Source organism: Streptopelia decaocto (assembly GCF_964273445.1).
Source record: "Streptopelia decaocto genome assembly, chromosome: 6".
Lineage (NCBI taxonomy): Eukaryota > Metazoa > Chordata > Aves > Columbiformes > Columbidae > Streptopelia > Streptopelia decaocto.
The window spans coordinates 26733960-26803306 of record NC_138660.1 but is presented as its reverse complement, the minus strand read 5'-3'; the positions used below and the strand labels follow the sequence as shown (position 1 = coordinate 26803306).

At 52.4% G+C, this 69347-nt stretch overlaps 2 protein-coding genes across 3 annotated transcripts; one reads left to right on the top strand and one right to left on the bottom strand.

Moving 5' to 3' along the window:
* The first annotated feature begins 12628 nt into the window (after positions 1–12628).
* On the top strand, positions 12629–35822 carry BOK (BCL2 family apoptosis regulator BOK). Of its 2 annotated transcripts, none has more exons than XM_082055913.1 (5): positions 12629–12852; positions 13723–14062; positions 17844–17972; positions 27019–27182; positions 31576–35822. In XM_082055913.1, exons 2-5 carry the CDS (start codon positions 13840–13842, stop codon positions 31594–31596), a joined length of 537 nt encoding a protein of 178 aa, XP_081912039.1. In that variant the 5' UTR covers positions 12629–12852; positions 13723–13839; the 3' UTR covers positions 31597–35822. The 2 variants fall into 2 exon arrangements, with proteins under 2 accessions (XP_081912039.1, XP_081912038.1); XM_082055912.1 differs by having other exon boundaries at positions 31572–35820.
* Positions 35823–54856: 19034 nt separating this feature from the next.
* ETV5 (ETS variant transcription factor 5) lies at positions 54857–68010 on the bottom strand. The gene is made up of 13 exons (XM_082056084.1): positions 67861–68010; positions 67239–67375; positions 67041–67128; positions 66845–66892; positions 66684–66734; positions 61645–61774; positions 61273–61518; positions 59330–59589; positions 58584–58640; positions 58108–58176; positions 57613–57782; positions 56723–56824; positions 54857–56551 (listed from the first exon to the last, which is right to left on the bottom strand). Exons 2-13 carry the CDS (start codon positions 67281–67283, stop codon positions 56330–56332), a joined length of 1488 nt encoding a protein of 495 aa, XP_081912210.1. The 5' UTR covers positions 67284–67375; positions 67861–68010; the 3' UTR covers positions 54857–56329.
* Between the last annotated feature and the right edge of the window lie 1337 nt (positions 68011–69347).

Genomic DNA, 69347 nt, shown 5'->3' with positions numbered 1-69347 from the left:
TGCTCAGAAGAGTGCAAACCCAAATTGCTGACCATGGAGAAGCAGACTTCCCTGGCTTCTCTGTGGCTGCCATGGCATGTTTGTGTCATCCCCACCTCCATTTGATTCCCAAAATCCAGGAAAAGAACACAGAAGTGTTCCTCATATTCAGTTAGAGCTGTATTTCTAGTAGTCGAGCCCTTTCTCTTTTGTTTTTTTTAACATTAGGCATTGTGGTTACAGAACTATCATCATACAAGTTGTGTATATATATACATCTAGTTGTTGCTTCAGCATCCAGAAGCTTCTTGCGCTAACAGCTGGACCTCCAAAGAAAGAAACCCGGCCCCTGTTTAAGACCTATGTTTAAAAAGAGCCAGCGAAGCAAGTGCAAAAGAAGAAATATTTCAGTTGGAGGAACGCAGCAGAGGATTCATGACACGTTCCCAGGCCTACAGAGTGTCTGTCACTTGCTGTTTAGGGTTGAAACTTTCCCGACTGCAGCCGCGCTGGGAGCCGCGGGGCAGCTTGACCAGCAAGCCGGCCGCACCGCGCCACCCTCCTCTTCTGTGCCAGTCCCAGCGCTGCTGTTAGTCTTTTCCTCCATAGCAGGGCTAGTAAGTTCTTACCTTTTGCTTCCCAAAATTGTAGGAACACCATGTTTTGGGAGTTCCTGCTCCTTTTCACACACAGATTAAAACTGGGCGAAAACTGAGCAGGGAAGAGTCACATACGTACCCGTGTAGGTGTGTGTGCTGTATGGCTGCCCAGGCCTGGAGGCTGTGGGGAAATAAAGCCAAAAACCAAAGGTATCTGTCTATGTTGTTGGGGTTTCTTCTCACAAAAGATAAGAAATAAATTATTAATTATTATTTTAAAGGGGATAAGCTGGTTTAGTTGATTTTTTTCTTCTTCATGTTCTAGTTTTGCTTATTTATTTATTTATTTTTGTTAAAGCAGAAATATAAACCTAAAGAATGAAAAATAGATTAAAACTGGTGACAAAAAAAGAAGTAGTACTTAAACAAGCCTTCTGCTCACCTCCACCATGTGCCCCCCAAACCTCACCTGGGTTCAGAAAGCTGCTTAAAGAAAAGCAGTGCTGCGGTCCCCATCCCCCAGCCAAGCGCTGCCTGGCAGCGGAACCTGCTCTGTTCCTGTCCGCAGAACAGGAGCCTTTGTCGGAGCTGAGCTAAAAGTAATTATTTCATAAAATTGTTATATTCTGCTGGCAATGTGGCACGAACGCTGCTTGAGATAACACATGTAATTCTCTCATGGAAGAGGAATCTTAGCAGAGATGTTTACAGCTCAATAAGCTCAGACACCTGGCTGTGTTTCGGCGCAGTCCAGAGAAGAAGGTGAATAGTTGTTAAAGAAACTTTGACTGATGTGTTCTTCAATGTTCCACCGAAGCGACACAGCTTTGACATTTTGCCAGGCAGCGTTGGGCCCATCACAGCCCTCTCTCCCGCTGCTCATTGAGCCCATCACAGCCCTCTCTCCCGCTGCTCATTGAGCCCATCACAGCCCTCTCTCCCGCTGCTCGTTGAGCCCATCACACTGGCTCCTGCCGCCTGCTCTCCCGCTGCTCGTTGAGCCCATCACACCGGCTCCTGCCGCCTGCTCTCCCGCTGCTCGTTGAGCCCATCACACCGGCTCCTGCCGCCTGCTCTCCCGCTGCTTGTTGAGCCCATCACACCGGCTCCTCCTGCCCGCTCTCCCGCTGCTCGTTGAGCCCATCACAGCCCGCTCTCCCGCTGCTCGTTGAGCCCATCACAGCCTGCTCTCCCGCTGCTCGTTGAGCCCATCACACCGGCTCCTGCCGCCTGCTCTCCCGCTGCTCGTTGAGCCCATCGCAGCCTGCTCTCCCGCTGCTCATTGAGCCCATCACACCGGCTCCTGCCACCTGCTCTCCCGCTGCTTTTGAGAACAAGAAACTCTTCAGTGAGGCAGCTCAAAGTCACTTCCTTGCCTGAAGGAAAAAGTGATGCAGTTGTATTACTTTATCCCCACCTGTTGTGGACTTACCTGGGGGATATGTGTTCAAAAGTGTGATAAGAGATGCTAAGGAGGGTGATCTGGAGCCCAGAATGCTGGTCTGTAGACAGGATCTGCAGGCTTGCCAGGGGCTGTAGCTGTTTATGGCCAAAACAAACCATGAGGAAAGGACCTCAGGAGCTGTTGCTCTACGTTTTACCTGCTCTGGCTTATGGGACTCTTCCAAGGAAGTATCTGTTCATGGTTGCTTCAGATTTTTCTTTATGAATTACCCAACACACCCAGATTTACATTGTTCAGTACGTCTTGAGAAACCTGTTGCAGCGCTGCTGTCAGAGAGCGGCATGGTGTGAATGGAAATATTTGGAACTCCTTGTGGGTTAAGGTTACGCAGCCTAATTTCTCATGGCTTTATCTTATAAATGCTGCTACTTGCATAGTTCTATTATCTGTTCTAGTCTTACTGAAGTTTTAAAAATGATGGTAAAGCTGAATTTAGGCTGCAACTCAACTATATACTAATCCGGCTACATGAGTCGGAATTTAAGGAATTTTGACAGATCATATTTACTCATTAGTCTAGAAATAGCTTTTGAATTATTAGTCTGTGAAGGTGAGAAGTATGGCTGTGCTGTGCTCTCTGAAGCTCAGTTTCACTTGTGTGCTGTGGCTCGATATTTTGCTGCTTTTGTTCCAAAATATAAACAGAACGAGGTAAGAAAATAGAGCAGTGTGTGCGTTTTTAAAAGCCTGGTGGCTCTAACTTTTGGATAGCGTGACTGTCTAAAAATTGAAGCCAGTTGCCTATGCTTTATTTATCCATGCTATTCAAAAGAAGTCATTAGGAAGTTAAGGCAGTATCTGAGAACTTCTGAGTCGTGTCATTTGGAACCCTCCAAGTTTGATGAACAACTGGTTTCTTATTCTCTCCTCTAAGTCTTTTAGGTGAAGCAAACTGTTCTAGGACTTAAGAAATATCTAGAAAAGGTGTTTTGATTTGGGTGTTTGTTTGTTTGTTTGCCTTAGAGGATCTCCCTTCTAGGCTGTGAGGTGTCCTGCAGTCCCTGGGCTGTGCAGGAGCTGCTCTGACCTCAGGGCAAGGACACCAGCCTGGTGCTGTTGTCCAAGTCCCGGGGCTGGAGCAGCTCAGGGCTTTCTGCACACACCGTGCTGTCTGAGAGCTTTTCTGCTAAGCGGTTTTAAAAGCAAACCCGGGCCGCTCTTTTGTTGGTGTCAGCAGGTGGCAACAGCGCATTGCAACCCCACGCTCCTCGCAGGACGGCGGCACATGGCGGCTCCCACTCCTGCCAAATCCCCCTTGCTCTGGTGCTGGAGCATGAAGCAGCGTTCCAAGCCACTCACCCCACGCTGTTTGCTCTGCTTTAAACCACACGTTGCTCGCTTGCGAAGGGGAAGATGGGGAGCAGGGGCGGTGGCCGCATCGCTACCGGGGGACGCCCAGGTTTCCTGCTGTGTGGCCCAAGTCTGGTTCAGTTTCAGTCCACCCCGGGTACAATAAAAGCAATTCAGGCGCAGGGAGGGTAAAAGAGCAGAGAGTAAAGTGTGTCTCACAGAGGGTGACGATGGAAACAGCTGCGAATGGACCGGATTATGTGGTGGCTGGATGACACTGGCTCTGGCATCTCAGCTGCTTCTCTACCGCTCTTTGGAGTCATTCTGGGATGTTATTTGCACCTTGAGGCTGGAGAGCCCTGAAAAGCGGCCGTGCTCTCTGAGCACAGCGCTGAGCCTCGGAGGCTGCGCTGGACGGTGAGTGCTCTCCCTAAGTTACATGGGTTAAACTTTACTGTGAGAAGTACAGCAGAATAACTCTCTCAGTGCTGCGGTGCTTGTCCACAGAGGAGATATTTCTAGCTCCATTAGTACGCCGAGAGGCTGAAGTAGTTTTCTGTATTGTACTTCTGGAGATCAGATTTGTGGAAAAGTGCTATTGCTGCGCTATGCAGTTAAACATTAACACTAGGGTAACAGAAGGCAAGTTATCTTCCTGACAAGAAAGTCCTTTTGAATTTGTGGCTTTCCCAAGGTATATCCTTTTGCCCAGTGCAAAGTGGAGCTTTCAGGCCCACGGAAAGAACACACTTGTACAGAGAGAAGCAAGAGTTGGCATTCACCTGCTGTTTTCCTCTTTGCCAGACTGGACTTGGCCACTGAGCTTCTCTATACCAAATGCTACGTGAGCTCATGCCAAGCAGTCTCTGCTTGAACTTGCAACCTACACTGACAGTTTAAAATGTGGATGTTCTTCCTGCTCACCTTTCTTTTTGGTCAAAGTTTGGAATTGCAACATTAAGTATCTTACCTGCATTTAGCAAAGTAGTAGCAAAGAGTGCTCTACATCTAAACTGCTCTTCCCTTTGGTGAGAGGCATAGGGCTGCTTAGTTCTGCTCTACCTGGGCGCATCACAGTTACTGATAAACATGAAGCGATAAGCTTTGTTTTGGCACTAATGTACTGCTCTGGGCCTTAAACCTTGGTCTTTGTAGGAATGCAAGAGGGGATTCAAAGAGGACTCCACACCCTTACAAGATAGACCCAGCTGAGCTGGTATTGTAGAAATCCACAATAGCTCTTCAGGAGATCCCTGGAGACCAGAGCAGACTGTTAAAGCCGAAGTGCTCTTGTTCCTGGAGTCTGACTATTGCTACAGACCTTGCAATATCAGTTGCATGGGGCAGTTCTGCTGGCTCTTAAGGCCGTCTTAGAAAAAGCCTTTATCTCCCAATTCTGCTGGCAAAGTGGAATAAGCAAGAGTGATGCTTGCAGCTACAAAGCTCAGAGTGCAGCTGACTCTCCCGTCTCAGCATCCCTTTGCTTTCCACAGTGACTACCCCCTACATTAAACTAGGGTTCTTTCAAGCCAAGAGCATGGAGTACTTGTTCTTCCTCTTTAGCGGTAGGGGACAGTTGAAGATGACAAAGTTGAATCCTGGGCTCTGTGCTTTGCTGAGGCAGGAATGGATGTGCCCAGTGTCGTTCTTGGAGAGATTTTTTGCTTTCCTGCTAGTGTGTTCTGACTGCCCTGGAGCTCGTAGGCAGATGGGTGCATGGGCTCCTGTTTAGCTGAGTGACAAAGGGTAGGTGATCTGAGGATGGGCCTGGCACTCCCTGAACTCTTCAGGAGAGAGTCCCGTCTGGAACCAGGAGGGATCTATGGAAATTAGAATAAATGCTCCTTGAAACAGAGAACAAAACACTCTGCTGGAACCGAGAGCATGACGTTATGCTTCACTCACCTACCTGCTTTTAAGCTGGAACCACTAAATGTGGTTGAATCCAGCTGGAATTATCCACCCAGGAAAATTAGGAGAAACAGAAGGCACTATCCAGAACTGCTGGAGGAAAGAAAAGTGTTCTAGTTATCTGCCTCTGCAGATCGGCCAAACATCTGCCTTCTCACCCACGTCTGAACCAGGAACAGGAGTACTGGGCTAAAATTCTGCTCAAACCACAGTGTGGTCACACTCGTGTTTCCAAATTGCTCGGCAATTCGAAATGAGCACCGAGCTCCTCCTTCTGAGCTGCTGTTACTCCCTTGCTGATGGATTTTATTTTTTTAGCAATACATGGTTTTCGTGCCATTAAACTAAAATATAACAGTAGATGAAACCCGTAGCTAGGATGTAGGTGCTTCAGAGAAAAAAACTCCCATACTGTGCATCCGAGACACCTTGTGGAAGGGAAAACTAGCAGTCCCTGTTTCGTTGAGGAAAGACTTCTCTTCGCTCATATTTGTCCGGAAGGCTTTGTAAACAGGCAGATGCGGAGTTAGGAAAGAAGCCAGAGAGTCGCCAATGGGGCAGAGTCCAGTTGAGGCCTGTATCTAGTGCAGTGCCTCAGGGGGCAGTGCTGGGACCAGTATTATTCAATATATTCATCAATAACTTGGACAAGGGAATAGAGTGACTGTCAGCAAGTTTCCTGATGACACCAAGGTAGGAGGAGCGGCTGACACTGGAAGCTGTGCTGCTATCAGAGACCTGGATTTCTGATTTGTATCAGCTGTAGAATTGTTTAAATACACATCACATTCCTCCTTTGTAGCTGAGAAAGAAAATGTAGCTGTGTTCAGATGCAAATAAAAACAGGTCTTAATTCCTGCGAGTCTCAGACTCGCCCTCTCTTAGAATGAAATATGAACCCAGATTAAAATCAGTGACCTCAAACAAGATTTCCAGCTTGCTGATTCTTACGTACAATTAAAATTGACTTGGATCACTTTGAAGTGGGTCTACCCTGACCATCTTTGGGGGTGGCTTTTAACACCTGGCCAGATGTTGGCGGGTGTCCCGCTGATGTGCAGTGCTGGTCTGACGCACGGGAGATGTGCAGGTTCGGCAAGAGGTGAAGAGCTTCCCGGCTCCTGCGGGAACCTCTCTTAGCTGGTCTGTTCCACCACAAGCCCTGGAAGCAAGCGGTCATCTTCACAGTGCTGGGAAACACAGGCATGCTGAGCACTCGCTGCCGCAGAAAGACCCGTCGATTACCTTCTGTCAGCATTTCCGTCTCCTGCAGTGCACTAGGAAGCTCCAGATCACCACAGCTGCATTTTTATATGCCAAAATAATGCTATAGTTTCATGGCCATTTGATGGCAAAGCTGAAATTGTTTCCTTCTGTTTGTAGCTGCCTTGGTTGTACTAATGCAACTCTGCCTGCAGATGTGCTTTGGATGGAAGGTTTATTGCATCCGGATAAAAAATAACCAGCCAGCTCCCTGAACCAGCCTGCAGTGCCAGCAAACACAAAATTATAGCAGTGCAATTAGGAAGGACAATTTGGGAATGGGTATGAGCAGCTGGAAGTGAAGGTTGCTTTGGCTGACCTTGTGCTGAAGAAAACAGCCTGAAGTAAGAGGGTAAATCTTGTTAACCAAAGCAGTCCTGAAGAAAATTTTTGTCAACATGGAGTTCCACAAAGTCCAGGGGTGTATCGTGTATGCAGAAGCATTTTGCTGGCAGTCGGGGTAGAACTGTGCATCCTAATGGCCGAAACGCTGCACGGTATAATCAACCACGCTCGAAGGAACCACGCGTTCCGAATTTGATCTGTGCAGACTACAGACCTCAGCCTGCCCTCCTTGGCTGTCAGCTTGAAAAGACAGATACTTTGCTTGTTTGTTTGTTTTTTAAACATAGCTGCTGCCCTGCCCAGCACTAGAGGCTGAGACTGAAAGTCAGGAAGGGCTTAATTGAAAGTAGGGCTACATTCTGGACGTGCAAAATTGGAGTTGAAATCCATTGGAGCGTGTTGAGGGCTTGCCGATGTGCGGCTACCAGATCCAGTGATCTGTTTGCCCATGGAGGACGTGTCTGTGCCTCAGCACGTGTCTCGAAGCAGCAGACTGATGTGTCAGAGCTCACAAATGCTGCCGAGCCGGTGCAGAAGTGCCTGCAGCCACCTCGGGCTCTCGAGATTCCAGGATCACTGGGGCAGAGGCACCTGCCCGTCTTCACCTGTCCCGTGTGGAAGTGTGAACTGATTCCCAGGCCTTGTGGGTGATCAGTCACTGGAAGAGACAAAGGCCCATCTTCTGCCTCTGTGGCTTGGAGCTTGAATGGGAAGAGATGATTCTATGATTCTAGTTCTCTTTGCTCTCTTGGGGGTAGAGACCTCATTAGATGTCTTCTACCTTTTCTGTTTTGGTGGTATGGCATATAAATATTTTACCTGTGTTTCAAAACAAGGCTATAGGTGTCGAACTACTTAAAATCTCTGATTTCTTTTGTGCGTCTGCCGTCTTTTTGACTTACGAGATGATCTGTTCAGCAGAATGTGTCATGTGGAAGCATGTTAGAAGACAGGAAGCAACCAAACCAGTTATATGTACTCAATTAGGTTCTGAAGCTGATGACACAGTCTCGTCCAAGTCCTGGACTTCACTAGAAACTGCTGGTTTAGGGTGGGCAGCTCTGCCTTGCTGCTGAGCAGCAATGTTTGGTTAAACTTCTCTCAGGCAATGTTTCCAGAATAAGATTCAGGAATACTGATAGAGAGGTTCTATGATTCAGCTCATGGCCCTGCTTGCTAACATGATTCATGCTACACTTTCCCCTTCAGCATGTTTGTACGTCCGTTCTGGAGTCCATTTTATTTTTTTCTGCCCGTGTCAAAACATACGTATAACAAGAAAGTTGCGTTCACAGTGGCAGTGGGTTAAGAGAAGAAAATATGGGGACCAGTATTATTCAATATATTCATCAATGACTTGGATGAGGGAATAGAGTGACTGTCAGTAAGTTTACTGGTGACACCAAGCTGGGAGGAGCGGCTGACACTGGAAGCTGTGCTGCCATCAGAGACCTGGACAGGCTGGAGAGCTGGGCGGGGAGAAATTTAATGAAATAGAACAGGGGCAAGTGTAGAGTCTTGAATCTGGGCAGGAACAGCCCCAGGTTCCAGTGTAAGTTGGGGAACGAGCTGTTGGAGAGAAGTGTAGGGGAAAGGGACCTGGGGGTCCTGGGGACAGCAGGATGACCATGAGCCAGCACTGGGCCCTTGTGGCCAGGAAGCCAATGGTACCTGGGGTGGGTTAGAAGGGGGTGGTCAGTAGGTCAGAGAGGTTCTCCTGCCCCTCTGCTCTGCCCTGGGGAGACCACACCTGGAATATTGTGTCCAGTTGTGGCCCCTCAGTTCCAGCAGGACAGGGAACTGCTGGAGAGAGTCCAGCGCAGCCACCAAGATGCTGAAGGGAGTGGAGCATCTCCTGTGTGAGGAAAGGCTGAGGGAGCTGGGGCTCTGGAGCTGGAGGAGAGGACACTGAGGGGGGACTCATTCCTGGGGATCAAGATGGAAAGGGGGAGTGTCAGGAGGATGGAGCCAGGCTGTTCTGGGTGACAACCAGTGACAGGACAAGGGGCAATGGGTACAAACTGGAACACAGGAGGTTCCACTGAAATACAGGAAGAAACTTGTTCCTGGTGAGGGTGGCAGAGCCTGGCCCAGGCTGCCCAGGGAGGTTGTGGAGTCTCCTTCTCTGCAGACATTCCAACCCGCCTGGACACCTTCCTGTGTAACCTCATGTGGGTGTTCCTGCTCCATGGGGGGATTGCACTGGATGAGCTTTCCAGGTCCCGCTATCCCTGCATCTTCATGAAGGAAAACAGCCTGATGGCCATGGAAGATCAGGTCGCTGTCATGCTGTCCCTTTGGGTGGCATGTGCTGCCTGGTACTGCAAAACCTTCCTTCAGGAAAGGTGCTCCAGGGTGTTCCCGGCAGGCAGAGAATGCAAAACACTGCCTGGCTTTCAGGAGGGTTTGAGTCGAGCCCTTCAGAAATGAGAGAAACGTTCAAAAAGCCCTGGTGTTTTGCTTGGGTCCCATTCAGCTGCTACTTCCGTGTATTGTTTTCCTGTAGCAGCTGGCAAAACATTTCTGTTTAAAAAAAGTGTTTATTCTAGCCCCCCTACCCCTACTGTATGGCTCTGCAACATAAAGCCTGACATCCGAGGGGTTTTCACAGGGGTAAGTGGTAACTTCACCAGCACAGAACTGCAAAAGTGGGAGATGGAGAGGCAGTGAGGAGCAGCTGGGATGTTAACTGGGTGAGATGCTGCAGAGGAGGGTTCAGGGATGGTTCTGTCGAAGGCTTTGCCCTGGTCACAGTGTTTTGGCAGAGCATCTTCTCTTGGAAGGAAAAGCTCTTGTACCGACAGGGTCTCACAGGGCTGGTTGCCCGGCTCTCTGGCTGTTACTGGTGTGTCTGGCATCGCTTCGGTGTCTCTGGCTTCCCTAAGCCCTCGCTCTGCAGGTGTTTTAGGACACTGCCCAGTGCGGAGTTTCTGCTGTAATTGGCACCATGAGGCGAAACAAAACAAGAGCTCTGATGGAAACCAGGCTGGAAACGAGCTCTGAGGGATGCAGGGTTATTTCCATGCTGCGGCAGGAAAAAGTATCATGCAGACCCCTTCATAAGCTTCGTGGGCTCACAATTAGCCAGCTATTTTGCTTCCACTGCAACTATTAAAAGGTTCTTCCAGAGACTGACTTCTTGAATGGTTAACATATTACAAGGTGCCCACATTTGGGCTGTTGCTGTGTTCTCACTGATGTGGTTTCCCCAGGGTTCACTTCCACTTGAGGTACTTTCAAAATGTAGTCATGTGTCTGTGGTCCCCCAGTTTTACTAAATGAGTGCTCCAAGCTCTTTTGGTCACCCCATTGGAGACAGGCAGGACCTGTGGTGGGAATCCCATCGTTCCAGCCAGAACACTGGCAGGGTCAATAATAGCTATACCGGGAACTGTGGGTTTGGGTGATGGAAGCTGTTTCTGCACTGTTTCCTGAGGTTTTTCCAGTATAGAACTAGTCTCCATTGTTGTAGCCTATACATACTATGGAAAAAGGGGCTCAGATTCCACTGGCAGCCCCTTGGATTGTAACACCCTGTTCTTCTGCAGTCAGCTGAGCACTATGTACTGCAGTTTCATCTATTTTTACTTATAGAGGTATCTTTCAGTGTGAAGCTGTATTTTTAGTGTATAAATAATATAGGTAGAATACCGCGCACTGTTTTTCTTTGTTTTTAAATACAGAGCCTGGTTTATTGCACATAGCCTTCACGTTTTTCTGTCTTCCTGCAGGGTGGAAGTCGAGGGGGTGACAGCCGGGCAGGGAACACGTGGGACGGGCTTGGCACCCCTGGAGGGCTGGCAGGCACTGTGACAGTTGCGTATTTGCCAGAATTCTGGAAAACATTATCATTAGTTAAGCAATACTGATATTTAAGCACTCATTTTTGTTCCAGAACTCTACTGAATAGGCACAGTTTAAATAGGACTACTGTTTCAAGCTGTCAGCTGTTGCAGGAAGCTAAGACATAGTTTTTAACGATTTTTCAGCCATCGGAGTTGCAAGGGCAAAAATATGATTTTCCAAGAGCCCATTGGGCACACTTTGCGGAGATGGGGTGAGTTAGGGATGAGTAGTAACAGCAGATCTCTGGAGTCTCGGTTTCAGCTTCTGTGGGACAGGCCTCTGTCTGTAGTGACTATATTGACACTTGAGGAAGGCTAGTGGATAAAAGCAAATTTCTGAGAGAATCTTTGAGCGAATGCTTGTGGCGCTGGAGATGCACAGTCACTATCGCCGTGTTAACATGATGGTATCAAGCTGGGCCGGGCATCCCTGTCACAGAATCACAGCATCACAGAATGTGAGGGGTTGGAAGGGCCCTGGAAAGCTCATCCAGTGCAATCCCCCCACGGAGCAGGAACACCCAGATGAGGTTACACAGGAAGGTGTCCAGGCGGGTTGGAATGTCTGCAGAGAAGGAGACTCCACAACCTCCCTGGGCAGCCTGGGCCAGGCTCTGCCACCCCCACCGTGTGTCCTCATCCCCGCTCCCCCCCCCAGCAGCTGGCTCCGCAGGAGGATCCATTGCTGGAACGAGGACGGTTTTGCTGCAGCCGCCCCCCCCGCGCGGCAAAGCGCTCCCCAGTCCACCCAGTTCACCCAGTTCACGGCAGACCAAAGCACGTGCTCTGCATTAAGCCTGTGCGTGAGATGTGTGTTGGATGCCGGTCAGGGTATTTGATAGATCATATAATAAGGCTTTTTCATGTGGTTCATTTGTGCCTTTTTATCCCTCAGTTTTGAGACCAGCAGTAGTGCAGGTTGTGCTTGGGGTTTTTGTGTGACCCTCACCTTGGGGCGCTGTTCTTGCCTCTGTCTTTTCTCAAAGGTGACAAGTGAGTGATGACAATGGCAACCTCTTGCTTCTGACCTGCTTTTGGAAAGGCTGTGTTTTGAACATCCCACCTACCCAGTCATTAATCTACAAATTCTTATTTGCTGGAGAGAATTTGAGTTTGTGCTGGTGTAATTTCTTGTCTGCAGGAAACCTGTATTTCTAAAACTTCTTTTGTTTCAAATCAGAACAGAGGAAGCCAACATTTGTATGTGGTCTGCTGATTCGAAATAGTATCACACGCACACAAAAAGCTGAGTGTTGTGGCATCAATATGATAGTGTTGCAGCAAAAAGTTGATTTTGAAATTAATTTCTAAGTATGCTGGAACTGATTGAAATGTTATTCTTAAACTTTGTATAGTAGTTTTCTAAATGGACAGCTCTTCATTCTGGACAAACTATTTCCTATCAGCAAACCCACTTCATTTTTTTAACCAGAGTACTCGACGTTTGGGGAATGCAAGCGCTGCTTGATTTAGCCCCAAGCTGTTTGCTAATCTCATCCATCACAGAATCATAGAATCATTTTGGTTGGAAAAGACCTCTATGATTGAGTCCAGCTGTTAATGTAATATTCCTAAGACCCTCACTTAGGCATAATTTTGGATAGAACTGGTGTGACTAGCCCAGCGCTGAGTTGTGACATCCCACAGATCCCCACTGAAAATAACTGGACTCTGCAAAAGTCGCCTGGGGAATTCACCAGGACCTGGTGCTATTTCAGCAGCGCCTGCATCGCTCTCTGTTCCACGGGGTGACCTGCTCCGGGTATTCTGCTCCTTCCCTCACCCGGGAGACCCTTGAACGAAGCCCCTGTGCGCTGGCAGGAGAACAGCAAAGAACCTCCTTAAGAGAGAAGGAAGGGGAGGAGAAAGCACTGCTCCCTGGCTATAGCAACCCCACCTCCCAGTTATTTCATCTTCCTTACAAGGCCAAACCAGACGCTTTCCTCTCCCCCTGGGTCCCTTAAAAGCAGCAGAGGATCCCGGAGGAGCGAGGGTACCGGGATGCCCGGGTGATGGAGCCAGCGCGGTGCAGGCGGCTGCTGTGGCAGTGTCCTCTGAACCCCAGCCCAGGTGTCCACTGATGCAGACCAGCCAAAGCAGCGTGAAACCAAACGCAAAGAGAGATCACTGAGGGGGGAAAAGTGCAAGATGAGAGGTAAATATGTTTTTCATCGGGAAAAATAAAACAGAAACAACCGGCTTTATTTCATTTGAAAATCGTTATTGTAAGTAGATGTCTAGAACTGGGGGCTGAAAAATACTAACATCTGAGTAAAGACTGGTCTGACTCAAAAGCAGCACTGTGCTAAAAAGTCATATCGACAGAATTCAGGTGACTGAAGAAATTCTGAATTTTTTCTTTAGGCATTCACACCTGAAAAAAAATGTTAAATCTGCTCTCCTGTTTTGCTCTGTGCTGTTAGTAAGGTTTTTGAGAAGTAGCATGCATGCTCCTTTGGGGGAAAAAAAGAAAGAGAAAAAGAGTGGCAGAACTGAAACCTAAACTGAGAATGTGGTAAACTGTCTGCAGTCAGGCATTTCAAATGCTCCCGCACCCCTGTTCTTGCAACTGTGCCATTTCTGCAGAAAGATTCATGACCTACTGAGCTGGAATGTCTGTTGACATCTGGTTGAAGTTACTGTAGCTGGTATTTGAGATTCAGGGTTTTTTTCCAGTTTAATTGAAACAAGCTGAGATTGTCTACACATTCTATGAATTGTTTCCACGCTCTTGACCATCCAGTCTCTCCAAAGGGCAATTCTAGGACTGCTGAATCTGAACTGGACAAGAGGAAACGCTTTGATAGTCCCAAAGCGCAGCCCTCCTGGGTGGGTCCTGCTGCCAGGGACAGTCAGAGGGGCTGGAAAACAGGACACGCTGCCTCTTGTCTATAAGATGCACTGAGACAGATGCTTTCCAACTATGATACTACTGATGTTAGCGTAACTGTAAGGTAGAATACTTGGGCTTCTGATTTACATCCTTGCAATGCTAGAGGACTTACAGGTGCTTTTGTTCACCCAGGTAAAATGAAAAACTGGCCTTTTGAGAATAGCTGCCGGGAGCTGTGACAAAGCGAGGGAGCGGAGGATCGCTCAGCAGGTTCTCAGCCGTCCCGAGGTGGGGGCTCAGCGGCCGAGGATGGAAGTGCTGCGCCGTTCCTCGGTCTTTGCCGCGGAGGTGATGGAGGTTTTTGACAGGTCTCCCACTGACAAGGAGCTGGTGTCCCAAGCCAAGGCTCTGTGCAGAGACTACATCAACTCCAGGCTGATCCGAGCGGGTGTGAGCTGGAGCAAAGCCGAGCCCGGCACGCTGGTGCCTGGCGGGAAGCTGGCTGAGGTGTCCACCATCCTGCTGCGGCTGGGTGAGTCCCTCAGACCCGGGGGAGCAATTCAGACCTGGAACTGATGGGTGCCCAGAGGCTTTTCATGTGATGATACAGAGGATTTTATTCTCTGCTATTAGCGGTTTGGTTTTGCTGATCTTCCCTAAACGGCTCCTTTACCCGCGTTTCCCCAGTCCCTTGGAACACCGCTCAGCGCAGTGTTTCCGTAGAGCTACTTTTTTCCGAGGACTTGCAAGAACTTTAAAGTGTGATGCAGTCCAAGAAAGCCCAACAGCAAACTAATATTATCTGCATAAGTTTTCACAGTAGTTTCAGTAGTCTTTCTCAACTTGGCATTTTAGCGGGTCTTGCAGTGTCTTCTCCAGACGCAGGTGACTTGGCTGCCATGACACAACCCAAGTTTGGAATCTAGTAAGAGTACTGCTACTTCTAGACCTGGGCTTCATCCATTCCTCACCCAGCTGCAAGGACATTTAATTTGGAGGTAGTTGCTTAGACCATGTGCATTAGAGATCTTATAAAAAATACTTTCAATGACAGTGTGCTTAATTTTCCTTTTGCCTACCTTAATTGCTCCGGAAGACGTGCGTTTCTTGCTTTTTGCTGGAGCAAGGAGGAGTTGGCTGGCGTTGCCTGGCAGACTCTGCGCCAGCCCCTGTCATGGCCAGGTTAACGCCGAGGCTGCGGGGAGAGGGATTTGCAGGTCATGCCTGTGGGATGCTGTGTGAAGATGAGCTGGTGCCAGGAGCACCCTCTCGACGCCGGTGCTTGCCAGGCCTTTTGCTGTAGGTTTGAGCCTCCTGCCCAAGCCAAGCTGTTTGTCTTTTGGGATCTCGACTCCCTCATTCTTGGAAGCTGCTTCCAACATCCCTCTTGTCTTCAGGTATTAGTTGACATCTGGCTTGGAAACTACCGTGAACATTTGCATCTGATTTAATTACATGAAAGCTCAAATAAGTCTGTTGAAGTAACCTTTAGCTGGGCCTAGTCAACTCAGGACCAGGCTGAGCTCCCCACTTTCTCCCCTTTATTTCTACTTCTGTTTGATATTAGCACAGATTTCTTTTAAAGGCATAAGTGTGTTTCTTTTAGCTAACTTTCTTTCATTCATTCTTTTTCACTTTTTCTCTCCTATGTTGACTTCTGTTTTTGTTTCCAGTGGTTGTTTGGTTTCTTGGTTGGTTGGGGTTTTTTTGTTCTTCTCTCTGTCTCACCCCCTCTTTGTCTTCCATTTCTTCTCTGCCTGGGTTGGGGGTTGAGATTTGTTTGCTTTCAACCAGATCTCCTGTGGGTGGCCAGGAGCACGTTAAAGGGCAAGCAGGTGGCAGACGGGATCTGAAGGCGTCTCCTGGATGACTCTCCTGTTCCTTATTCATGTCCAGATGGAAAGATTTGGCTGACAGTCTCAGGAACTTGGCACTTTCCCTGAGCAAATCTGTTTGGAGAGCACCGTGTGGCACCCATGCCACAAGACGGGTGAGCAGTCCTCCTGATTAGGACGAAATGTTGTTTCCGAACTGTTTGTTCAGAAACGCTGCCTGCCACATGGCCTGTCATCTTCTTTTCTCCTTTGCTGCTATAACCTGTACGAGGCCAGGGGTATCCAGCCACCTGCCAGGAAATCCTTAGCTGTGCAACAAGCCAGGCCAGTTTTTTCTCCATGATAGAGTATTTCCGAGCCCTTTTGCACGTGCCACGGCTGATGAGTCCGATGCGGTGGCCGGGGGGTTGGCAGAGGTGCTGGGCCCAGGCGCTGCAGTTGCAAAGTCCTGGGGAGGGAGACCTTGTCAGCTCAGGGAGGCTTAGCAGCTAATTTGTGCAATTAATGAGTCAGAGGTGGTAAAACCTAATGGTATGGCCACCCCAGACCAACCTGCCGTGTGTGTCAGAGCTCTGGTTTATCTGAACTTGTCTCTCCTGTGGCCGAGAGCCAGACAAGCATCCTTTCACCTCTGCACCGAGCTTCTGCGTCTGGGCACAGTCATTGCTGCCCTGCTTGTTCCTTTGCGATTACTGGAGGAAGGAGAAGCACAGAAATTACTCTGAATATAGCAAAGTGCACGGTTGGGCATCTGAACATGGACACAGCAGACTGCCACCAAAATAACAGTGCTGCTGGAAAGGTCCTGGGGCAGAGTCTCTGTGAGCCTGGAGCTGCTTTTCTTGCCCTGATGCTCTTGTCTGCCCGGCTGCTGCAGGGCAGGGCCTGCTTTAACAGCATGTGCGGCTCCAAACAAAATGCAAAACAAGTCCTGATCTCAGCCTGGGCCTGCAGGCACTGCTCGTTAAAAGCTGTGTCGGTGGCAGGCTACCAAGTACCGATCCCAGCTAACCATGGGCAGGGCTATCCCCATTTCCTTGCGTTCACAGGGAAGCCTGTGTGCTCCCTGTGAGGAGAAAACAGCTGGTGAGTAGTGCAAGTCATTTTCCCTCTTATCAGGGCTGTCCATGTGTTTGCAGCGTTTCCTCTTGCCATCACATTGTGTGGGACAATCCCACACGCACAAAGGGCCCAGAGAGCTCGTCTATGGAATCCTGTAGAGCTGGGGTTTGCCGGTGCTGTGCTGAACGCCAGTTAAATGAATTAAGGATCAGTAAGTAGCTAATGACTCTGTAACAAGCTCCTGGCTGGGGTGGCATCTTTTCTGTTCTCATAGAAATGAAATTTTCAGGAGGACGGCGACAAGCTGTCTGAGTCTCGCAGTGGGACGGAAGGCTGTTGTGACAAGTCTCCTCTTCCCCCGGGTGCTCCAGAGCACCCTGTGCAGGAGGAGGACGCAGAGTGTCATAAATCTAAACCAAATAGGACTCTCCATGCACAAAGGGCCTTGGTCCCGTGCAGTGTTTGCACTGTGTAATGCTCCTACAGCAGCTGTGCAGCCCTCATTAAATATCTGTCAACACCTACAGAGAGATAAATCCATTGGAAACTGGGATTTATTATAATTCTTCTGCTTAAAAATGGTTTGTTTTGCTACAGAGGAAAAGCTTTACCGCTGTTGCCCAAGCTCCATAGCTCAAACATGTGGTTCTCTGCTTGTCCTTGGTATTTCTGTCTGGGTTTTCAAGCCAGCCCAGCACCTCCAACCTGGGGAGAAAACAACCTGGAACTAGAGGCACATGCCTGTGTGTGTGTTGGGAACCTGGGTGCTGGGAAGTCAGCCAGGCAAATGAACATCCCTTCAGTAATTTGGACGAGAGAAAGAACGAGATCATCACTCAGTGCCTGTGCGAGCATAAAATAGCTGAGCTGATAGTCTCTTTGCTCAATTAATGTTGGACAGCTCTGGGTGGATCCTTGGCTTTCATCAGCCTCCAGCGTTCTCGAGTCGCTCTCATCTTGAGGCTTTTTTGTACAAGTCTGATGGGGTGTTGAGAAAGGGTGTATCTCTCAAAAGCTTACATAGATGTACATGCCTCCTTTCCACTTCTGAAGAAAAATGAGATGGCTTTGCTTGTCTGAGGCCTGTCTCCTGTGCTGAGGAAAGGCAGGCAGCCAGCCTGGGAACTTCATTTATATCCCGGATTACTGCAGCCGCACCACTGGTACGGGGCCACTGCCTGTCCCCACACCCCTTAGGAGTCCCAGGCACAGGGGATATTAGGACGGCAGAGAGCTGGTGGCAGGAGGTCGCGTCTAAATGATCTGAAACACTCTGCTGCCTATTTAAAATCCTGTGGAGCTGGGCGTAAGTCCCCTGGGCTGGAGGGATGTGTGGAGTGGCCCCAGCTGTAACTCCTATACGATGAGAGCAGGACTCGGGGTTCTGTGTGCTGACTCCTGACTGTTTGTTTCCAGGGGATGAGCTGGAATACATTCGCCCCAATGTCTACCGGAACATCGCCCGCCAGTTAAACATCTCTCTGCACTCGGAGACGGTGGTGACGGACGCCTTCCTGGCAGTAGCCGCGCAGATTTTCACCGCAGGTACTGTGCCCTGGCAGATCTGCAGGCAGGGCTGGGTGGAAAGGAATGGGATGGAGCCACGTCTCCCAGAGAAGGCGTGTTGCTGGAATGGCCTGCAAGGTGGGGCCTGCTTCTGAAAGGGCCGTGGGCAGTTTGGCGGCGTGCCCTGCTTTAATGGTTTAATGAGGGCTCCTCTGTGCTCTGTTGTTCTGGCAGGGAAATGCCCTGTTTTATAATCCTGACAGGTTCTTGCTCATTCTAGAAGGCATCTCCTGCCCTTCCTTGTTAGGAGGTGGTGTTATCTCATTGCACAAGGAGGTCATTCATTCCAAGCTCCTTCGCTCACCATTGGCAGCTGGAGAAGATACATTACATGGGAGTCTCCCCTGTTCCAGCTCACGTCACTGATGCCGGGAGCCAGAAGCAACTCATCACAAGGGAGTTCCTCTCTTCCTGGCTGTCTGTCCCACAGCAACAGCCACGGCTGCGATGGAGCTGCTGCTTCCAGTTGCTGCTTCTCTTTTCTTGTAGGCAGAGAGAGCAAGCCTCGGCCTTCAAGGCTCACTGTTCCAGACAAGCAGGCGTCTGAGCTTTCTCACTGCTTAGGCCTGAGTCATAGAATCATTTTGGTTGGAAGAGACCCTCAAGATGATCAAGTCCAAACATAACCTCCCTCTAGCACCAGACCTAAGAACCTCGTCTATATGTCTTTTAGACACCTTCACGGATGGTGACTCCAGCACTGCCCTGGGCAGCCTGTTCCAATGCCCCACAGCCCTTTGGGGAAGAAATTGTTCCCCACATCCAACCTCAGCCTCCCCTGGTGCAACTTGAGGCCGTTTCCTCTGCTCCTGGCGCTTGTTCCTGGGGAGCAGAGCCCGACCCCCCCTGGCTCCAAGCTCCTTTCAGGCAGTTCAGAGATCAGAAGGTCTCCCCTCAGCTCCTGTTCTCCAGCTGAACCCCCCAAGGTCCCTCAGCCACTCCATCACACTTGTGCTCCAGCCCCTCACCAGCTCCGTTCCCTTCTCTCAACTCGCTTCAGCACCTCAAGGCCTTTCTTGGTGTGAGGGGCCCAGAACTGCCCCCAGGATTGGCGGTTTGGCCTCCCCAAGTCCCAGCACAGGGATGGTCACTGCCCTGGGCCTGCTGGCCACACCAGTGCTGGTACCAGCCAGGACGCTGGTGGCCTCTTGGCCACCTGGGCACACGCTGGCTCATGTTGTTCTGCTGCCTGTTCCCAGAGATAGTTGTGGTAAGGAAAGATACACTCTGCACTGCGCTCCTGTGAGGGAACCTCAGCTTCCCCTGAAAGCATTGCCTGCCTGCGGTGGGGAATCAAGGGAAGGGAAACATTTGGCATGAAGAGATTCATGTCAGGCCAGCCCCTCACACAATTGTGGGGTTTCCGCAATGTCTCGTTGTATTGTCCATGGAAGGGACAGTAGGCGTTAGAGGCTGGAAACAAACCAACCAAAAATCCCTCCCCCCTCCTCTATAAGTCCCCCGCTAAAAGACAACAACAAAAAGGGGCGGGGAGGAGAAAACAAAGACAGTCACTTGCTGGCAGCATAGTAGCGTGAAAACATGGGATCTAGTGACATTGACATGGGAATGTCCCAGGAGGTCATGATTCTTGTTACGCTGGGAGTAGCTGGTACGGGATAGAAATCCAGGTTTCTGTTGTACCTTCAAATAGGCTTTGTCACCCAAATCCCTTGTATCTTCTCAATCAGCTATGCATCTGTATGCATCTGAACTGCATGGGAACTGCTGACACCCCGGAGAAGCCGTGTGCTGACGTCCTGGACTCAGGTCCGACGTGTGTTTTGGTGGGGAGCACAGATCCTCTCCAGAAACACTAGAGAATTGACCTCTGAAAGCTCAAGCAGGGCTCCTGGTGGGTTGAGCAGGGCAGATTCACTCCCTGGAACCGGGAAACAGAAGCCGTGTCATAAGAAATGGATGGAATTGGATTCCGTAGCTAGTAGTGCAGCCCTCATCCCTTCAGGGCATGCCTGGAATGCAGATTGCCTTTTCACTGGGCTGGCTTGGGAAGCCGTGGAGGCTCAGAAAGGAAGAGCTGGGCGAGTATGGCAGGAATGTCCGAGTGTGGCTCATTCAAAGTGCAGGTGCCCTGTCTTGTCACTTGGTGCTGAGCTTTACTGGCTTCAGGGCTTACAGGAACACAGAGGTCAAGTTTGCAGGCTCTGGTATTTTTGTTGCAGGTAGGTAGGTGATGTTCTTAGATGACTAGAGGTGACTACATCAGAACTGGCCCACCTCCGAAGATGAAGGGGCACAGGGAATCAAGCCAGAAAAGCGGGTGGCCGCAGGTGCAACAGCCTGTGGGTGCTGCTGTGCTGCATGGACGTGATGCCGGGGAGAAAGCTCTGCTGGCCTCTGCAAGTCCTGTGCTCCCCCGTGTATATTGAGAGTTGCATTTTTTTATGTTCTTCAGCTTCTCAGCTCAGGAGTCAAGCGAAAAGTGTGGATGGTTTCAAATACTTCTGTTGAAAGTAAAGCTAGAAAGTGTAACTCTTGGTTCTAAACTTGAGGTTTTCAGGGTAGTAAGAATGGGATCTGGGCTCAGCCTGTTGAGGCTGGTGATGCTGGAAATTTTGGGAACATGCTAGAAGCCCAGGCTCAACCTCTGCTGCTGGTGCTGCCCCTCGCATGGGATACTGTGCTGCATAAACAGCTGGCTGGCTGGCTGCACTGGGGGTGGATTCAAACCTTCCTGGTGCTCTATATGCTCTGTTTTTTCCTCTTCCTCATCTCTGCCTTGGAGCAACTAACAGGATAACCTGTGAGTTGTGTATTCAACTGCTTTTTTTTCAAGTCTTTATTGTGATTTCTCTTGCTAGAAGGCTGTTGAGTGGCAGAGGAGTTCGCTGATTTTTAACATTCCTGGATCCCAACTGCAGTCTCAACACTCAGCATTTAATGCTAAATCCAGCAAATTGGAGCTGGGTCTGGCAGCCAGACATTCATTCCTAGTTTTTTTTGCAGTTCAGAGGAAAGAGGCTCTTTTTGCGCAAAGGAAAACAGGAGACTCAAGTGCAGCTGGAGTTTTTATGCCAATTACCAACAGCTAAAGCATCTCAGACTGTTTTTCACTGTCCAGTTTATTAAGAAAACAGCTACAGTCTGACACTGCAGTGCCTAGGCAGTTTGGGGAGCCCCATTAGTCGCTCGCAATGCCTTTCCAGCAAGGGAGTGGAGCATTTTGACCCTATGCTGCTGGTGAGGTTTTCTCCTTAATCTTTTACGTGACCTTCTTCCATACTCTGGTCTGGTTTCGAGTCTTCACCCCGTAGCTCTGGCTGTGCCTATGTCCCGTCCTCGCTGTGTTCAAGCCGTGACTAAGCACAAGACCTTGCTGGACCTCTCAGGAAGGTGAGTCTGAGGACATCTGGCATCCTTATTGGTCCTACTGCATGAGTGCATGGTGCCGTATTTTTTACAGCATTGTCTGTCCCAGTTATCTCAGGTTTGGCTTTTCTCTGGTGTAGCAAAGACAGCTTGAATTCCTATTACAGCTGAGAATATAGGCAGAAGGCGAGCAGCTCACAGGGCATGGTAAGGCTCAAGCAGTATCTTGCTTCCCTGTTGCCATATGATGTGTTAGCTATTCGCAGTGAGGAGAGTCCGTCTGTGCGGAGCCTGGCACTGCAGAGCCCCAACCTGCTTTGGATGGTGAAGGATCTGCAGCAGCATCACCTCTGTGACAACAGCCCTGGTTCTGATGTGGGGCCCAAAGCTGCTCTGCAGCCAGCAGGAGACTTTCCACTGACTTCAACAGGCTTTGGATTGGAGTCTGGCCGAGCTGGCATTCACATTAGCAGTTTAATTAAATCCCAGAAGGAAGGGGTCACTTGGTGGAAAAACAGAAGAAGAAAAGGGAGATGTATTTTCCTTTCCTAAAGCAAATAGATTCCTCCAGTTGGTAAAGGCTGCTAGGCATGAGAGCTCTCCCAAAGCCTTCATGTTGCGTTTGGCTGGGTTTGGGTGCTTCTCAGTTTTTAATCATGAGTTCTTGGGCTAAAGTGAACCTTGTACAGTGGGTGTGCATGGTTGATGTGTTCTCAGGAGGAAACACTTTCCTCTGCAGGAGCAAGTGGTGTCAGAAATGCATCCCATTGCTTCCTTATCGCTTGGGCCTTATGAGTTGAGCTTCCTGCCTTGTGCACGTCCTTCTTGGCTTCTTTCTTTCCACCAGAGGAGAGTATATTGTGTCTGGCTGTATCCTCCCAGCAGCTGAAATGTAGCAGCTGGTCATGTTTGTCTTAGGTCTGATTTGCAAGTTGAGCTCTGATGCTGAGTGGAGCAGCAGCACCACTTTCAAGAGCGGTCTTCTCCTGCTAATTCATTTTCCCCTGGGCTCGCCAGTGTTTACATACCCTGGGCTCCATGGCTGGCATTCAGACTGCAACTTGTATTTCTAATTTTTTCAAATGTCTTCTGATCAGCTCTTCATATTTTCCGTCTCCTTTTGTTCCATCTCTGTGAGCAGAAGTATCAGAACTTTCTCTGTTATGATCACTCCTTTCTGGACCAGTTTTCCATTCCCTCTTGTTAGCTCCTGTGCACAGTGGGAAGCTGTGGATAGGTTGTTTCTCTTGGTGATGAGCGCCTGTTTCACCCAATGTGGATGGCAGCTGTACCTGTGGAGGAATTTGCAGCAAGACAATGTGTCTTCTCATCTGCACTGACCACATGCAATTCCACCTTACGCTGAGGGATGCATCAAGCGAGTCTCACCCTGGCATGGGAATCACAGGGGGCAGAGGCACTGCCAGCTCAGTAGGTTGTGCTCCTCTACCCCTGCCAAGGGAGTCATTGAGAGAGAGAAGTTAACAGAGTCAGTGTCCTGGAAAAGAGCAGCTGGGGCTGCTTGGCCTGTTCCTTCCTGGCCTGGGGCCGGGTGGCCGCTGGAGCCCCCTGGGGCAGAGGGACCAGGTGTGGGCATTCAAGGTGAGGCCCAACCGCCAATCCTGGGGGCAGTTCTGGGCCCTTAACGTTAAGAAAGGCCTTGAGGTGCTGGAGCGAGTGGAGAGAAGGGAACGGAGCTGGTGAGGGGCTGGAGCACAAGTGTGATGGGAGAGGCTGAGGGAGCTGGGGGGTTCAGCTGGAGAACAGGAGCTGAGGGGAGACCTTCTGATCTCTGAACTGCCTGAAAGGAGCTTGGAGCCAGGGGGGTTGGGCTCTGCTCCCCAGGAACAAGCGCCAGGAGCAGAGGAAACGGCCTCAAGTTGCACCAGGGGAGGCTGAGGTTGGATGTGGGGAACAACTTCTTCCCCAAAGGGCTGTGGGACATTGGAACAGGCTGCCCAGGGCAGTGCTGGAGTCACCATCCCTGGAGGGGTTTAAAAGGCACATAGACGAGGTTCTCAGGACATGCTTTAGTGCTGGAGTCAAATTATGTTTAGACTCGATGATCCTGAGGGTCTCTTCCAGCCAAAATGGTTCTGTGTATGATCTCGTGATCTCTGCTGTCTCAGGTGAGGAGCCCAACCAGCTGTCTCTGTCCTCTGCCTCCAGCAATGGCTATAGGAGTTTCCATACAGAGAAACTGGGAGGGGATCTCCTCCTCTCTCCCACCTGTGGCTCTGCCAGCAACAGGAATAACAGACTGAAAGATTGGCTTGACCCTGATAGTCATGCTCGGTAAAGCAGAGGATAATATGAAGTGACTGCTGAGCCCTTTGCATCCATCACCACGATAAGCATTGGCCAACAACTTGCCCTCTTTCTGCTGTCTGTGTAAGAGGGAAAGGGGCTCTGTCCATTTACTGGGGAGTGTTCACCACACGCAAGTCCTGCAGCAGGTGCCACTACATAGCAGCTGTGACAGACAAGCCAGAGCTGAAGGGCTTTCTCTCCATCCTCTCTGGGAGGAGACACCTGGACCAACAGGTCTGTAGAGAAAACTACTTTCCTGTGTTTTAGGGAAACCATGGGTCTATTGAGCTTTTATTTTGCATAGGTTGTGGATGCACTTCTCTGTTAGAAGGAGAAACTCGGGTTTAAAATAAAGTTAGTGAAGACTGCAGCAGTCTTTCTCTACCAGGGTAGCCTCAGCCCTCTATCAGTTTAAGTTACTGCCATGTAAATATCTTAAAGCTAATGGACTTGCTTAGAATCATAGGATCATTTTGGTTGGAAAAGGCCTTTAAGATCATTGAATCCAACCTTTAACCCAAATACTGCCAAGCCCACCTCTAAGCCATGTCCCTAAGGACCTCATCTATGAATCTTTTAAACCCCTCCAGGGATGGTGACTCCACCGCAGCCCTGGGCAGCCTGTTCCAATGCCCCACAGCCCTTTGGGGAAGAATTTGTTCCTAATATCCAATCTAAATCTCCCCTGGTGCAACTTGAGGCCGTTTCCTCTTGTCCTATCGCTTGCTGCTTGGGATAAGATCCTTAAGAGCGAGCGCTGTCAGTAGAAGCTTGGGAAAAAGTCAGTGAACCCTTCCCTGGATTTCTGGGTAACTTTGGTCCACGTAACTCCAGATGCAAGGAGCCACATTTCTGCAAGGATGGATGATTGTAAAAACTGGCTCACACTAAAGCTGCGTGTGAGCCAGCTGAGGCTCTGGTCCAGGAGACTGTGGTCAGCAAGAGGTAACCCCTGAAAGCCTCTTGATTGAGTGGAGACGTATCGACCTGCAGGAGGACAGCCGCTTTCTTGCCAGGAGGAGGCCTCTGTCTAGTGTTTTCTCATGTGGTTTCATAGCCTCTTCCTGGCTCGTTCTGCTGGCTCTCATGGTGACGTGCAATGTGAGAAAGACAGATAAATGGTGTGAATACCACACCGGCAGTGAACTTCCTGAGTGACAGCTCTGGGGAAGGGACACCGCAGGGCCTACTTGGAAAATAAAACCAGAAAAAGAATAGCGGCCAATTTAGCTATATTAATAACTTCCTCTGATCTTGGAGATAGTGCTGGTGAAGGACAGAGTATCACAGGAGACTCCGAGCTACTGCTGTTCCTGTTGCTACAGAGCCTCACAGAAGGATCATCTGTAGCTTTTGATCTTATGTCACCCAGGAGTGAAAAGTGGCTTTTTTTGAACACTGAATTGTTTTATTTCAGTATAACAAGCCATTCCTGTGGCTGATGTTTGAACAGCTTTTCTAAAGTTTAGGAAATTCCTTAAAGCGTTACTGTGAGTGTCCCTTTAGAGGCAGTAAGTGGAAGGATTGTGTAAAAGCTCTGAAACCTGCAGTTGTTGTAAATGACTGCGGTGTGAACAGGCGTGAGGAGTCTGGAGCTCCATCCCAGACAGATGGATCGGGGTATGTGGGAGTGCGAGGAAGGAAAGAAGGAGACCATTTAAATTGTAGCTAAGGTTTTGCTTTCTTAGCTCATGGATTGCTGAGCACATATGGTGTTCTGGTTGTGTGTTTAACCCCTTCTGGTCTTTAGATCTAGTGACTGAACTAACCTTTCCTTTGTCTCACCTGTTTGTTTATTTGTTGCAACTCAGCACAAATGGTTTTGTGTGATTTTTAAATACTGAAACTTCACCTGGCTTCTGGCTACATTTGGGAAAGGCCTTGGACAGACTCCACAGAGACCTAACACGGTAAAATGCTTCACAGTATGCTTGTCAGGTACAGCAATTTTAGGCTGAGAGAGTTGGGGGTGTCCAGCTGGAGAAGAGAAGTTCCAGGGAGACCTCATTGCAGCCCTTCTGTACATAAAAGGGGCTGATAAGAAAGATGGGGACAGACTTTTGAGCAGGGCCTGTTGTGATAGGACAAGGGGTGATGGTTTTAAACTAAAGGAGGGAGATTCAGGCTGGACATGAGGAAGGAATTGTTGTCCCTGAGGGTGGTGAGAGCCTGGCCCAGATTGGCCAGAGAGGTGGTGGATGAACCATCCCTGGAGACATCCCAGGCCAGGCTGGACGGGGCTCTGAGCAACCGGAGCTGGTGAAGATGTCCCTGCTCATGGCAGGGGTGGCACTGGGGGAGCTGGGAAGGGCCCTTCAACCCAAACCATCTGTGATTCTGTGATTCTATAATGAAGTAAGGGAGGGAATTAAACTTCCTAGTGGATCCAAAGCAAATCCAGTGCTGTTGTTCTGAGATAGTTCTTCAATATGGGTGCAGAAGTGACATTTCCATGTCACTGGGCCTGACAGAAGCCCAATGAGGGACTGCAGGCTGCAATGTTCAAGCACAGAGGATTTATGCCCAGTGGTGTTGGCAAAGTGTGAGGGAGACCCAGGGATGCTGGCTGGTATCCAGAACTGAGCTGGAGCGCTTACCGCCAGCACTAACAGGGGGATGACTGCTGCTGGGACAGCTTCCACGGGGCGTTCGCTGCTGACAGGTCAGTCTAGCAGGGAGACTGTTTTCCAGGAGATTAGATAACTGACTGACACCCCATCCCTGTGCTGCCTTCCGTAGGATAGGACGTGCAATGTTAAGTATTGTAGACAGAGTGGCAGAATTCTTGAAGCCACCTGGTTTTCATGTGGAGACTGAGATGTACTCCTCACATCACGGAGGAAGCCACCCCTCATGGCCCTAGAGCCTCCCCTCCCTTGTTTGCTCTTGTGTCATGGTAGAACCAACTGAAGATGCTTATCTCATCTGCTCTGAGTTCCACATTGCTTTGTTTTAAGGGTGTTCAAGAGTTGTGCTGGTGACAAAAATCCTAGGTTGCTCAAACTCTTTGAATTCAATCGCCTCCTGTGCTGCACGTGCATGGCTGAGAGTTAACGGCAATATAAACCATGGTGCTGCACAGCTTCCCAATTTTGGTGGTGCCTTTGGGCTGCTTTCTCCAAAGCTGTGCACCCAGTGCTGAGAGGGGGTCAAAGTGTGCCCAAGTCAGACTGTTTAATCCTGTTTCTCCAGGTGGAGAGGTTTCCCCAGTCCTGTTTCCATCATATTTCTTTTCCCCCATGGTGCAGAACTGCGGCTGCACCTGAACCGGGAACTGCATGCATGTAGCATGGGCATGTGTGATGAAGGAAAGCTGTTTCCCTTGGTTATTCAAGACTGAGCTCTGTGCGTGTGTAAATTTGAATTACTTTTCTTCTTTCCACAGGCATAACGTGGGGCAAGGTGGTGTCCCTGTACGCTGTGGCGGCGGGGCTGGCGGTGGACTGCGTGCGGCACGCACAGCCAGCCATGGTTCACACCATTGTAGACTGCCTGGGAGAGTTCGTCCGCAAGAGCTTGGTGACTTGGCTGAAAAAGAGAGGAGGCTGGGTAAGAGATGCTCTCTGATCAAGCTTGCTTCCACACACTCAGACCAGAAAATATGCCAGTTGATGAAAGAGTGCCCTCTCTGCAGCTTTATGCAGAAAAATGTTGCATAAGATTCTCGTCCGAAGCCCCGTGGCCACCACTGTCCTGCTTACACATGTGTTAGACTCAGTATAACTCCGCTGCTGCCTCGTGGTCCCGACCTCGGCAACATCAGCCACTCTGGTCCTCAGACTAATTCAGTCCTGACCCACCAGAGCCTCTTTGTTCCTGACCTGAATGTCTCTGGAGCTGCCAGCCAGCCATAGTGGGATACTGCAAACAGGGGTCACTATCTCGGGGAGCTGTTTTCTAGAAACTGAATGAGGCCTGTCAACTTATTTCCTTTTTCATCCACTGCCCCGCAGTTCCTCAAGTCTAAGCTTAGTATATTAATGTGACTTCCCACTTTAAGGAATTCTAGAGGGTTTTAACAACCCTGGTGGTTTGTGCCATTCCCTGGCCTGATCCACGAATAGCTTCTTGTGATGTAGCTCAAACTGTAGCTTATCTATGGTTTGAAGGGCACTCATCACACCCATTGAGAGTAGGAGGGCTCGTGGCTCTGTCACTGCTCGGAGACCATGGGTGAGGGAGGGTGCTGCTCTGCATTGCAGGGTGGCTCCGTATCATGTGGCTTTGAGCATCTAATTTCTTTGGTGCTCTCTATACCCAACGGCAAACACACTGCTCCTGTGAAGGATGGTTTAGAGCAAGAACTTTGGTGCTGCGCAATAGCCGAGCGTGTTTCTCATGGCCTCCCCATAGCCTGAGGTGACGGGCTATGGCAGCGGCTGCAGCCGGGCGGTGGGTGTGTGTACCGGGGTCTCTGTGCCTGCCTGGATCCAGATGCACCTTGGAGCGACGCACCCAAAAGCACTTTGGTGTGCGGCCTGGCAGATGCTGCCTGGAGCTAAATATTGCCATATGACACCACTGATCTCACGGGACGTCTTGTTCCCAAGGCATGTGCTCTTTGCAGACGGAGCCTCGGCAGCAATTTTCTGCCTTTCCAAGAAGGGATATTTATTCCTGAGCTGTTGGGAACTGGTCAGGCTCCCCACCCCACACACCCTGGGGTGGCTTCTTCCAAACTGAGTATTGCTCCTCTGTGCTGAGACCTCCCTCCCACCTGTGCCTGTAGCTGATGCAGCCACCTAGTTTCTCCAGGAGTGAAGGCACCTTTTGGATGGAAGGCGACTGGAAAAGTAGCTTTGTTCTGATTTTGCATCTCTTGCATTTACAAAGCGTCATTTCCACCTTAGATCATCTCTAAAACTCTGCGACCTTGAGGCCAACTGGGTCAGGGAGCTGTTTGACTCGGCCGAAAAGTCACCTTTGACTTGAATGCCCTGACCTGTTTAATTTTGTGTCCACACAAACAATCATACCAAAGTAGGTGAAGGAAATCCTGGGAAAGCAACTGATTAAGTAGCACTGTTCCTGCCTGTGAAATCTCTGCCTGAGTATCATTTGAGGTTTATTTTAATTGGGTACCTGTAGATCTGGTTGAAATGTATTCTCTGAAACATTTTTTCCTTTGGAAAAAATCTAGTTTCATTAAAATTGAAATGTTGCACAGGAATGTGCCTCTTCCTAGTCTCCAACTAATATTTTTCCTTTGTTCTGGTAAAACATGCATGTTCTGCTAAGTTGGCATCTTGGTTTAATTTTTGTATCACAATATCAGAGTTGAAAACAGGGTGTTTTGGTAGCTCCAAATGGGTATTTCTGCAAAGTTTGTTGCATAGCAAACAAACCACAACCCCCATCCCCAGTCCAGAAGCGGCTCTTTGCAGCTGAGATAAGCCCTGTCCGCTGCAAACTCCTGTGCCCATCGTCCCCTTTGGGCAGCCAACGCATTTCGACTGGAGCTCCGGAACCAGCGCTGCTTGCTCTCAGGATCTGGCCCTAGGAAAGGGAAGCCAATCTCACTGCCACCAATCAAACAAACTGACTGTAAAAGCCGCCGGGTTGTGCTGATTACAGCCTGTCTCCGGTACCCTTATCCACAATGTTAGGCTGCAACAAGGAGATATTTTCCCTTGAGAAATGAGTGGTTCCCTCAGTCTGGTGAAAGGCTGCTTAGTTATCTTGCCATCTTGTGCTGTGCTTCCCTGAATGTTCTTCCTCTTGCTCCAGGCACTGCAGCGTGACACTTCCCAGCCTTGTTCACAAATGGGCCGGAGGAACCAGCTCTGCATGGGGACCCTTTCATCTGCTGCCTGCCTGGCTGTTGGCAGTTTTTTGTTGGCGTGGAGCCCTTGTTTCCCCCGTGCACATGGCCCCCGTCTCTTACACATCATCTCAGGTTGTGGCTGCCAAGAGGAACCACCTTACCCTCTGAGGTTTTCCTGAAAAGCCGCTGTGGGGACCTTGGAAAGGCATTTGGAAGTCTCCACTCAGCAGTAGGTTCCCATACTTCTTCCATAGGGTGGAGAAAGCCTCCACTCCCCAAAGCCCAACCCAAAACAAATCTCCTAAGAGACACAAGAAATTTTCAACCCTTTGAGGCATCGTCTCTCCCTGGGGAGAGTTTGCAGCCTCAGAAGTGGCTTTACAGTAGAACAGAACGATTATTATCTTTTTAGCAGCTGTTACATACATTTGCTAGCAAGAAGAGCATGTGACTTGAACTTGTTTGAACAATTAACAGGCAAAGATCAAACTGCTGTTGCAGGAGTTTATCAATGCCCCGCAAGACTCAAAGACCTGCTTTATTAACTAGCTTTGAAATGTTCAATTCCAGTGCCTTATCAGGTATGCTTTATTTGGATAACAATAGCTAAGGCAATTGTTAAACAGCTGAGCACTTTTGTTTGTCTAAGCAAGCACCATACACATCTGTAAGCGGTTCTGGCTCCAGCTCCTCTCGATTAGCTGCAGAGAGGTCGTTGCTTTTGGCAGGGCATAGGGCAACTCTAAGGAGTTCACGTTTTCTCAGATGGAAGTTAACCCTCTGCACCTATAATCAATCCAGCGTGCATACTGGGGCCTTATACTGGTTCACGTGAGGCACTCAAGCCCTTCAGAGCTTAGGTTTCTTACTGATCAGCTACGCTAACATCTGCATATGTTATCAGACAGCTACTTGCACGTCATGACTGAAAAGGCAGCTTGACACAACCCTGTTTTAGGGACATGCTGGTCCCTAAAATTGGACAGGTTTAATCGGTTCAGACTTTCAAAAATGCAAATAGGGTGACTTTTGCTAAGCCATCACTGAAAGGATTTAGGCAGACCCATTTTGCTTTCCTCCACAGTACAGATGAAGGACTTGTGACCACCAGTACCACATTGCAGCATCTCCTGTTGCTGCGTGGGAGCTGCTGGCAACAGCCCTTTGCTCCAGCTATGACAGTGGAGTTGGTTAGCGTGGCTGCGTTTGCTAATCAGACACAGCGGTTTGTCCTTTCGGTTCCCCTTTTGTTTTCTTCCAGTTATTCCCAAGGTCAGTCAGGCTCACCCACATCTTGAACACAGGCAGAAATACTGGAAAATATTATTGGAGTATTCAGCAGCTCTCGTGTCCCGTTCTATGGGAGGAACGTCCTAGATTTGAGAGCCTGACTCCCTCTGCTTTTGTTTTCCCCACCAGAAGATGCAATTTTCTATCATCTGCTTCTGTCCTGTTCACTTTACCCTCCAGGTATTTTCCACCTTCTCCTCCCAATGCCAGCTGAGATCCTGTCTTCATTAATCTGCTGGGTTGTTGTTGGTTTGTATTCATCGCAGACCAGCTTCTACTCTTGTTAATACTTGAAACCAGCTGCCCAAGCAATCTTTAAATCTGGCCCACGCGTCTGGGAGGCATCTCTGCCAACATACATATTTCCACAAACAAAGCTTGCATTGCTTTAAATTTAAATTGGGGGTTGGCTTGCTTGAATGAGTTCCAAATAAAACATTAAGGCAAGAGAAAAAGTGCAAGAAACTTGAGCTGATATTAAACAGGACAACCTCTGGGAAGCATCTTGCTTTACAGAGAAGGATGAGAATGCTGGTATTGCCAAGGCTTCCTAGCTCTTTTGAAAAGGGGAAGAATGTGGGTTTTTTATTTAGCTATTCAAAATGGAAAATGCTTGACAATCTTCCCATAGAGCTTCTTTCCCCAGAGGTGGCTGAAAAGGGGGGGTGCTTCACCTTGTTAATGCAGAATGAAGCAAGTGTGTTTCGCAGAGCTCTTGAGCCTGATTTACTAACTTGCAGGGTATGGAGGTGTCAGAGCAAGAGTTTGTGGCTGCTGCCGGTGCTGTGGCAGTGGTGGCATAGGGCTGTGCGGTCGGGAGAGTCCCCAGCGGTGGCTGGTGCGGCTCAGGGCATCTCTGATGATCTCTGTTCCCTCCTCATTAGGCAGACATCACAAAATGCGTGGTGAACACTGACCCCAGCCTTCGCTCCCACTGGCTCGTGGCTGCTGTTTGCAGCTTTGGGCACCTCCTCAAGACCATCTTCTTCGTCCTGCTGCCCGAGAGATGAATCCGAGCCTCCAGCTGCAGCCCCTGGCCCCATCTCCTCCCCGGCTCCAGAAGCAGTGGTGATGACCATCTCCGAAGAGGAGGAGAGAAGAACTGGGACAAACACAAGGCTTGTTCTCCTCTCCCTTCAGCTGGGAGCAGGTGACCAACCCCAGGCTCCTTTTTGCAGCCACAGGAGCCTCTCTCACCATTAATTCCTTGTTTCCATGGGTCGCTTGTATGTGGCCTGGACACTGCCGGTACCTGGGCGCGCTGCCTGCAGCAGCGTGTCAGACATCCCGGGCTGTCGGACATCTCTCTGTTCCTTATGGTTGTGTTGCATGCTTATCCTCATGTCAGCCAGAGGGGAGGAGGGAAGGGATATTATTTGGAATAGGATAGAAAATAGGAGAGGGGGAGAGTCCCTCCTTCACTCCATGTGAGTCCCTTTTCAGTCCTCAGACTTGGTTTGCATCAGTTCTTGTTACATTTGTGCTTAAGCCCCATCTCCTCCTTTATACCCAACTCCAACGTGGTGGGCTCTCCCCACAGCACGGTGGGGGTGATAATGCAGCCATGGGTTTTCCATGTGATAAGAACAAACACACTGTTGTCAGATGCTTCTCCCCAATGCATCTTGGACATCAGGGTGATGTGCAGGAGGCGAGGGCAGCTGCGTGTGATGCAGTTTGCAAGTGTATTGCATTGACCCCTCTTGCTGTGCCCACACACCATTCCAAACAGCAGAGCGAGGTGTCATTGCCTTCAAGCAACAACCTGGGACAGATATTTGTAATGAAGAAAAGCCTTTTCTCCTCTGAGATTTCGTCAGAGCTCAGCACGTAAGTAGGAAAGGCCGGGGGCACAGGCAGGAATTAGGGAAACAGCAAGTGAACTGTCTGGTGGTGCGAAGGGGAAAAGCTGTGTCAAAAGTAGCTGATTTATGTTTCTCCTTTAATGTGTTCAGAAGTACAACTCGCAGTTATCTTTGTGGCAAACAATAAAAGAAAATAGGTGGTGTTTCACTATTGCAAAGGGTATTGTATTTGTTTCCAGAGTGAAAAATTCCAAAAAAGGCCAGAACAGTACTGAGACAAACACTCAGACCATGCTAAAAATACTTCAGCTTTTCCCCTGGTAGAACATGTTAATGTGTTAAATCCACAGCTCGCCTGGGTCATGCGAGGAGTTTAACCCACGTTGTTACCGTGTCAGAAACGTCCTGTTTTCACCGACAGAGGCAGAGCTCGGCAGGCAAAGCCGTGGAGCTTTTTCTCTGCCAAAGCCTTGCAGGAGACACCTCGTGCGTTGCCTTGCTCCCAAGAGCGTGGAGTCACGGGGAAACACTTCTGGATTAAGAACATGTGGCATTATATGAGCTTTTTTATGTTTTATTTCGTTGGTTTTGTGGGTTTTTTTGTTGTTTCATTTTTTTCTCCCAATTTCCCTCCCTGTATTTGGGGCGGGCTTTACCGTTCCCTTCCAGAAGTTACAAATGGGTTTGGCAATAAAGCAAAGCCCTTGCTTTTGGGTTATATCGTGTGACAGGTTTCAGCTCGCAGCTGGTAGTGCTGTGCTGACCAGCGAAGGATGCGGAGGGGTTATCCCCTTAGCTGTCCTGCTTTTCCTGGGCGAGCCCTTTGTGCTTTTGCAGATGCCTCGACACGTGGGTACCCGGCTCAGCGTTACCCGTCGTGCTACACCTGCTTTACCACTTCAGTCTGCTAGGATTTTTTCAGTAGTAAAGTAATTCTTGTGGAGCAAAACCCATCCCGCTGTCCCCAGTCGCCCAGCACTAACACTCACCAAGAAGGGAAAAGCCTCCCGTTCCAGATCGAAGCTGGCCGTGCTGCCTTGGATAGTGTCTAAGTGGACTCTGGCTACACTATTAAAAGTTGGGGGGTTTGTACTGACAAAGTTCCCCACGTGGATGCAGCTGATGGTGCCCTGAGGTTGGTGCATTTGTGTGTGTGCAAAGCTTGCAGCAGCTTCCCAAGTAAAACCAAATTGCCAAAGCTATATATATATATAATTTTTTCTCTTCCTGACATAATTAGATTAGCACTAGGGGTTTTGCTGGCACCTCTCCCACTTGGGATTTTCTTCCTTAGACTCCTGATAGATCCAGCTATGGACATTTAGACCAGGTGCAGTGTATGTGGTGAGCTGAAGCAGTCACGCTTTGAGCAGCACAGACCCTTGTCTGCAGTGCACCCAGTGCAGGCAGCAGAGGTCACTGCAGGGGGATGCAGCTGTGTCGTCTCAAAGGAGCTCCTGAGAAAAGAGACATTGGCTTTCTGGAAATACCCTGGTTGTGTGCAGACTTTGGGGCGGTTTTGCAGCTCGCCAAGTCCAGCTTTGCCTTATCGTGCCTGGTGTTTCATGAAGCGCGTGTGAGTTCATGGCGCGAGCTCAGCTGGACACTGGAGCTGCCAAGACCTTTCTCAATTTAGATGCTGTTTTGAAATGTAATACTTAAGGCTACGACTGCTTTTTCAGTAAACAAGTTATATCAGAGGGACTATTAAGGAACTTAAATAGTTAAATGCGCCAATTAAGTGAGTTTAACAAAAAGATAATGATAAGCCAAATAAAGCTGCACTGGTGGAAAGGAATGTGTGTGGGTGGGAAGGGGGTTACAGAGGCAGACAAAGGCTTGGTCTGGAAACTGCTGATAATGAAGAGGTGGTGGAGCTCCCCGCAAACAGGTTTTAGACTTCTCTGGCTTTCCTCTCTCTTCTTGCAGTTGTTAGTCCCTGCAACGTATATACTGGAGCTGAACAGCGTGCTGCTTGTCTGGCACTTAGTGTTCAACCAGGATGATGCTTTTACCCTACTCACTCCTGCAATAGCCACGTCGGCACCAGTCCTGCTACCAAAATAAACAGCAAGCAGAATTGTGCACACCGCTGTGCATTTGGGAGACAAGTCTCGAGCCTGATCCAGCCAAGTATTTATGTTGTGTTCAGTTTTAGTCGTAATATTTAGGCATTTCAGAGTACTTCCAGAGGCCCTTTACAATCTCAACAGTTCTGTGGCTCTGTGATTCTTCTTTTCTGTCTTCTCTTTTGGCCAGTCGTACTTGATGTGAGACATCGGGATTGGTTGTTTATTGCCCCAATAAACATTTTCCTTTTATATGATGATTGGTGATGGTCCTAGGAGCATGTCTGATTTATTCAGCTGTTTAAGAAAACCAAGAGTGTAAGTACCAAGGCCAGTATTATTACGCTTCTTCATATTGAAAGCCTGGCTTTTGTTCCTCCTCCAGCATCAAAAAATGAAAATCCTCAGACTAGCCATCTCATACTTTTTTCTTTCCAATTCTCTGCTTGAGAAAACCGTGGGTAGAGAAAGTTGCCTTAATTTGTTTTTAAGCTGTTTTGCTCACGTTTAATGTTCTAAGTGAGCCTTGCCCGTGCACAGACTGTCTCGGAGGGTTGCTCCCTGTCGCCTGTTGCCCACAGGGGTTTGGCAGTCACTTAGGGGGTAGCAGGAGGTGGGAGGAGGGGTTGAAATGTGTAAACAACATCTGAGGTATTTTAGTGGATGTGGAATATTTCGCAGATGGGAGCAGCCCATTATTGCAGTGGGGATTGTCAAGGTCAGAGAGTTGAACCTGAGCTCCAGCCGAAGAACTTGCTTCGGTAAGGATTATCCCACTCTCCCCAGGCGCCGTCCTCATTCTCCTTTTGTTTGGAATAGACTTACATTCCGTCAATGGAAACACTTGCTTTATCAAAAAGGTAGGGAGCAGAAACGCTGTCTCGGTTTTGGTATTTCAATTACGGGCATTTGAGCAATGCTTATCGTGTCCTAGATGTGACATTGCTCCAGCCACTGCCTGGCTGAGACCTCTCCCTTGTCACACGTGGGCAGCAACCACAGAAACCGAAGCGGGCTCAGTCTCGCAGAAGATGTCACTTGTGTTCCTGCACTGCTTTTTCTCCTGTAAATGGAAAGAAAACAATCTGTGAAGCCCTTAATTTATCAGACTTGCATTTGTATAACACACTGAGGTGCAGAACAATAGTGTCAGGGAGCGACATTGAGCCTTTCTGGAAAGTTGTAATACCAAACTTCCTCATTTTCAGACTTGTTGTTGAGGCCCTGAGAAAAAGCTTTGCCTGTTATTTTTTTTTATCCTCCTTTTAATGTGTAAAGTCTGCAAGTGGTGGTTTGGGTTTTTTTGTGCACATTAAACTGAATATGAAGCAGGTTTTGAGTCCCTTAGGCGACTTTCTGAAAAGATCAGGCCCGATGGCTTTGCCAAGAGCCTTCTTGATGTGTCTCTCATCAACATGTGACTCCTTCGATTTCTTCACTCTTGTTGCATTTTAAAATCCCTATATATCATTTTTGTGGGCATGAATTTGCCACAGATTAATTATTCTCTTAAGGCAACATGAAAACGATGCATGCTACTAAATTAAGGACACGAAAACAGCGATTTAATGTACTCCTGGCAGAGCCCATAAATTTCTTCCGTGCAAGTTGTTTGACAGGCGGAATTTAAATACTCCCTTGGAAAAGCCTGTAACCTCTTTAACTGTGAGCATTTTGACCCACTGGGATTACCCGCCCCTAGCACAGCTAAACAGAGTGATCCTTGGTTGAACTTTACACCGTCACCCAGGACCTGGAAGTGCATTGTGTGTTCAAGCAGGGGCTGTGGGAAATAGGGGCTCCCGGGTCAATCACACGACATGCGGCCCGTGTCCAGGCGAGGTCAGATGGGAAAAACGCTTCCTCTCTCACAGAAAGGGGGAATAAAAATATAAAGTGTTGGGAAGGGAATTTCCAGCTTCCTTACAAGCGTATTTCAGAGCTTTAGCTGAGAAGAAACTTCATTCCTGTTCTCTGCCCGTAGACCAGCAGACAGCAGTTGAGATTGTCTTCTCCATCGCTGCGGGAAGGCTTGATGATACTTATGTCAAATACTGAGTTGTGAAGCCAAGCTCAGAAAGCAGCACTGAAGAGATCACCCCCCTGTTGTGTAGAATTTCCACTTCTGGCCGTATTTCATGACCTTCACTCACACTTTTGTTAAGCTCCATGTTTAAGCAAGATAAGGTATGTTTGGTGCATGTTCTACCTCCAGAACAGCCCCAGCCCCTGCGGAAACAGGACTCGCATTGGGCTTGAGTCCCTTTCAGTCAACTGAAGGGCAACTAGTTTGGACTGGGAAGGACTATGGGCAGTACCAAGGACCTTCATCATCATCATCATCACTAATCTGGTGGGATCTTTGTCAGCTCTCTCCGTCCCGCAGCACCAGGTATCTCACCCAACTTGCATGAGGCAGGAGCTGGAGTTGCCGCTGCCAGTCCCTGCAATGCAGGCTCATCCTCCTGATGCTCTGTGACATTGTCCAGGTAATGTAAAGCCACCCGAAATTTGAGTTTGAAGCCCTCTCAGCATCACAATGTCACCTTCTGTGAGTCAGGGGGTGCGCAGCTGCCGCCGTAGGACAGTTTGTTCCTGTTTCCCATCAGAACTGAGCCTGGATTTTCTGATAATCCAAGAAGGGAACTAAAAAAAAAATAAAATAGCCTTCTATTTTGATCTCCTTGACACTTCAAAAGAAAAGTTAAATCACCGGTAAGCTGCTAGAACATACTTTGCTCTCAGTTCCTCAGCCAGGAGGTGGCCAGACTGCCCTTTTTAAGCCTGGTGAGCTTCTGCCAGCAAAACCCCTTGGCCATGCTGTCAGGCTTTCCCTCTCAGTGCTTGAAGTGCTGCCAGAGCTCCTGGGAAGGCTCTCTGACCCCCACAGAGGGGCCTTCCCTAGCAGGTTGTCCTCTCTCCCAGAGAAGTCACCCCTTTCCAAAACGTTGGGTGCTGTGGCACAGTTGGGTGCCGCAGAAAGTACAACCGGTGTTAGAAAGGGAGCGAACAACCCCAAAAGTGTTGTACTGTGTTGTGTTCAAAGCCTCTCCTGTCTGCTGCAAGGGCTTGGGTTCCCGCTGGTGCTCAGCAGGCTGGTGCACGCTGTGACCCTGTCATTTGCGGCTAATCGTAGATTACTCGAAGCTGGGAAAAGTTGCTTTGAGTATCTGTGCCCTTGGTTTTTATGGCTTAACTGGAGAAGCAGAACAGCACTACTAAAAATACTTACACGATCAATATAACATTTTGTCTCTGAGGGAGAACAATGGATTCAAGAAGTTGAGCCAAGGCTGTATATTATTACAGCAATAAACCTACTGGAGTCTGTAACTAGCTAGATCTAAATTATGAGACATCCTTCTCAAACCCTACAGCACATCAGAGGGAAGACTGGAAACACTGCACAACAGCTTTGCTTAAATTTAAGCACTTTAATAATAATGAAAAAGTAGTCAGTAGAATTCCCTGTGTTATTTTGGCATTGCATTCACAGCCTTGAGGTTTTCTGTTGGGGTGATGGCTGGATGGAGCAAGGAAGCTGCGTGGGGCAGCTGAGTGGGTTGTCTCTATGTTAAGCACATTAATTTCTGCTATAATGAGCTGCTGTGAACTGGTTACGTGTCTGGTGCTGTGAAGGCCATGTAAGGGGAGGTAAATGTCGCGGTGATATTGCTGCTGCTGCTGGCAGGGCAGTGCCTGAGCTGGCCACGGCAGCCTGGGGGATGCTCTGTGCTGGGTGATGTTTCCAAGGCCGTTTCCAAACCAGCCAGGGTCTGTGTGCTGTGGGGTAAGAGCATCTGGCAAGAGTGGCCTTTGGGGGTGCTGCGGGTAAAGGATGGGACATGACCCAGCCATGTGCACTCACAGCCCAGAAGCCAATGATGCCCTGGGCTGCAACCACAGCCCCGTGGCAGCAGGTCTGAGGGAGATTGTCCCCTCTGCCCCGCCCTGGTGAGACCCCCCCTGCAGTGCTGGTCCAGCTCTGGGTCCTCAGCACTGGAGAGGGGCCAGAGGAGCCACAGGAATGATGCGAGGCTGGAACAGCTCTGCTGGGGACAGGCTGAGAGAGTTGGGGTGTTCAGCTGCAGAAGAGAAGCTCCAGGGAGACGTTTTAGTGGGGCCTGTTATGACGGAACAAGGGGTGATGGTTTTAAACTAAAGGAGGGAGATTCAGGCTGGACGTGAGGAAGGAATTGTTGTCCTTGAGGGTGGTGAGAGCCTGGCCCAGGTTGGCCAGAGAGGTGGTGGATGAACCATCCCTGGAGACATCCCAGGCCAGGCTGGACGGGGCTCTGAGCAACCGGAGCTGGTGAAGATGTCCCTGCCCATGGCAGGGAGGGCACTGGGTGAGCTGGGGAGGGCCCTTCAACCCAAACTGTTCTGTGATTCTATTCTAAGAGTAACCTGGAGCCTGAGGTTGCACCTGCAGCCGGGTGAGGTTCAGCCTGGGGCAGGAGGGCAGATCGCTGCTGTGCATTGAGAGGGCTCAACAGGTGACATTGTACTCATCCCTCCACCCAAGCAAGCTGCCACTGTCTGTGCTGCACAAGGACTCGAGGTGGCCTGAACTTGCCCTCTGAGGTTGCCACTTTGCAACCTATGTGAGTTGATGTGATTTCTAAAGCAGAGGAGAGCTGGGCTGGGGTCTACAATGTTCAGTCCCAAGCTTAGCACAGGCTGTAAGTCTGCCCTTAGCTGGCAGAGAGGTTGCCCGGTTAGTTTTAGGGGTGGGTAAGGGCACAGCATCTCCCCAGCAGCCGCTGCGTGGGGTGGCAGCTTGGCACTCCCCTCGGGTCTTTGGCTCTTCGCGTCGTGGCTGCATCTCATGCCAAGAGGCTGTTTATATTTCTACCTTCTGGGGCAACAACAGCTCCAGGGCTGAGCAGAAACCAAGTCTTGGGGACAGCAGGAGCCTGAACTGACAACGTGCTAATATTAATTTGCAGTGACTGAAATCAGCCCATTTAGGAGTTCATAGAATGCAATGCACCGGAGGCAGGGAGAAGGGAAGCTGTTTGGAGAGCAGTGTGGTCCAAGAGCATCCCAAAGATTCACAATGTGCTTTTCAAAAACCAGTTCCCTTGCAAAGATGGTATCTTACTGAGATGCGTTTGTTGACTGCACATATTTATGTCTGCAGACATAAAAATTGCAATCAGCCTCTCTTTTGAAGGGAAGAGGAGCAGCTGAGAAAACATTTCCCCTTTTTCAAAGAGCTTTATTTACTTTGGGATCAGAGTGATTCAGCACAGAGGCACCAGCCAGGGCTGGAGGAAACACTACACTTCCCTTGAAGATACTGTTGAGGATTATATCAAAAGTGAAATTTAATCCTGCTTTCACTTAGAAGATTTAGCGAAGTGCCGCTGATTGACTTCAGCAGCTTCTCCAAGGACAGTGATGAGCTCAGGCTTTGAAGGTGTGAAACACCGGGTGACTTGTGTTGAGGAAACGTTTTGGGAGGTGGCTGGGGTTGGCTGGAGAGCAGGAGTATTCCCTTGCTCGCCACCCTTTCCCAGTCTCCGTGGCCATGGGCTGGTGTCCCAGCAGGGCTGTGGGGACCGGAGCATGTCACCAGGAGCTGCAGGACGGCCAGCCCGCACTGGAGCTGGGGGGCAGCAGGAGCAGCAAACGCTGTTTTCCGCAGAATTTCCTGGCTTTTTCAGTGACTAGTGATGAAACAGCTATGCAGGAAAAGGCCTGGTAAAAAGAACACAAAAGGCACTTACCTTAATCTCTCAAGCTGAAATGATTTCATGGTGCCGTGGTTTGTGCACGGCCCACCCTGACCCATTACCCCTGGTAGCGCTGAACTGCTCCCATCCCATGAACAAAAAAACAAACAGCAAAAGAGGAAAGGAGCACTAAAGGGGCAAACAGGATGATTTAACACCCTACAGCTGAGCTGGGAAAGACCTGTCCCCTCGAAGGCACCAAGAGGACAGCAGAGCCCGCCTCTGCCTTTGCGGGCTGCATCGTTCCCAGGCTGCCAACAGGGGACAACAACCTCTAAGAACGAGCTTTTTGTCTCCCCTGCCTTACCTGACTTGGAGTTTAACTTATGGAAATGCTTTAAATGCTTGGGGAAAAGTTATGAGCTCCAGGCTCTCAGTGCCGGGCTCTGTGGGTTTGTCTGGCTTTGCACAGCCCTGGGGTGGCCAGCAGCCCCAGCCTGGGAGGGTGGACCAGGCACGTGGCAAAGCTGCTCAGAGCAGAATGAGTCCCAGCAACTTCACAGCAACCAGGGAACAATTTTTAGCAGAGAAACTGTCCTCACACCACGGCCATGCTGTGTGATGAAGAGCAGGTGGAGCTGCGGTGGGTTGGTAGCAGGCACAGAGCTGCGTGGAGGAATCAGGCTCCAGCAATGCTGCAGCACAGCAGCCTTGAAACACAGGGGAGCATCAAAGACACCGGTGCAGCAGTCCCATACAACAGCGACAGCGCAAAGCAGCCTCTCAGACGAATGCTACGTATAATATAAAAGTGCGTTGGCTCTTCCGCGCCGATTTACCGTCCCTGCCCTCTACAGAAAAGTATCTCCCCTGGGTGCTTTGAGGGAGCCGCTCGCTCCACCACCTGTTGCTGTGCAAGGGAGGCGCGGGGCTCACGAGAGCTGGGACGTGCTGCTGGGATGTTAAACCTCTGGGTGATGCTGAAGAAACAGCTCTTCTGTCTTCCTCCTGCCCAGCACTGTGCAGCAGGTTTGCCCAGCGCCTGGAACTGGCGGGCGAGCAGGGAACCCTCTGATGAGCGCCGGGTACTTTGGGTATCGTCACCTGCACTATTAAACCAACCACTTTGGGACTGGGTTTGGAACTGGACAAGACCAAGCAACCTCTCCCACGCCAGGAGGGGTCATTGATCATGTTTTACCCTGCAGACCCACTGTCTCAGCACCCTTGTCCTCGGGAAGGCAGCAGCACCAGTCCCCGACAGAGGTGTCTATACGCAGCATGGATAAATGGGACTCACAGCCGCCAGCTTCCTGGCCTTCCTTTCCAGAAGCAGGAGCATCAACAGCGCACAGAAGACAAAATAACAGCTTGAAAGAGTAAAAACATGAGGAAACGTGCCTGTTCTCTAGGCACTCCTGGGAGAACATAAACAGCATGTTTGGAAAAAAAAACCCGTCGCCTTCCTCTCCTCCTTTAATAACAATTCGACCTGCTGAAAATATGTTATTTGACTTAAAAAGCAGTCTAGGAACCTAAACATCACCCTTATCTGTGCAGCTTCAGTCCCGAAGCCCGCGGGCAGGATGGCAGCAGCAGGGATGCTGAGCAGACCCTCCCGCAGTGAGACGGGACTTTTCTTTTAAAATGTTTGTAATTAAGAACTCTGGTTCCCTGCAGATGTGCGTCCTATAAAGCACTAAAAATAAAGCTATTAAATAAAGGAGGCACCGTCGCCACTCCTAAAAAACAAAACAAACCACGAAAAAAAACCCGTGCACCAGAAGGAAGCAGAGTTTGGGCTGTTTTTCCATGTGCTGCTTCTGCTGATACAAACACACATGGTAACACGTTTGTGGGCGCAATTGAATCCATGGAGCTGAGTTACCACCCTGGTGCTATCTGCAAAAACTTGTACCCTCAATTAAATCTGGGGTTTGTGCCCTTGGGACGGCCACCACCCCTCCTTCCCAGACAATTCTGTGCTCCGTAAGCAAAGCAGATGCAAGAACAGACTCCTGGCTGCTTATGGTGCTGCCCCTCCAGCTTTTCTTCCAGCTTTTCTCTGCTGCTGCTTGGCCAGCACAACCTCACAGGCAGCTGCTGGTGCTCCAGCTGTGCCCTCCAGCTGTGCCCGCTGCACAGACGCTGGCAGTGGCACCGCAGTGACAGCCGGTTCTCCTGTCTCCGGCCTCCAGCAGAGCTCTGCTCACTGTGAGCAGCTGGGCTGGTGCTGGACTCTGTGCAGAGCCACCGTTATCACAGAACACAGAATCCCAGAGTGTCAGGGGTTGGAAGGGACCTGGAAAGCTCATCCAGTGCAATCCCCCCATGGAGCAGGAACACCCACATGAGGTTACACAGGAAGGTGTCCAGGCGGGTTGGAATGTCTGCAGAGAAGGAGACTCCACAGCCCCCCTGGGCAGCCTGGGCCAGGCTCTGCCACCCTCACCCCCAACAAGTTGCTTCCCATCTTTAAGTGGAACCTCCTGTGTTCCAGTTTGCACCCATTGCCCCTTGTCCTGTCACTGGTTGTCACCCAGAACAGCCTGGCTCCATCCTCCTGACACTCCCCCTTTCCATATTGATCCCCAGGAATGAGTCCCCCCTCAGTCTCCTCTCCTCCAGCTCCAGAGCCCCAGCTCCCTCAGCCTTTCCTCACACGGGAGATGCTCCACTCCCTTCAGCATCTTGGTGGCTGCGCTGGACTCTCTCCAGCAGTTCCCTGTCCTGCTGGAACTGAGGGGCCACAACTGGACACAAGATTCCAGGTGTGGTCTCCCCAGGGCAGAGCAGAGGGGCAGGAGAACCTCTCTGACCTACTGACCACCCCCTTCTAACCCACCCCAGGTACCATTGGCTTCCTGGCCACAAGGGCCCAGTGCTGGCTCATGGTCACCCTGCTGTCCCCAGGACCCCCAGCTCCCTTTCCCCTACACTGCTCTCCAACAGCTCGTTCCCCAACTTACACTGAAACCTGGGGTTGTTCCTGCCCAGATTCAAGACTCTACACTTGCCCCTGTTCTATTTCATTAAATTTCTCCCCGCCCGGCTCTCCAGCCTGTCCAGGTCTCTGGATGGCAGCACAGCTTCCAGTGTCAGCCACTCCTCTCATCATCAGGAGAAGGGAATAAACCCAGCGACAGTGTGTATCCAAAGACAATGTGCCTGGCGTAGCTGTGACTCCATGCTGTCCTCAAAAATATGCCCAGAACTGTTTGTCTGCTCGCTGCTTGCTTTTCCTCAGTCTCCCTTAATTTTTCCTGGAAGATGCCTATGGTGGCGATTTCCATCTCCTGCCCCTCCACCAGCTCCCTCCGTGACCGCATTTCAAGGGGACAGGACCATCAGTGAGAACACCTGGGCAACCTTCCCTCAGCAGACGGGCACCTGGTGGCGCAGGCAGAGTCCAGATGCTGTGAGCACCCTCGGTGCAGCTCTGTAGCACAATTCATCTGAAACCAACAGTGCAACCCCACGGAAACCTTTTCCCACAGCAGCATAACAAGACGTAACCAGCACAGTGTTTTAAATCTGCTTCATTTGCAAAGAACCAAAACCCCATCATTAAAAGACATAGCTTATTTTAATGTCATTGGCCCTGGCCAGGTTAGAATATTTCCAACTCAGATAATACAAAGGGAATTTAAGACCCTCATGCTGAAGTTAGCAGAGTTTTCAGCCTTGAGGAGCTGCTGATCTTATCAGGCTGGTTCTGCCACTCCTTCTTCACCGGACCTTTCTTCAGATGTGCAGATGATTCGAGGCAAAGCAGTGTCTGCAGTGCCCCAAAATGGGGTTCACTGTGTCACCTCCAGCTGCTATTGCATAAGAGGAAATAGCAGGGATGGACAGTGGGGGTCAGAACTGGCAGCAATATCAGAGCTGCCAGCCCGGACCAGCCGCCACCGGTGGGACATGGGCCAGGAGCAACATGTGAATGCCCTGGAAAGCCAAACAGCTGCCAGAGCTTTCAAAGGCTCAGGGGCTTCTGTGTGAGGCGGGAAGAGCGGGATAATCCTGCTGATCAGCCACGGGAAACAGCAAGAAAAGTTTGAGAATCTCTGAAATTCAGGATTTTGTTTTAAGATCTGCCAGAGTTTTCCAGTAACAGCTGTGATTGCCTTTGAAGGCCAGATCCAAAGTCCAGTAAAAAGCTAAACAAAATGTTAAAATCCATACCAAACGATAAAAAATACAATACATGCCCGTGAAAGTGTGACTGCATTCCTGTAGCTATGAGATTAGACCAGGAGTCCGAGCTTGTTCCTGGGCGTGTACAGCTCCCGCGTGTCCTACAGCAAAGCAGTCAGCAGGGAATCCTGCTGTTTTCATTTTTCCACAGACACTATTTATTAAAAGAATTCGACAACCACCGAAAGTTGTTTCTGAAGTGGAAGGACTGGTTTGCAGAGCAGAATCTGGAGCTGCGGGGGAGGCGAACGCCACCCGACACGGGGACCACCGGGTGTCCTGCCGCGGGCAGCGTGTCCCAGGGACACCCACCTCCTCCCTCGACTTGGAGTCCTTCCAGACCAGTGCTGTCAAACACTCCCAGCTGCCATACGAGGGTATTGAGGCAAGACTTTCGTCTTCTTTTTGCTAAGGAGCTGCCGCTGACCGCTGCTGGAGATGGGCCGGACAGCCCTTTGGCCAGACTCAGCATGGCAGCTCTTGCTTTAACGATCCCTCTTCGTCTTGTAAGCCACAAAGCTGCTTCTGAAGACTGTTATAGATAAGATAAGCAAGAACGCTATGCAATATTTCCAAGAACTCTTGAAGGCAACATGTAATTACATCCGAACTTGGGCGCCAGCTGGGTCTGAAAGTTCTTTCCCTCGCAGCAACTCAGATGGAATCTCTACCTTTGTCCAAGGCGCCGCTTCCAGACAGTGCGAGATTCTCCTAGTTTAGGACACAAAACAAAAGGACTGTGCTGAAGTTAGGTGACTGTCCAACGCTGCCAAGGCTGCAGCAGAGGAGCCCACCCATCAGAGCAATGTGGAGGCTCTGGGCAGTGCCACAGCCAGGGAAGGGGCTCCAAGAGGGAATCTGCTGCACAAGTCACACCAAACACTCCTGGATGAACAGCCTGCAGAGGGGCTTAAAGCCACCACAGCCCCATCCTGGCAGGGCCGCAAGCTCTACCCTGCAGTGCAGAATCAAACACAGTGAGCGCTGACAAGAGTTCAGCGGGGTGTTAAATCTGAGCCTGCTCAGATGGAGCAGCTGCCCAAACGTGACCCTGCAACAGGAGGAGGATTCCAGACAAAGAGCTCATGAACCACAGCATGCATCTCTCTGTTTCTGCCACAGGGGCCACATGCTCAGTAGTTTTTTGCTTTCAAAACTATTTCTGGAAATACGAACCTATCATTTCGGGAGAGGAGACCCCCGCCATGTCTCCTGCCAGTGGCATTTTCATTAATTGTGACCAGAGAGCTACCGAGCCAAAAGCTCTTGGCAAAGGCACACAGCCAGTCCTGGGAACACGGGGCTTTGGCCATGAGGTTGTTGGTGCCAGAAGGGAGCGCTGAACCCCCTGACAAGTAGTAGGGATGAACCCTTTAGAGAAGCCCAATACATTTTCTGTATCCTGTTAAAAACAGGACTAGAGAACAACAATCACTCTGCTTCTCCTGCAGGTCGCGAGGATGCTGGGCTAGTCCCTGGGCACTGGTGGTGGCCACCTTACCTGTGTCAGGTTTTACATGGAGCAACCTACACTTTTGGTGCGTTGCGTTGACGGTGTCTGGCTGGATGCATGGAATCAGGTTACAAAAAATGCTGTGGTGCTGCAAAAAACCTCACGGTGCTTAGCCTGGTCTTGTCTCAGAGGAAACGCTGTTTTATTTAAGCACACGATCATTCATAGTACTTAGATAATGAATGCAGGATTAAAAGAAAAATCTCCATGTCTGGATACACCAGTGCTTTAGGCAAAAGGAGAATAATATTTCAAGATTGAAAGACATGAACGTGCAGAAAAGAAGTCCTCTTTTTTTGCATAGCCAGTGCTTGAAGCCAGGCCTAGTTATTTAAGTTCAGGCTCGAGACACTCCATCACTCTTGAGTCTCTGGAGCAGCTGCTGAGGAGCTCCCTTGGGCAGGCCGGCCTTTCCCTGGCGCAGGAGCTGCACTCTGTCCCAAATACTCCCTTTTCTCAGTGCCTTGGGGTCATTTTAGCGGCAAAGCTGGCCTTTTTCATCTCTCACTTGCTGGAGGCAATAGCAGAACTGACTTCTTTCCCCTCAAAAACAGAAGCTTTCAGCTCAAATACGTGACTGTTCCCCACCACCCTCGGAGCTGCTGCTCCTAAATCTGTGCCCAGGACCCCCTCATGCAACAGCAGTTTCTATACATGCTTCTGTCGTGCAACGGGGATGTTCCTGCAGAAAAGGGCTGATACCAGTCCCCTTGGCCACCAGGACCTGTCCCGGGACTGGGGATGCGCTGTATTATCAGCTGCCACCCCAATAGTAACAGGATAATGAGCAACAGACTCAAGAAGAGCTTGACTAAAGGGCTTGTCCAGGTGCTGCCATATGGCAAGCTGGGGGAAATTATCCATTACTGAAAAGTTCAGAGCTGAAAAGTGGAAAGAATATGTTTCTTATGTGAACTAAAGTATAATAATCCCACAAAATCAATGTGTCCTGAAGACTAACAGCTCAGGTCTGGCACAGAGTGCCCGGAGGAGGAATTGGGGTGCCTGTAGCTGCCACGGATTCTCCTGGGGCAAACACACAAGTCTGGCTCCTGTTTGGCTTTGCCCATACACGAGGGATGTCTCCTCCTGACCACAGCCACCGGTTGTGCCAAGGGAGGCGGAGGAGCCGTGCTGGCAGTGCCGGATGGCAGCTGTGCCGGGTGTCCTGGTGAGACTGTTCCCATCCGACACCGGGGTAACGTCCATCAGGGGAGGCGGCACCAGCTGCCCGGGTGGCAGCATCTCCATGACTTTGGGCCAGAGGGGTTTCTGCCTCTATACCCGGTTACCTGTTTTCCTGACGCTTATGGGTATTTGATGTTTTGGAGCTATATCTCCCCAGCCAACAAAAAAAAAAACATCTTTAAAAGTAGGCATCATTCAAAAGTTGCAGGGCAGGGAGTTGCCAGACGGAGCATGGTGGTTAAAGCTTTGTTTCCTTTGGAAACCAGGCTAAAAATACCCTATTGCTGGCTGACAGCTCTGTCACAGCCAGCAGCGGGCAGGGGGAATGCAGGGCAGCTCCTCCGCAACCCGGCTCTTGGCTGATCCGTCAGCCGTGCACACCGGATTTCAGCTGAAGAATCATGGACCTTTCAAAGACCCTTACCCACTGCTTGCTCAAGCAGCAGCCAAGGCTCTGATACTCGGCTCCTGATTTTTGCACTATGCCATTTTCGGTGGTGATGCCATTCGGGCAGCTTTGGAGCTGCTGGAAGATCGTGTGATGCCCACAGCGCTGCAATTCTCAGCTCCCTTCCAGCACCTCTGTTTCCTGTCCCATCCTACTTTTCACCATATAATGCCCCAGGCTGCACCTGCATGCTTCAAATTACAATCACGTTGCTGATCCTGTCCATTTTTGTCTCTTTCGTGACAAAGGTATGAGCTCATTTTGAAATGCTCAGATACGTGGGCATGCTCTAAGCCAGCGAGCCTTTGCTGCCTGCAGGTGTGCAGCCTAGGACACGTTTCAACAGTGCTGCAAACTGTCAGCAGTTTGAAAGAAAATTCAAATTATTAGGCCAGATCTTGTCAAATCCTCTCACCTGGTGGAGAAAGTCTGTTTATTGCATGGGGGAACTAAGAGCAGTCATGGAAAGTAGGTCTAGTTTCACATGTGCTCTTAGTCTCGCACTAGACAAGCTTCTAAATGACACGTATCTGACTCTTGTTTCTGGTATAGACTTAAGAAGAAAAGCTCGTGCATGCTGGGGAGGAGAAATCCAAAACCTCAAGGTAAGGAACTAAACTCCAAATTGCAGTTAAGAGATCTAATATAGTGGGCTGGCTTTTCTCAAGCAGCAAGAATATACTGTTCCCATTGACTTTGCAGACTTAGGACATGAGTCGTCATCTTGGGGGAAAAAGAAAGTCAGGCTGTCCATAGGACATAAATCTGGAGGCCCTCATAGGTTCAAAAGTTTGGCTGTGATTTTTGTAATGTCTCCCAAAGGCTGATGTGGATGCAGGGTCAGACGTGACGATGTTACTGCTGCTCCTTCCTTCCCTGGCCTCACCTCCGCCACAGCGATGGCTGGAAGAGGCAACACTGAGTTTGGCTGAATGCTTTGCTGAATAAAAGAACAAAAGCTCTGTTTTGCAGGAGTGGCGGACACAGTGGTAGCTCCCCAGACAAGCTGCTAGGCTGGTACAAAGTACGGCATCACCAAAATGTCACTGCACCTACAAGCATTGAGGACCGTTGCATTCATCAGCCCAAGACCTTCAAGTCTGGTGTCTCACAGAGGCTTCCCCAGCACACACAGCAGGACACGTGGATGATCTTTGCAAGACCCCCACGATGAACACCCCCCGTGCTTCAAGGACGAAGACACGCGAGAGGTCCTGGTTGTGCACACAGTTCATGGAATGGAATCAGAGCCAGTGGACAGACATGTGGAGTCTTCACCTAAAAATGGGGTGGAAAGGGCTGGTCATGCAAAGAGGTGGGAATAATGCAGGAGTTGCTCTGGACAGGGGCTGGTGACACCTGGGGCAGGTCGGAGCCCCAAAGGAGCAGCAAGCTGTTCTCTTGTGTCAGTACATTCAGAGGAGCAACCAGGCTGTGTCTGGCAGAGTGACAAAGCTCCTTCTTTAATGACTCATTTCAGAAGAACAGCTTCAGTAAGCAACAATTTTGCACTTTGCTGTGATTTCAGAGGGTGTGAACTAAAAAAAAAAAAAAAAAAATCAAAGGAATGAATTGAGCCCAACTGAGAATTGAGGTCACTTGGTTGCAGGCTTAGCCTTATGCTGTGAGCCAGGGGAGGGACACGGGGAAGACCAGCGCACACAGGGTTAGGGTTGGAGACAGGGTTAGGGTTATCTTAGGGTTACCCTTATCTTCTAAGTGTTCAGTGTAGTTTGTAGTTGCTTTTTGTAAATATGAGCAGATCTTTACAGCTTAAAACTTTAGGAAATCTAGCTTACCAAGCAACACGAAGCAAAAGTATATTAAAAATCATACAACCTTATATTCCTAAATAATTCATTCTATTTAGTCTGCATCTACTGAAGCTAAATGATCAATATTCAATTTAAATTGGACTCATCCACTGACCTCTGAGTAGCAAAACCATTGCCATACAGCTCAGTTATTCAGCAGGCTCCAGAGCAGGTCCTCATGGGCTTTTAGCACTTTTGCAAGAGCGTCAAGCGCACGCACTGCATTTAATTGTCTGTGCTTACCTTCCGGCTCTGTTGGGAACATCCCCAGCATCAGCACCTTATTTTCTGGTGCTGTAAAAAGCATCCATTCAGTGATCACCGGCATCAAAAGGAGGAAAGACAGCCATGGAAAGCCGTGGCATCCCCATTTGCTTTCAAAGAAACACCATCTTCTTTCCACTTCCAGCTTGAAAGCGAACGATTTTGAAGCCCAGGAGAGTTCCACCAGCCTACCCACTGGCTTTTTGCTTTTTGTTTGCTCCCTCCATACACGACTTTTCTTCCTCAGCTTTCTCTGAGCAGCTTAGGAGTTGAAGACGAGCTTCGGAAGGGGTGGCTGAGGCTGCAGCCTGGGCTGCTGCTGCCCTCTCCTGGGTCCGACACAGCCAAGAAGCCAAGAGCTGGCTTTTTTGTTTGTTTTTAAGAAGATTCCTGCAAGCCTGGGTGCAGGTCACCCTCGGCAGGTCCCCCTTGCAGGGAAGGCATGGGGGCAGCAGCTGGGGACCAGTTCTCAGCGGGTGCCATGCCCAGGGACGCTGCCCGGGTTGGTTTGCCTGGCTGTGCCATCTGAGGATCTTCATTCACCGCATCCCATCACGACTCCTGGCACAGTCCATGGCAGGAAGGTGGATGCCCGGCTTGGCCAGCCCTGACACGGGTAACGGCTACACTAGCCCAGTATTGTGGGAACTCATGGTTTTTGGCTACCTGTTCTCTCCAGGATGTTTTTATTTATATTAAACTAAGTCCCTGGATCCCTTCTCTGGTCACTTGCCCTGACTTCTTCATTGCCAGCTGAAATGGAACCTCCCACTCACACCCTGGCTTGCCCCACTGTGGGTCTACCCCACTCAGGACATGGCCGGAGGGCTGGGCACCCACCGCTGCAAGCGGAACCTCACCCCAGCTGCAATAGGGAGGGGACACCCCCGTCCCACCCCGAGCCTTTGGGAAGCTTCTTGTTGGTGCTTCTCCAAAGAAGGGGCTGAGGAATGATGGAGCCTCCCCTGTGGCACTGAGAGCGTTTAATGCAGCAGTTGGCTGGCGGTTTCAGAAGGTACTTAGTGGCTTTATTACAGTATTATTGCCTTGTGAGTGGCTGGAAATTCAGCACTGGAGGACTCAGACACTCCAAGGTACCTGTGTAGCTCCTGCTTTCTTTTCAATAGGAGCAGAGGAGAAGGTGGTTTCATAGAATCATGGAAGGGTTTGGGTTGAAGGGCCCTTCCCAGCTCCCCCAGTGCCCCCCCTGCCATGAGCAGGGACATCTTCACCAGCTCCGGTTGCTCAGAGCCCCATCCAGCCTGGCCTGGGATGTCTTCAGGGATGGTTCATCCACCACCTCTCTGGCCAACCTGGGCCAGGCTCTCACCACCCTCAGGGACAACAATTCCTTCCTCATGTCCAGCCTGAATCTCCCTCCTTTAGTTTAAAACCATCACGCCTTTTTCCGTCATAACAGGCCCCACTAAAACGTCTCCCCGGAGCTTCTCTTCTCCAGCTGAACCCCCCAGCTCTCTCAGCCTGTCCCCCAGCAGAGCTGTTCCAGCCTCGCATCATTCCTGTGGCTCCTCTGGCCCCTCTCCAGCAGGTCCATGTGTGTCCTGTGCTGAGGACCCAGAGCTGGACCAGCACTGCAGGGGGGTCTCACCAGAGCGGGGCAGAGGGGACAACCCCCTCCCTTCAGTGTCTCCCTCTTCTACCTACAGCCTGCCTTGGAATGGGAGACTTGGAGTCAATGATCTGGACCAACATCTCCCATGAAAGTCAGCCCACCTGTAGCCTAAAACAGAATAAGGCCCCAGGACCAAGGCTGGAGCTGACGTCCTCCCTGCCACACAAGTGCTCCATAAACAGGATCACACTGTGGATACCAAAGATCCTTCCCGCTGTGTCACCACATGGTGCTCCAGGGCCACACGAGGCCATGGTGGCCAGGAGCAGGAGAAGGACACCCACGAAGTGGTGCCAGACCGGTGGGAAGGGACTTGGGGCACAGCCCAGTGCCTGGTGGGTGGATGGGCCTCGCTTTTAATTACTCACCAGACCAGGTTAGTGGGGTTTTTTTTGTTTTTGTTTTTGTTTTTGTTTTCTGGAGCTCACCCGTACTGAAGTTAGCTTTGCACAATACTCAGGTATTTAAAAGCCAAATCAACCCTCTTGAGAAAAATCGAGTGTTTGAAGAGCTGGGGAAGAGAGGCCAGGCTTCACGCACCAGCGGCAAAGCCCAGGCATGAGGGACAAGGGGACATTTGTCCTGATGGCTGCTGTAAGAACAAGCTGAGGGGGCAGTAATTATTCCCACAAACGCTCTTCCAGTCAGGGATGGAGAACTCCATCATGGGCTATTAAATATGAAGCCCCTGAGCCACAAATCTTGCCCCAGACGGAAGTGTTAAACTATTTATGTACTCCTGTGTAAGAGCCGCTGCAGACCTTTGGATGCTGCTATTGCTTTTTGAACGTTTTCCAGTCCAGCTATATCCTTCTCAGACAGGGAGAGCAGAAATGCATTCAGTGAATTATGGATGTGTAGAGAGCCATAATGATGCTCTCCCTTTTACAGGGTTCGCTATTTCCAAATGATTTTTGACATGAGCCTCTCCTTTGGACGGCTTTGGACTGTCAGGTAAAACCATGCTTTTATTCCAAGGAGGTAATAGCTTGGTGCACATTATAAGACTGTAAAGAGAAGAAAATACAAAAAACGCATTTATCCCCATTCAACACTAGCTGCCATTTTATTATCTGCTCACACAGGATCTCAGATTGTTCACCCTGAATTACTAATAGTCTTGCTACCCCATGACCTGGGTAGGAGGTGGAATCTGTGGTCTGGAGGGTTGTAGCACCAGGGTTTTGCCGAGCCTGGATGGCTGAATTCTCCCCCAAAAGCTGCTTTGTCCTTCCCATTGTCTCTTCACTCTTCGCCCCCCCACAGCAGCCAGAGCAGGAGGCAGAGGCTGTGCGAGGAGGGGACCGAGGTGGCTGGTCCTGGGGAGGGAGCAGTGGTGGCCCCGGCCTTTCCTGGTGCCGGAGGCAACAGTGGTGGCGGTGGCGATGGAGACAGCAGTGGTGGCGGTGGCTGTGGCGATGGAGACAGCAGTGGTGGCGGTGGCCATGACAATGGAGGCAGCAGTGGTGGCGGTGGCGGTGGCGATGGAGGCAGCAGTGGTGGCGGTGGCGGTGGCGATGGAGGCAGCAGTGGTGGCGGTGGCCGTGGCGATGGAGGCAGCAGTGGTGGCCGTGGCGGTGGCGATGGAGGCAGCAGTGGTAGCGGTGGCCGTGGCGATGGAGGCAGCAGTGGTGGCCGTGGCGGTGGCGATGGAGGCAGCAGTGGTGGCGGTGGCTGTGGCGATGGAGGCAGCAGTGGTGGCGGTGGCCATGACGATGCTCCCCAGCCCGTGTCCCCATCCTGCTGCACACAGGAGTGTGGCTGAGGCGGCTTGTCCGCGTGCTCTGGAGCAGTGGTTGATGGGGCACGAGGCGTGCATGGAGTGGGGAAGCTTTTCCACCTGCTTGCCCTCCATCTCCCCCACTCCTGGCAAATGCCAGCCCAGCCTCTGGGCCACCTGGGAGCGCTTGTCCTCATCCTCAGGAGCTGCAGGCAGGACACTGAGCAGCAGCGGCTTGTCCCTCACCCTCAGGATGGGGAACGAGTGGGACCACGCACCCACAGCAGCTTCATTCCCTCTGAACAAGCAGGAGCCTCCTGTGTGCAGCACAGGGAGGTGTGATGCACAGCCAGATCAAACGAGGAGCAAATTCTTAATGCTCTGAGTATTTAAAAGCTGGTGTGGTATCAAACCCTCTGGGATCTGATACCTTTTGTCCCGCACTGATGGGGGACAGAACAATGTCTCTTTTCCTCTCCTCACCCCTCGGCAAGAACAGTGCGTGCGATACCCTTGGGCCCCCCCTGCCCTGCCTGCAGCAGGATTTGCAGGGCAGGTCGTGTCGTGGTGTGACAAACTGCTTGATGAAGGCTTGGGGAAGCTTTGTCTTATCTGCTCATCCTCGCTGCCCACAACCGGCCCCGCACTCTCGCCGTGCCGCTAGGTCGCGGTCCCACCGCGCCGGGCCATCTGCTGCCGGCAGAGCTGCCGGTGGCCCCGCGTTCCCCCTGCTTTGTCCCGAAAACCAGGACTCAGTCTGCTGCGATCCCCAGTGCTGTGGGATTACCAGGCACTGGCATCTGGAGCTCAGATTGCCAGCAGGAATTTGCACATACCCTCTTGTTTTAACTTGATTTTCGTGCTCTTAGGCAGAAGACAAAGCTTTGTAGAAAATATAAATGGAGTATGGTTGGGAGGGTGGCATGAGCTAGAGGTATGTGCCCATGCTGGGGGGGTTTCACTGTACCAAAAGTCCGTTGTGGGTGCAGGGTGCGGACCCCAGCCCTGTGGCTCCTTCCCACTGGAATATCTCCGTGCAGGTTTGCCCACACAGGAGAGCCTACCTGAGCATCACCGAGAGGCTCGCTTGCCAAACCACCGAGACTCGGTGCCACAGAGCTCCTTAGGAGGGAGAGGAGATGCCTTCAGGGGCTGAGCAGCTGATTTAAGCCCTAGAAGGCTTCGGGCAGGCTGAATTGGTTTTGTTCAGTGCTTGGGGGCCTGCTTTGCCCTGCCTGGGCTATGAGACAGCCACACTGCCCAGCCTCATGCTTGAGACACGGTCAGTAAAAGCAGCTCAAGGACCTGTGAGCGGCGTGGCTGGTGGCCAGGCCTGGACTGAGGTGAGGTGCGGTGCGTAAAGAATGCTAAGGACCATCCATCTCTCCACAGCCACATCTAGGGATGGAGTTTGGCTGGGTTGGGAGCACAGCCTGCAAGAGAAGAGCCATCGGTCCATTGCTGTCTCCAGCAGCATCATCCCACCCCCAGCATGGGGACAGGGAGGAACACCCCAGCTTGCCCCGCTTTGGCCAACTAAAACACAGGCCAACCTGAGTGGACTGTTCAAGGGCGCTGGAGCTTTTCTCCAGTGCATTGGGGGAAACACAGACCCTTCAACTGAGTCACATTCTCACAGGGCAGCCCTTGCTCTCCACTCCCCTCCTGCAGCCTTTTGCTCCGTGGGGATTCTTCGCAACCTAGAAATAGGTGCAGTAATTGCTGGGGGACCATTGCCAGGAGTTCCTGGAAGGGCTTTCAGCACCCTGCACCACTTTGGCCCCCACAAACACATGCAGAGGCTCCCACACAGCATCCACAGGGCAGGCAAAACAGCCCTGGGCAGGGAGGAACAGAAAGCAAGATCCTTTATTGTACACAGTACAGAATGTAATGCAGCTTTGCAGGAGATACATAGCCCTGCTGGAGTAGATTATTTCAAATCAGTCCTCAGATTAACCCCTTCTGCACTGTAGACCTGCCACACTGAGCAAATATTGAAAACCCTGGCCCCAAGGTGGGACCAAACACTCCCCATGGGTACAGACCACTGCAGACCCCATAGGGAGAATAACCCAGTCTACCCAGAGTTAATCTTCATACTTTCCCCCCCCAAAAAAAAATGAATCAGTCAAAAAAAAAAAAAAAAATCCAACCAAAGCTAACTAAGGAAGAGAAAAAATTTCCTATACAGCATTTACAACAAAATCATGTAGCCAGTGGAGGGGGAGAGGCAGGTGTGGACATATGAGTGGTGGAGGAGTGTTAGGAGGCGCAGCGGGGACGGGGGAGCTGGAGGAAGGGGAGTACCCAGGACGGGGGGTGAGGGACCCCAGCGTCCCTGCCCGCGCTGCCTCCCAAGCAGGGGCAGCGCAGCCCCAGCCCCCCGGGGAACGAGGGCTCCAGCACTGAAATGGAGTGGACCAGATACTTCAGCAGCCATCCTGGTGAGCCAGGGTGCCGAGGGCTCCCTGCTGCAGATGTGCCATCAGGAGAGCCAGGAGGGTGGCCCCAGGGACGCCGGGAACAGCAGCCAGACTGCTAAAAAGAGTTTTGCCTTAAAATACAAAAAAAAAATTCTACAAAAATCAGTTTAGAAACCTTTTTTTCCCCCCTAAAACATTAAAAAAAAAAAAAAAAAAAAAGAAAAAAAAAGAAAAATATAGGGTGTTAGTGTTGGTGTCAGGGTCTTCTCCCCTGAAATGCAACTCATGGCACATAGCCGGAGCTGGGGAGGAGTGAGAGGGGCACGGAGAGGACCTGGTGGGGCTGGGAAACCGTTATACCAGGTTATATCATGAGGGTGAGGAGGGTGGGTTGGGGAAGGGGGTTGGGGTAGGATGCTGCATACATCAGCTCCGGGGTGCTGGCCCCCCCGCATCCCTCCTCTGTGCAAATCAAAGCCCTTTCCACCACACAAGGCAGCTACGCAGATCACGCTCGATGCAAAGCAGATTGTCGTGACAAGTGGCCCAGTGCTGGGGCGCCGCCGGAGCCCTTGCGGTGCTGGCGAGGAGCGGGGCCCGGGACAGAGACTGCGGCTCCAGCTCCCGTCACCCAAACCAGCGCGCCGGTGCTTGGCAGGAGGTGCCAGCCACGGGCAGTCCTATGCACTAGCCCTTGGACAGTAAAGGATGGGAATTCAGCGGTGACACACACAGGGCAGTTTAGATTCCTCCGATTTGTGTGTGCGTGCATGCCGGGTTTCTGTTGTTGTTGGGTTTTTTTTTTCTCCTTATGAACAGCAAAAAATATTCTTTAGAAAACGGTATTTGCCCCAAGTGGATGCGCTAGTGCCGGTGGCTCTGCCGGCCGGTCAGTAGGCGAAGGCCTCGGCGTAGGGCAGGCTGCCGCAGGGCTCCATCTCCAGCAGGAACGCCGGGCTGTCCTCGAAGTGCGTCAGCGGCACTGTCTCCTCCTCGGGCACTGGGCAGTCGGGCTCCGTCTTCAGGAACGGGCGCTGGTTGTCGGGGTAGGCCATGGAGAAGAGAGCATCGGGGTCGCAGACAAACTTATAGACGTACCGCTCGCCAGCCACCTGCGAGGAGGAGGAAGCATGAGAGGTGCCCCCAGCCATCCCCCTGGGGAATAACCACCCCAGCACAACTGACACCGGACCCAGCCCGGTCCTGCTGTGCCCTGGGATGCTGGGGTGACAGCGGGGGACAGTCCCAGGTTCCAGCCGCCCCCCGGCAGGGTGGCCACTCACCTTCTGCATGATGCCCTTCTCATAGTAGTAGCGCAGGGAGCGGCTGAGCTTGTCGTAGTTCATGGCTGGCCGGTTCTTCTGGATGCCCCAGCGCCGCGCAACCTGTGGAGAGAAAGGCAGCAGCTGTGAAAGGTCCGGCCAGGGCTTGGACATGGGTCCTCAAAGAAAAGTCACCACCGAAACACGGGGCAGCGGCTTGCTTCTGGGGCTCCAGCAGCCGGGGGTGGAAGCAGCACCTCAGCCCCAGAGAAGTTCCCTGCCTGCTCCGAGCACCGGCTGCCGCAACACTGCCACTGCCAACCCGGGGGCTGAATCAAAAGATGTTTGATTAGGGGAACCTGCCAAAAAAGTGGCTTCAAAAAACCACAATTTCCATGCATGGCGTAAGAGATATTATGGGGAATTACCCACAATGCGCAGCTCGGCGCTACAGCTGCTTTCAATTACTGCCCAAACAGCTTCTTCCTCTGTGTCACCCTCCTGCAGAGCCGCGCGGTTCCGGCACAGCCCCGTGCCGGCACAGAGCCGCCGCGGCGGCACGGGGAGCAGCAGCGCAGGGGTCTGGGAGGGCGCCGCGGCTGAGCACCCCAGGGACAGCACAGCGGCGGAGCCACCACAGACGGTGACCACCAGGAGCGGAGCACACACCGTGAGGCAGCAGAGGAGATTAAAGGCAAATTTCCCCCGCTCTGAGTGCAGACAGGCGGCTGGCGTTTCCCTCTCGCACTCAAAAGCTGCCCGGAGAGTAAGACACGTGTCTTACTCCAAGTGCGAGCATCACCTGCTGTGTTCGGTGGGAAGGATCTGGCCTCCCCCACGCCCCCAGGCTCTCCCCATGGCCCAGCCCTCGCTCTGCCACACCGGACACCGGGGTGGGACAGCCCCCGTACCTCCTCAGGCTCGATCAGCTTGAACTCCATGCCCCGGCCGGTCCAGGCGATGAAGTGAGCATTGGCGGGGTCGTCCAGGAGGGTGACGAGGAACTGCCAGAGCTGCAGGGACCCGCGGCGCTGGTAGGGAGGGCCCTCGCGGTACAGGGTGGGCTCCTGCTTCACTTTACCTGCCCGCACCGAGACACAGCTGGTTAAACACCCCGGCTCTGCCCCCCTCCCGGGCTGTGCCAGCCAGGAGGGGACACATATGGTGACACCGGGCTCACCCCTGTGCAGGAGGCCACAGGGTCAGAGAGGGGAGAGGCACAGGGTAGCAGGGACAGGGCACAGCAGTGGTGCCAAGCACCCATGTGGGACGATGCTCAGCAGCTCTCAAGAGCATCGTCCCAGCAGAGCGTGGCCAGTAAAGCTGGCAAGCGCGGTCCCTGGCCATGAAACTCCCTGCCACCAGCCCTGGTCACCCCCAGCCCTCTTCTGGGGCCAGATTCTTACCCTCCAGCCTCTCTGGTACCACGCACGTGTCATCAAAATACAATCGTGTGTCCTTTTCATAAGAAAATCCTAGGGGAAAAGATCCTCAGTGAGCACAGGGCTCCTCCATCAGCCCGGCCATATCCCAAAAATCCCATGGCTTGGCCCAATCCAGCACCAAGCCCCCGTCCCCCATGCTGGCAGCAGCCCCATCCCCAGTGTTTTGGGTGCCATTGCACCAGTTCGCAGGCTGAGCACCGCACAGCTCTGTCCCGCCCGCCTTTCTCCCGGGGGGCTGGGGGAACCAAAACCCTCTCAGCAGCTCTGCGTCGTGCGTCATCCCAGGTTACGCAGCGGTGCCGGCGCTGCTCATGGGCTGCTCACAGGCACTTTTGGGGTGCCCAGCGGCTCTGCCAGCTGTGACAGGGGGTCTGCCTGCCCGAGGGAGGGACGAGATGGGACACCTGTGAGCAGGAGGGGGCTGGGGGCTCACTCACCGTCATGGCTGCTGGGGAACGGCCCCCGCAGGTAGGAGGACTGGCAGTTAGGCACTTCTGCGAGGGAGATGAAGGCGGCGTTAAGGACACGCATCCCATGGGTCCCACCCAGTGCTCAGCAGCATCTTTCCCCCTCCCCGAGCACATCCCGTGGTCAAGCTGGGGCAACCCACCCTGCAGGCCCACCCTGGGTCACTGCACCCACCCCCAACATTTGGGGGAAAACCAGTATGATTTGGGCACTGGCAGCAAGGTCTAAGTGAGCTCAGGTTTTCCCCACGTTACTGGGGCCCTGCGGGAAGGGAGGCATCGCCGCGCTTCCCCTGCCATCTGCTCAGCCGTGCCACCCTCCATCCCGAGGTCAGAGTATTTTTAGGTCCTAAGGCGATTAAGAGGATTTTTTCCGTGATGCTGGTGGGGTCCAGCAGCCAGAAATCACAGCTGGCCCCAGGCCAGGGCTGCGGTGGGACCCAGCGGGTGCCGCGGGGCACCCAGCCTGTGGCGATGGTGCAGACCACACCACGTGGCACCTGCTCTATGCCCCATGCTTCGGAAAGAAAAGGGGGGGAAAAAAGGAAGAGATCATCTGCTGCTGCAGGTGGAGCGTGGTGTCACCGGGGAGAAACGGCCCGAGGCTCAGCCCTGCGGCCACCCTGCTGCCCATGGCAGAGATGGCTCAGCTCCCTGGGTGCCGCTGGTGTAACCAGTGCCCCCGAGCACCTTGCTGCCCCCCGACCCGCACCCACCTGAGTCAATGCAGTAGTCCCGGGGCTCCTGCTTGATGCCCATGGGGGGCTGGAAGCTGTGGCTGGGGGGGCCGGGCAGGCTGTGGCCGCTGTGCTCGTAGAGCGGGTCATGGTACTCCTGCTTGAATCCCTGAGGGGGGCGCGGGCCGGGGGGGCCCAGCGGCTCCGACAGCTGCCGCTGGTAGACAGGGCGGCTGTCCCCCCCGACCCCGGGCTGCGGTGGGAAGGGGTGGCAGGGCTCCGACAGCTGCCTCTGAAACCTGGAGGCAGAGGGACACAGCGTTACTGAGGGGTGGGGGTCAGCCCCGGAGCAGGACCCCGTGCTAGCTCGGTGCCCTCAGCCCGGGGTGCTCCCAGGGCGGTTTGGGTGGCCTTGTGTCCCACCCACAGCGGGCTGGGACAGCTCCTCAGGAGCACAGCCACCACGAGGGCTCATCCCGTGGGCCTATTATATTTGCAAGGCAATTGTTTCCTACGTGGGGATCCAGGGAGGTGTTGGGGAGCCCCAGACCCCTCTCCGCACTGGAGACCCCCCTGCTGAGGGAGCAAGACAGAGCGTGGGCTGCTGCTGCAAAGCGCCGTGCACCGCAGTGATGGGGTATCTGGATAAGAGCGGGAAAAGGAAGCAAAAAGGCCCCCCACAACAGGAACAACTCTGTAAAGCAGTAACCCACCCGGAGTGGGGGGCAGAGCTGTGGGGCCTGGGGATGCTGCGCTCAGGCCGGCTCTTACGCAAAACCAAATCCACCCCACAGCTCCAGCCCGCTGCTAATCCGCCTGCACGGCTGGGATTAAACCTTGAACTCCAGGATAGGGAGCACTATTTTTGGCTCCGGAGTGCTGCCACCACCAGCATGGTCTCTCCTGTCCGCGGTGCATAAAGAACCATCTCAAGGGGGTGCTGCCACGTTCCCTCGCCCTCCAGCACCTTGAAAGGCGATCTCTGATCCGGGCGCCCGGCTCCTCTCTGCCGGCCGTGCACCATTTGGCTTTGTAACCGGAGCCGCGCCAGCTGCCAGGCTGGGATTACTCCATTTCCGAGCCGTGTCCCTCTGCCCTTCCTGAGTGAAACCCAAGCCCCGCGCTGGCACGGCGGTTCCCGCGGGGTCCGGGCCAGCCCCCCGCATAGCTTGAAGGTCGCCCAGAGCCGAGCCCCACTTTGCTGGGGAGGGATGCTCGCCCGCTGCGGGCACATCCCAAGGCTTCCATGGCCCCACGGCGTGGCCTTTGCCGGGCTGCCATGTCCAGCCCTGTGTCCATAGGGGACATGCTGCCACAGGTGACATGGCAGCCCTCAAAGCAAAGGGCATCCAGGAGGCCACAAGCAACGCCAGAGGTTGACTGTGACCTGCGCCATGTCATCAATGGGAGGGGACTGGCAAAGCCTCTGGGGACGCAGGGGTGATGGGGCATGAAGCCACAGCTTGAACAGGAAGTGGGGAGCAGAGTCTCTCCCTCCACAGCCCCAAAATCCCAGGGATGCTACGCGATGCACGGGGGAGCTGAGGACCAGCCCCCAGCCCCGTGGGGCTCAGCTCGGCCAGCAGAGCTGCAGTGGGGGCAGGGAGGAGAGCAGGAGCGCTGACTCAGCACCAGCACCCGCTGCCACATGGAGGGATGCAGGTGGCAGCCCCTGCCTCCCTTGCCGCTCCTGAGGGGGATGTGAAGGGGCTGCTCGGTGCCCCCAGGGCCAGGAGCAGCAGGTCCTCGTTCATGGGGAGAACAAACCCAGAGATCCCAGGGGAAAGTGGCAAGTTTTGCCACGTTGCTTTCCACGGGCTTCTATGCAGCAGGATCTGCTGAACAGTCCGTGACCACAGCAACAGGACGGGCATCCACCTTCCCTTCCCAAACTTGGAGGCCACTGATCTATCTCGACCGGACCAAAGTCCCCAGCAGCACCCGCACCATGCCAGTGCTCACTTTCGCAGGGGCAGCCTTACCTGTGCTCTGCGGGATACTGGTTCTCAGACATCATCTTTGGCATGTGCATGGGCGGGTGCGGCGGCCGCGGCACAGCGAAGGTCTGCGGCCTCTGCTCCTGCAGCGCGGCTGGGGCCGCCCCATGGGCAGCTGCCGGCACGGCCGGGGCTGGCGCTAGCAGGGCTGATCCCTGGTGCGCGGGGGACACCGGCGTGGCGGGCGGCGTTAATGGCTTGAACCCGGCGGGGGGCTTCCTGTCATAGGCACTGCGGAGGGAACAGGGGCTGATGGCCACGCTAAGCAGGGCACCTCCGCAGGGCACACAGTGACACGCAAGTCCCCGTGCTGTCACCCCAGGAGGCTGCAGGCAGCGGCTGCCCCACGATACCTACCAGCAGTTGTAGAGGCACTTGTCCCCGTAGCCAGCACAGAGAGCCTGCTCGTGGCTGCAGGATGACAGCTCCGAGGAAGGGCTGTGCAGCTCCCGCTTGATCTTGGCCGGTGGTGGGGCGTGCAGGACCACTGCAGCGAGAGAGAGGAGGATATGGGCTCACCCGCACGGGACAAGGTGATGGGGGATGTCACCCTGGGCAGCATCCGCTGGGGTGTTCTTTGCTTGGGAATCGGGTGCCAAATCAACCCCGCAGGAGCAACAGGCAACAAAACCATAGACTCACAGAATCATTTTGGTTGGAAAGGATCCTCGAGATCATGGAGTCCAACCGTTCCCCCACCCCTGGCACTGCCCCATGTCCTAAGAACCTCATGTCCATCTGTCCAACCCTCCAGGGATGGTGACTCCAGCACTGCCCTGGGCAGCCTGTTCCAATGCCCCACAGCCCTTTGGGGAAGAAATTGTTCCCCACATCCAACCTCAACCTCCCCTGGCGCATCTTGAGGTCATTTCCCCTTCCTATCACTTGTTATGGCAGGACAGTGCCTCAACAGACCCTGACGTGTCAGTGGGGCAAACCAGGGTGGCAAGGCTGACTTCTGCAGGGGAAAACCAGAGCTCCCAGGGCTGGGACAGTCCCTCCAGCCCAGGACATGGCTCACAGAGTGGGAAACGTTCCCTCATGGGATTGGAGAGGGGAACAGCACACGGTAAGAGGCGCAAAGCAAGGGCTGCCAGAGGGGAACGGGCAGCAGCTCAGTGGGATTCACCTTCTCCCAGCCAAGGGGACCCAGTTCTGGGGTGCCACAACTGTATGAGTTCAAGTGGCAAGCGTCCCATTAAACACAAATCCTTCCCAGGGCCCCCAAGCCCACTCGCTATATATAATTTTAAACCGAGTAATATACACTTAAGCTAATTAATTTCTAAAAGCAGGCACTCCAGGAAAGGGAAAGCGCCTCAGAGATCTTTACCTAAATAGTGCCTGCAGAGAAGAGCCAAGACTAATCGGAAGTGGAGTATTAGCTTCATGCAATGTCTAAACACAGCCCAGCTACAGTGGAGAGGAGCAAATAGCTCCAGGACAACTGGTCACAGCTTGCCAGGTAATTAGCTGCTCCCCTAATTTGTCAAAACCTTTAAAGAGCTGCTGACTCCCCCCTCAACAGCCCAGCACAGCTGGTACCAAGGGCATAAAACCCCCCCAACCAAGGAGGATTTGAAACATGAAGCCCAGCACTGAGCCAGCACAGCCCCCCACACGCCTTCCACCCGCTCCCCAGCCGGATTTACCCCCCTCCTCCGTCCCCCCCAGCGAGCTTTTGCCGCTCTCAGCATTTCCAGCCCTAACGGGGGGCCGGCGCGGCGGCGGCAGAGCCCGGGCTCCCCGCGAGCCCCGGGAAAGCCAAGTGGAACGGGTTTTGGAAGGGCTCCAGCTGCCTATCGCAGGCATGTTTCTCCCTAACAAGCTCCGTGTTGTTGGAGCTGGTTGTTTTTCCGCCAGCCCTACAATGGGGTCTGGTTATTCATTGAAAAAAAAGTCTCCGAGCAGGCACCACCCTCCATTCACAAACAATTTGGAGCGCTCCATTCATGCGGCCAGGGGAAAAAAAATAAAAAGAAGAGAAAATTTTCCCCAGAGCTTTAGCATTGCCATTCAAGAACGCCTTAAGATCCTAACAGAGACCAGCTGGCCCAGCCTGGACTTTGTGCAACATTTGAATTCCTTACACAAACACGGCGGGGCCGGCCAGGGCTGCTCAGCAAGACGCTCTTGCCGCCGAGCTCATGGCCGGTCGGGGCAGCGAGGCCGGAGCGCCCGGCAGTGGGAGGCTCGGGGGCACCCAGGCCGGTGACGTGGCTTTTTTGGGGGTAAAAGAGCTGGTTTTGGGTCCCCAGCGGCCAGGCGGGAGGCAGAGGAGGCAGCAGGAAGGCTCCCAGGGAAGGGGCTGCCCTGCCCAAACAGCGCGGTGGGTGCACGAGCACTTTGAACCTTTCTGGTCCTGTGCTCAGCGCTATAATTAAAAGCCAAAAAAAATTACAAAAATAGGCAGAGTGTGCAGCTTAACTATAGATGGGGCCAGAGAACAAACCTCAGCACACCCGCACCGGGCCTGAGCCGCAGGAGCGGCGAGAGCACCCATGGGTGCCGGGCAGCCCCTCGCTGGGGGCAGGAGGAGGCTGGGCAAGGGGACCAGCCACAAGTGCCACTGCTGTGCCCAGCCGGCAAGGTGGCACGGGCATCCCACCCCAGCCACACTGGAGATGCCCCAAACATCAACCTCTGGCCAAGAGGTCTCCTGCGAGAAAGGTGCCACCTCAAAGCTGTTTGGGGCTGCAAATTCCCACTGAACCCATCGGTGGGGGACAGGGCGTGTTGTTGCCAACCATTAGTGCAACTGGACCTCTAAGAGACCAAGCGCCAGGACCGAACTCGCTGGCTTGCTGCTGGTCGCACCCGCTGCCCGAGCCATGGGGAAGGCGGCCAAACCACCGTTTGGGACCTTGGCACCTGCTCAAGCCGTCACCTGGGAGCCGAGCTCCCCGCCTGCCCCTCCATCCCCAGCGCTGCAGGACGCACCCAAGGTCACGCCAGGAGAGGAGCCAGAAATAGAAGCCAGGCTTCTGCTTTCCTTTGTTTAAACAACCCTTCCTCAAAAACAAACCTCCTGCTTTCATTTTGGTGTGTAAGAAACCCGCTCTGTGCCCTGCCCGTGGCTTCAGCCATGTGCCACCCGTGCAGGGTGCCCAAGGTCCCCAGGGAGCAAAGCTCTGCAAATGGCAAAGCCTCTCACAGTGCTCGATCTCCCCAGCACGACCTCATGGCTCCTCAATTATTTCAAAATCTGATTGAGATAACACATTGTACATATTCCCTTCTCACCAGGATTGTGCCGCCAGAAAACCCACCCGGACCCTTGGCCCAGGCTGTGGCACGGGGAGCTCTGCACAGTCACCCCGGAAGGATCTGCCGCTTCTCCGGTTCGCTATAAAGCACCAAACCCGGCCGCCGGCTGCTCGGGCACCAAGAACAACCCGTCCCTCTGGCAGAGGAGCCCTGCTCTCCCCAGCCCCACGGGGGGATTTCCTCCAGCTGCTGTGCGGAGAGGGTTTTCTAGCAAGGCAAGAACGATGCTGCGGTTCAGAGTGTGTTCAAGACTCAACACGGCCCACGTGGCAGCATTCCCCACAGCAACAGCGTCAAAACTAAGCTTGGTTTGGCCCTTTCTGCTGCTCCGCCGAGGAAGCTGGCCCCGGGGACGCCATGGCCACCGAGCTGGTTTGCTCAGGGTAAAAGAGAGCAGCAGCTTCCTCAGGGAAAAGGCACAGAGCAACACAACTGCAGAAACAGAGTCCAATGTGTATTTGCAAACATCTGTATGGGCTAGGGAAAGATTTCCTTTCCCCTGGGAGCTGTGGGGCGCTGAGCCCCACTGTGACCCCCGCCTGGGAAAGGCGCACGTTCCTGCTGGATGCAGGGGGAGGCTGCACCAGATTCATCCCTCTTTTTCTTTCTACACCACACGCAGTTCAAAACCAGAGTGAAATGAGAGGATAGGACCACAGAGCTGTAAGCTAAAGACTTTTCCCCCTTTAAGTGCTCTCCAGGGCTGGTATGGAGGAGCTGGGCTCCCCATCGCCCTCCACCCTGGTCTGAGTCCCACCCCAGCTGGCACAGCCCCTTGTGCAGCACTGAGGGAAACCTTTGCTTTGTCCCTGCCAGAAAGTTAAGGAAGGTTATCACAGCAGGAATATCTCCTTTCAAGTGACAAAGTCCTTTTAAAATCGGGTCTACAGAGGCCAAGCAGGTCAGGAGAACATTTTAAGTCTCGACAAAATACCTTTTTTCCCCCTACCCCACCTTCCTTTCACTGCATCACCCAGAAAAGTTTCTCTCTTGTCTCTGAGTTCTCCAGGTTACAAGGAAACAAGAGACTGCCAAAAGGCACTGGAAACAGCTTCAGCTCTAAGAGCCACCCTCCCACGCACGCTGCAGTTTCTACCGCTCCAAGCAAGAGCTGCCGGGCTGCGCTAGGATGTCAACAGCCCGTTGCGTTTCTGACTCTGGGCTCGCCTTTTATCTCAGGGGAGACAAGGGAAAAAAGAGCATCTGAAACTTGGGCTGTCTGGAACAGTTTAATGGCAAGCTTCCCACTCAGAAGTAATCAAAGAGCAATAATTAACATGCATTTGCTGTAGGAGAAGATACCCTGCTGCATGCTGTGACAAAGCTGGAATGAAAAAATCTGTTCGACTGCAGGCTACATTTGATTTCCTTTAAGTTCTGGAGCTGGCTGGCTCAGCAGCAAAACCCAGCCACTAACACCAAGCTACCACTTCTTTTTGCCAGGTAACGACCCAAAACATCCTGATCCTCACCACCTTCCCCTCCGACTCAGCCTCAGCGCCCAAGAGCCAGCGCCCGAGCACCACCCGCCGCTCCGCAGCCCCGGCCCTCGCCGCCAACCCGTTCCAGCAACAAAGCGCGGCTCCCAACCAAGTCTCGCTCTTATGCAATTCAAGAGGGACGGCATTTTCACTGGCCTCCTTTGAAACGCGCTCGCTTGCCAGTGATTAACGCTGCCTAAAGCGGCTCAAGTTTCACCGCTCAGGTCCGCTCTTGCCAACAGCGCTGGGCCAGGGCTGTAAAAAGCTCCAGAAACTGCAGAGATTGTGGCTAAGCAAGGAGCCCAGCACGGGCTCTCGCATCCACTTGAAAAGGAAAAGGAGCTTTTATAAGCAAATCAACACTACTATGAACAAGCAGCAAGTCTCAGAGGAGCCCAGAGATCAGTTAGAGACATTTCCATGCGTTTGGCTATAATTTTCCATATTTACAAAAGACAAGACATTGCAAGTTTCACCTCGATGAACCCAAACCACACGTGCTTTCTCCCAAAAGTCCATGATTTCATGGTTTCAGCCCCGGCAACAACAGCCTTCCCAAGGAAACAGCTCCAAACCCAGCACGAGCTTTTGCACAGGCACCCAAACGTTTCCCCCTCTGGAGAATGAAAACCCAGAACAATCACTTACAGTTGTCAGACTGGAAATCTGGGACAAATTGTTCATCATCAGGGACCTGAGCTAAAAAAAAAAAAGAAAAGAAAAAAAAGGTTGGTTTATGCTGTTTTCAGTTCACAAAAAAATGCTCAGGGAGAGATTTTACACAGCAAAAGGCGGAGGTAAAGACTTGCCTTCAGCTAGCCAGGCCTCTTGGAGCTGGCTGAGATCCTGGAAGAGCTCTGGAACAGAGTGAAAGACTTATGCACCCCACAGAAGAATAAATAAAACTGCCATTATTCGCAGGATTATTTCTGAACAGACCAAGGCGAGGAGAGCGGTCTGCCAGGGCTGCAGCGAGGGCACAGCCGCCGGGCCAGCCCTGCCTACCTTCCGAGTCATGTGCCAGGTCAGTCTCCAAAAATTTCCTTTTCCTATCGGAGCCCGGCCGGCCTCGGCCCTCCTCTGTGCAGGACTTCTGCAGGGAACAGGGAGAGCGGCGTGTGAGGGCGGCAGCCCCCAAGGATGGGGGGGCGCACCCAAGGACGGGGGATGCCCAAGCAGAGAGGGGGCACAGGGAAAACTTACCCCGGGGCCCATGAAGGGAACCTGCTGGTCGTAGAAGCCGTCCATGGTGTGGGGCAGGCGGGCAGTGCCCCCGGCCCGCTCAGCATCGACGCCGGCCCGGGAAGGGGGGTCCCACCCGGGCTCCGGCAGGTGCGCGGCTGGGGAAGGGGGGCGGAAGAGAGCGCGGGGGGGAATCAGGCCCTGGCTGGTGCCGCCCCTGAGGCTGGCTCGATCGGGGTGCGCTTCCCCGGGGAGCCGGTCGCCGTTCCTGCCGTGGCGGGTCGCAGCCCCCCAGCTCGTGATGTCACTCAATTTCTATAGAAACGGCCGTGACATCACGCGCCGGGAGCCCGGGAGGAGGGAGCCCGGCCGCGCCGCTTCGCCTCGCCTCGCCTCCCTCGGCCCTGCGGCCGCGTCCCGCCGCCCCGGCCGGTGCTCGGCGCTGCAGAGCCGCACCGCAGCCAAACCCGTTCCCACGCCGCCCCGCGCAGATCCATTCATAAACTCCACCCCCCCCCCCCCTCCTCCTCCCCCGCGCGCGCTCGCGCGCGCCCCCCGCCATTCACACCGCGCGGCCCGCGCCATTCATAAACAACGCCCCCGCCCCTGACCGCACCGCTCCGCGCCGTCAGGCCCCGCATACCCGGCCGGGGAGCCGCGAACTCGGACCGGGACTGGGGCTCGGCTGCGGCGGGGCCCGGGAAGGCGCCGCCGCCACCGCTGCTCGGCCGGGGACCGCGCTCCGCTCTGCGCCGGCCCCGCCGCCCCGAACCAGCGGCCTCCGCTGCGCCCCGCCCCGCGCCGCTTGTTTACCCTCCGCGCCGGCCAATGGAAAGCCTCCCCTCGGACGCCCGCGCCTTCTCATTGGCTGCAGCGCCGCTAGGCGCCCGCCCGCGCGCCGCTCCGCCGAGCACCATTGAGGCCGTTGGGTGGGAGGGGGCGGCGGCAGCCAATGGGCGCAGCGGGATTTGCATGGGCTGCGGAGAACGTTTTTCATTCATAAAAAAATAGAAGGGGGAAGAGGCTGGCGGGTGGGGCTGGGCCAGCTCAGGATTTAAAGGGGCCGCGGCCTTCTCCGGGGGGGGCCTGTGCGGGGGTAACGGGCGATTTTGGGGGGTTGGAGGGACATCCCAGGAGGACGGATCCGAGAGGATGGAGCCCAAAACCCCACCACCCAGCAAGCTCAGGAGATGGAATGGACCTTGGGCCTCACACGCCAAGGGGTCCCTTCTGCACATGCCATGGGTTCCCTTCTGCTTTCTCCAGCGATTGATTCGCACAAGCAGGACAGTGTCACACGGGTCCCACTGCGAACCTGGGGCTAACCCCCGCCCGAGTGCTGGTTTTGGCAGCCTGTCCCCTGCAGGGATCCTGCAGGCAGGTTTCCCTTTTGGAAAGGCTCTTTGGCCATAGAGAAGAGTTCCCACTTTCAGGGGCTTTGGGGCTGCCCTGGCCGTGAGTCCCCCTGAGTGGGTTTGTGGACACACAAGCCCTTGCAGGGCTGCAAATGGCTCAGAGGATTGGGAACGGGTTTAGGACAGAGCCCCGCTGCCAGGGGCCTGCCAGGGGCGCCCCCAAGGCAGTGCTCTGCCAAGTGCCTCAGTTTCCCCATTTGTAATGGACGGTAGTGAGACCCTCCATGGGGACCTGCCAGTGACTGCTCGCAGAGGATGAAGCAGCTGGCACAGGATAAATGGCCTATGTAGAGGCCTTGCTGGGAAAATCTTGCTGCAGAGGGAAAAAACAAGGGGTAATGCTCAGTTAAATGCTGCTCTGCTCAGCTTGGGAAGGAGGGGAGTCCTCTACTTGGATACTGGGAAGATGCCCAGGGCTTAGGAAAACTGGGTTGTCCTCAGCATTTTGAAATCCTCTGCCTCTGGTCATGGGCTTGCCGTGTCCTGGGAGAGCTGCCCAGCATGTCTCTGGGCTTATGGTGGGAATTCCTCTGCTGATGTTGGGGTATTGGTGGGCTTCCAGAGTCCCCCAGGGCCACGACTGTCCCCCAAGGCCACCACCATCTGCCAGGGATGATGCTGGTAATGGCATGTAGCTCATCTCCCATTGTGTCCTGGGTGAAATGGGGGGGGAGGCTGCCAAAATACACTGCCCACTGGGTGCCTGCACATTGGC

Excerpts from the sequence above, each read along its gene's own strand:
- ETV5 (XM_082056084.1), bottom strand. The coding sequence starts at position 67,283 with ATGGACGGCTTCTACGACCAGCAGGTTCCCTTCATGGGCCCCGGG. Across the intron at positions 66,893-67,040 it reads CCTGGCACATGACTCGGAAG|AGCTCTTCCAGGATCTCAGC; the intron begins GTAGGCAGGGCT and ends ACTCTGTTCCAG. Across the intron at positions 58,641-59,329 it reads GGACTACTGCATTGACTCAG|AAGTGCCTAACTGCCAGTCC; the intron begins GTGGGTGCGGGT and ends TCTCCCTCGCAG.
- BOK (XM_082055912.1), top strand. The coding sequence starts at position 13,840 with ATGGAAGTGCTGCGCCGTTCCTCGGTCTTTGCCGCGGAGGTGATGGAG. Across the intron at positions 17,973-27,018 it reads CGCGCAGATTTTCACCGCAG|GCATAACGTGGGGCAAGGTG; the intron begins GTACTGTGCCCT and ends TTCTTTCCACAG. Across the intron at positions 27,183-31,571 it reads TGAAAAAGAGAGGAGGCTGG|GCAGACATCACAAAATGCGT; the intron begins GTAAGAGATGCT and ends CCTCCTCATTAG.